This window comes from Mizuhopecten yessoensis, unplaced genomic scaffold (assembly GCF_002113885.1).
Source record: "Mizuhopecten yessoensis strain PY_sf001 unplaced genomic scaffold, ASM211388v2 scaffold2049, whole genome shotgun sequence".
In the NCBI taxonomy this organism is placed as follows: Eukaryota; Metazoa; Mollusca; class Bivalvia; order Pectinida; family Pectinidae; genus Mizuhopecten; species Mizuhopecten yessoensis.
Window position 1 is genome coordinate 786,238 of NW_018404352.1, and position 72,089 is coordinate 858,326.

The following is a 72,089-nucleotide window of genomic DNA, read 5'->3' on the forward strand; positions in this document are numbered from 1 at the left end:
ATAAAAGCCATGAACGTAAACCTTAAGTTATTCTGCCGCTATTCAAAAACTATGTGATTTAATTATTTGCATCGGATGTCATTTTACTCTCACACAAGCAAAATTTCCCTTTATACACAATGTACTATAAGACGTGTCGTAACGTTTGTATACAAAGTAAAACTTTGATATTACATATTTTCAGTTCAAAACTGATGAATCTTATTGAAGATATATGATAATGTATATTGTAGATATTTCGCTACTCTTGAGCGTGTTCCAAATATCCAAACTGTCGAGATAGATGTTCTACTACACGTTTAATGTTAAATAGAGCGGGCATAGTGTAGCTGTGAGTAATACCTAAAATACTAATATATAGGAAGCGTATATATATATTTTGATTTGTTTTATAAGGCGATGCAGGAAGCCAACAAAGTGATCATTAGCTTCATCATATGGATATTTCGTAAGTAACGAACTCATCCGGGGTACTAAAGGATGAAAGATAAAACAAGTTAATGTCTAAACTGTTCCAAAATATGTATCAAACAGCAAAAGCGTAAACTTGCCAATAAACCATTTACAAAATTACAAACTCCACTTTTTGTTATGAATCAATGGCATTTACAGCGCTATAAAATTCACAATTGTTAAGGCAGATATTGCTAAAACGTAATGTAGATGTGTGTTCTTCTATTTACTGCATACAGTAAATCTTTTTGTGTTATCTACTTTACACACTTATATTTTACCATAAATAGCTGTTTCATTTTAAGACACATATTGGAATTTGCGCAGTGTCCATTTCGCTTTTCGAGGCCCTATTAAATATCGCGTTTTTGGATTCTGTAAGAATGTATTGCAACTTTACAAGAAATGTGATACTGACATTTCTTTCTTCCTCATGAAAAAAAGTCACAAAAATAAAAGTATTATAACCTGTCTTTCATACAGTATTGATAAGTTCAATATGATATTAAATGTAACAGTTATGAACGATATGTCGCAGATACGGAAAAACTGAATAGAGTTGAAGAGGAAAACAAAATGCCTGCGACAAATCTATTTTATACTGCATTTTCAAAACAAAAAAATCAGTAATATATACAACATTATACATGCATCACAAATAACTCTTTCTTATTTATCACGCGAACAGATTTTTTTTAATTATTATTTTACCGATGTCAATTTTATTTCGTCCACCAAACGCCCCCTTTTAACAGTATTTTTTTTTCATGAATGATATTCTGCTTAAACTGACCATAATCTTCAAAATTCTGATAGATCGATTGTTATCAAATGACTGTACAGCGTTTTAACTCTTAATTTTTGTTCATTAGTTTAAGTAGACTTTGTGGATGATATCTTAAGAACTTAAATTTGAATACGTGACCTGAGTTACAGTTTTATCTTTTCTCTCATTAACACAGTCATACATTAATGCAGTCATACACTAACACAGTCATACACTAGCACAGTCATACATTAACACAGTCATACATTAATACAGTCATACATTAATACAGTCATACACTAGCACAGTTATACATTAACACAGTCATACATTAATACAGTCCATACATTTATGCAGTCATACATTAATACAGTCATACATTAACACAGTCATACATTAACACAGTCATACATTTATGCAGTCATACATCAATACAGTCATACACTAGCACCGTTATACATTAACACAGTCATACATTTATGCAGTCATACATTAATACAGTCGTACATTAATACAGTCATACACCAGCACAGTTATACATTAACACCGTCATACATTAATACAGTCATCCATTAACACAGTCATACATTAATACAGTCCTACATTAATACAGTCCATACATTAACACAGTCATACACTAGCACAGTCATCCATTAACACAGTCATACATTAATCCAGTCCATACATTTATGCAGTCATACATTAAGACAGTCATACATTAACACAGTTATACATTAATACAGTCATACATTAACGCGGTCATACATTAACACAGTCATACACTAGGACAGTCATACATTAACACAGTCATACAATAGCACAGTCATACATTAACACCGTCATACATTAATACAGTCCATACATTAACACAGTCATACATTAATGCAGTCATACATTAACACAGTCATACATTAATGCAGTCATACATTAATACAGTCATACATTAACGCAGTCATACATTAACACAGTCATACACTAGCACAGTCATACATTAATACAGTCCTACATTAATACAGTCCATACATTAATACAGTCATACACTAGCACAGTGACTGTGCTAGTGTATGACTGTATTAATGTATGACTGCATTAACACAGTCATACATTAATACAGTCATACATTAATACAGTCATACACCAGCACAGTTATACATTAACACAGTCATACATTAACACAGTCATACATTAATACAGTCATGCACTAGCACAGTCATACATTAACACAGTCATACATTAATGCAGTCATACATTAATAAGTCATACACTAGCACAGTCATACATTAACGCAGTCATACATTAACACAGTCATACACTAACACAGTCATACATTAACACAGTCATGCACTAATACAGTCATACACTAGCACAGTCATACACTAACACAGTCATACACTAACACAGTCATACACTAACACAGTCATACATTAATGCAGGTTAAAAAAGTTGTCGGCAATATCAACATTTTGAAATCGTTATTTGTTCAAAAACGATAACTTCAATTATAATTGATGTAATTTCATCAGCTACAATCATATTCCGTCTTTTCGTATTGCAGAGTTATCTGCTCTTGATAACAGGTATTGGTTGTTACGTCATTTGTTTATGAGAGTAACGTCATCATTGTTTTGAGAAAACGACGTAATTTCCTCACACTAACTAATGACGTAACAATCAATCCCTACTCACAAGAGCAGATAACTCTGCAATACGAAAAGACGGAATAAATAAACAAAGGAGTAAACGGTAAAATTATCCAAATTCGTTAACTCAAAAAACATCTGTTTAAATGTGAACATCTGTGAGAGAACTATGTTTTCACACGAGGCATCCTAAAGAGGAGGTGTTTTTTCATTAGAAAATAACGAAGACAAATACTTATGTGTTGTATAATCAGTTATCGATTAAGAGATTTTCTTGTATCTAATCTGTTGCGATATCAAACACATCTCAATATTTTAAAGGGACGATATAAACGATCAAACAACGATATTCATTAAGGTCATATATAATGTAACACCAATGCCTGATACAGTCGAGTATATCCCAAATATCAATAGACAGTAACATATCGTGAGAGTAGCAAATCTCTGTACTGTTCCTAATAACGTAGTGGGTTTCATCTCGTCATATAAAAGCATGATTTTGACACTTGCGGGAACGATTATTGTCCCGATGTACGTCCAGAGACAGCCTGTGAATGACATCAACAACTCAAATTCCGGAACCAACAGGGTGAAGGTGCCTGCAAACAACGGCAAAAGATTTATTTGTTACTAAAATATTGCTAATGTCTTTATGATATATTTTAAATTAATTATCCCAATGCACATAGCATTGGTAAAATGCTAGATCATGAATTACACATCAATACAGACACGTTGATTTCCGTTATATAACAACTTATATCACAAAGTAACATAACACTCACAGACAGCAACCAGCAAGATGAAACGGAAAAGATATTCTCCGTAGTTTCGTATCCTCGCCGAGGTGATTTTACTTTGTATCCTCCGCCAACTGATATCAACAGGAACGAATACCACAACACCTGTAGTACAGTACAGGGTCAGGAAGAATAGAATCCTCAGCGATTTGTACAACCTGGGAAGTGGATGATAGGTAGATGATTATTCCGTCTTTGCGTATTGCAGAGTTATCTTCTCTTGGGAGCAGGTATTGATTGTTACGTCATTGGGTTGTGTGAGAAAATTACGTCGTTTTCTCAAAAAATGATGACGTTACTCTCACAAACAAGTGACGTAACAATCAATACCTGCTCCCAAGAGAAGATAACTCTGCAATACGCAAAGACGGAATAATAACTTTTACATACTTGATCAAAAGATGAACAGTTTTTTGTTATGTTTCTGACACATTCTTATTATTGTCACACGTCTGGTCATATTTGGAATGCATTCTTGAAAAGAATTATTCTTTTGGCTTATACACTGACGTGTGACTGTTTTCCGTCTATTTTTTCTGACCTCGTTCTACTGTAACCGTTTCTATTTATCATTAGGTTCTTTGATCGTTACACATACATTCATACGTGTGAATCGGTTTCATGTCATAGCTCGTCCTAGAACCATTGGATGGTCGCAAGATATTTCCAATAAAAATCCCTGAAATTGTCACATTACTTTGAAAGTCCAGCTAAATAGCAAAATAAATAATTTATGTATCAACTAATACCACTGTTTTGGTACTTGTTTGTCCAAAATAATGAATAATGTTCAATTATGGTCTTTTCTTGGAGTGAACATATGGTTTTTGACCCTACTAAAAACGTGACCGAGACTAGTTAGAGACCTGAATTATTACACAAGATGTGTAATTAAGCTGCTTGTTCATTATTGAACAATACGGAACGCAGGGAAGTAATCAAGAGAAAATTGTTGTATTTGGCAAAGAATATTGTAAAGTCTACTTCCATGTGACGTCATAAAGAGAGTTTTCACTTGCTGACTTTCAAAAAGGTAACATCAAATCCATGAAACAAACAAAAGATAAATTAGATCACATATTATGACGTCCTTAGCAATCAGAGTTTTTCAAAAGTTTCTAATAAACAAACCAGTTATTGGCTGGAAGGTCGAGTAGATACATCACGCGTGTCATTTCTCCAAATTTCAGATATCCGTAAAAACCACACGCGGCATGGAAACATGTGACAAACATCAAAGCTACACCCAGCACTCCGTTCCAGCCGTCAAAGTGTTTGGTTGTCCTCATCCTGTTACGTACTGGTAACACCTGGTATTAGAAAGGTTACATCGTATTCCTCCGTTTCTTGTTGACAAAAGGAAAAGTTTTAAGTAATGGAAATTTGACCTTTTGTTCTGTTATACTATTGACATTTTACATTTATGATCATTTGGAATTGATAAGACTCTTGGGGATTTATATATAGCCAAATGTTCGTACAAAGTTGTACATTATCCCTCTTTAATGAGATATACATATGTTTATAGTCATTCTCATCAAGTGATAACAATCGATACGGGTCCTGTACCTTTCAAAACTATCCCATAATGCACAATATGTCCTTACTTAACGTAAACGAACATCAGCAAGCGATTACAGAGAATTTAATTATAACATGGACATAGCAAAACGTACTTAGCAGCTAGCTATCTCAATATTCGGCGAAAAAAGATTATAATAGGATTAAGAGGTTAAAAGCTAACACTGTCATCCAGAGACTGGACTCTAGCAAATCAGTCGACTGTCTTTTTTATCACATAACTGACCCTTCGTACTATGTCAAACTGTTCTTGTCATACATATGGTAATACATAGGTGTAATACAATTTAAACATGCTACTATTGATCAAAACTGGGGGGATGTATTCCTACGCCACTGCAGTTACTACTTTTATTTACTATACCACATGATACATTTACTGGCATTCTAAATGAATTTGAAATGTTAATTTGTTATTTTCATCGCATTAAAACAAAAATATTTAAAGAGAAAAAACATCTGGAACTCCTTGACACTGCACGGGACGACACTATTATGACCAGAGTACTTGGGTTTTAACTATATAGCGTCAGCTGAGAACACATCATTGTGTTTGAAGTTTGTTTTTTTCAAATTGTGACTGTTATGTGATAATTATAATATTACATTCGTGTCCACGTCATATTGAATTCATTAAACTTGTTTTAATAATATGATATGCACTCGCCTCAAGCCTGGTAAATTCAATATGACATGTCTGTACTAGCTCTGTATATAATAATATGAAGAGGTGCTGACATGCACAACTCTCAGATTCTACAGCTGGATGCAGGGAAGTCTGAACTTATCTGATGAGTAAAATATCAATACAGATCAATCAATATGTGCGCTTTCAGTTATGCGGAAACGCAAATAAATGTACGTATTTCACTAAGATATTAAATGTCAAGTCATTAATCTCTAAAAACGGTAGCTTTTGCGGCAGAAATATTTCCTAAACCTCTCTACTAAAACTGATATTTTTAACAAAATCATGAGAAACCAAAATTATCAACTAAATATAACACGGTGTATTTTGCAGCTGCACAGTAAATTCATTTTAATAAAATTTCCTTTTGTTTTAGACAACTTACCACCCCAATTCCATCCAGTGTGAACATGACGTCGTTCGCGAATGTTGTGAATGTTAAATAATTCGGAGATTTAGCAGCTATTCTTGTGTTAACATCTGGTAGATCATGGCATATGTATTGGAATGATATCGCCACTATTCCAAGCAGGACGAAGTTCGCTAGAGTAGCCAGGGTGGTTAGTAGCCTCATTCTCCTCACCAGATACACCGGTATTAATAGCACCGATATTATAATCATAATCACGTGTACATCAATCTCCAATGCCTCCACCAACAACTGCAAAAGAATATGCAACATAAATATGTATATCTTAAATGATAAGACATAATGAATTAACAGTATAAGAACATTGCAAAATTATTGTTATCATTGATGAGATCAATAAATAAAACATAACCATTTCATTAATTTATATCACAGCGGAACGAAAACATTCGTCTTTGAAATAATCTTAATGTATACGTACGTCCCGCGCAAACAAGGTCATCAAGGAAAGCATACCCGCCAAAAACAGGAAATGGTTTAGTAATAAGGCAAACTCGACCATGAATCTGTAATAAAGAATATATAGATAGTATTTTAGATTTTCAATACATATTCTACGTGATTAACACTATGTACATTATTTTATTTAAAAAGTTATTAATTTTAGATTTTAAACAGTCCAAGAATATCATATTTCCCTTATCAGGAAATTAATGTTATACTGATTGCTTAACGATATATGCGGGTGTTGGTAAAGAGATCATACCCGGTATGAATTGATAAAAGACAATAGTTTACTTGTATTTCCCAGCATGAGGGCGTAACCAGGGAGGTCCCAACTTCATACTCATCTCCGCTACACTCACAATATCTCCAAACCTCTCGCCAGTTCTGTAATAATTAGTGCTTAAAGCTACAAATATCCTTACTATTCCTAAAAGGACAGCATTAACAATCGAACGCAATGACGCGATGTGCAAATAAGATTCGCTCGAATTAACGAAGGACACAATGCAATCGATAGTTTGTAAATATTCGCAATGTAAGGCGCATTTCTTTCGATGTATTGTTAGTACAAGATCCAGTGATGACTAAGTCAGGACAACAGATGTTCATTAATTGGCATTGATAATATAATTAATAATAAAATGAACGTAGAAACATGCAGTCATAAAATCAGATGTTTAATAATTCTATTTGTAAAAGTATAAAGCAATAACCTGTCCACGAGACATTGTGTGCTGTTCACCAGTATAAATATACATGCTTCGTTGAGAAATCCATAAAACAGGAGTCCAACCAATCCAGTCTGTAAGTACAAGTATATATCATTTTATAATACTGTTTTTATCACATAATGTATTGTGTTGTCCAGTGAATATACCCATGTCATATTTTTTTTGCGTAAAACTCATGTAATATGACCTATCAGCCCTGTGATTGGTTGTAAGTTTCAATAGTTTCAATTGTGACGTCACGCGTAAGACAAGTACATGACGCAACAGACTTATGCACTGGAGTCAAAATGGCGGCTATTTACAGTTCAAAGGTTGCATGAAAATTGTCGTTTTACACGATTAAATGCCACAGAACTTGATTGATGTTACTTTCGTTACATTTGATATGAAATTCGTCAAGAATTTTTCATTTTAGCTCGCCAGAGGTTTACTTAATTGAAAAAAAATCTTAGCCTCGTTTCATAAATCTCATATGAAATGAAAACTCATGTAAGATCCTATATATATATATTTGTCTGTAAATACAATGTTAAACATGCATTTAATTGTGTACGATTTAATCCTGGACGCAGATAATCGATATGTGTATGTACACACGTTTACCTTAAATCATGTACTGGTAAATAGGCTTTAGTCAACATTCCACGTGAGTCTACATTATAATTAAACTAATCATTTTTTTCAAATCCCAAACACAAATATTGCAACATATATATGCACATTAATAACAGAAATATCCAGAAAGTGAAACGTAGCTGATGAAGTTGGGAACTTGATTGTCTATATTTCACAAAGAATTTCCTCATAGCAAGTTGTGATCGGCAATATAATCAATAGAAACAAACATTTAAAAGACATAAGGTGTACATTTCATACTTGATACGTGTTTTTCCAATGCAAATACCGGAAACGTATTAGCCACAACCAGCGTCAACGTTTTCTCCACAATACAATTCTATTTAACACAGGATATTAAAGAAAACTTATATATATTCACAACATTTAACACAGAATAATAAGCCTATTAAATTATACCTGCACGAATTTAACCCTAACGAAACTAACCCCCCAGCTTCCAATCCTAACAATACTTTAAGTTATTCCCAAGTCCCTCAAAATATACCTACTGCAGAGATGAACCCCAGGAAGTTAATCCAGCGCTCTGCCTCCACATAAGACGAACACCCCAACTTATACACTCAAAGATAGCAATACGAAACGATGGACCAATCACAGCAGAGGATTTACAAGTAAACAGATTAGACACAGACGAGAAAGCAAGAAGCTCCCGACAGGATTACACTGCACGAGCAATAACATTGACCACAGACAGGACACGTGTACAGAACAGCACAACAAAGGTCCGGTAACACATTTAAATTGAGTACAGACACAACATTCACCTAATCCACAGACCAAATCAAGCACACCAATGTTTATTTTGCATTGTCAGCCTGAGCTAGCTGTCATAAAACATACATCTATAAATGTCCACCGCTACATTTACGAAAAACTGAGTCAGTAACTGTACATGCATATATTGACTATCTCGCGATAAAGTATATATTCCAAAGAATTAGCGTGATTTATTGAATACATGTGTATCGTAATTTCTCTAATATATATATTTGTACAAAGGACAGAACGACATTTGAATGTCATTAAACTATTAATTGCATAGCATTACGTAATATATGCACGTCCTCTCCCAAAGAGGCAAGTCTTATAAATGTATAATGTCATGAATTCATTTAATGATATCCCCGGTATACTTCAGGGTGAATGATATTCTTCTGTGTCTCACTTTCATACATGGGACAACTTATATATGAAACCCTCTACTGTAATATTTGCCTTTAACCTTATTGATATCGATTTCTTGAGGGGCCAATTGTTTTACAAAAAAAAAAAAAAAAAAAAAAAAAAAAAACCCNCACACTCTCTCCAGACCATTCCTTATTCTAGTCACAATAAACAATTCATTCTCATCCTAACAGACACATACTTTTAACAATTACATCCTCAATGTTAATATGCTGATAGAAATAATGCGTTAATGTATCAATGATAACAGGAGAAAAATAACCCTTTATTCAATATTAATCATAAATTATCATGGTTAAACATTTATATATTAACAGAACAATATATTCTTGGCCAAGACTTTATGGATTGTTATCTTGCAAATAATCGCCTAAAGTATAATTTGTTTATGAGAGTATATCATGGATATCTCTCCTGATGTTATAAAATGTTTTAGATGTAATTCTTCATCCCTTTTTAATCGAAACAGTTCAGTAAAGTTACGTAACATGTATTGATATTCACACACAATTAACATCGTTTACCTGAAGTCCTTACAAAACTCCCTTCAAATCCAAATGGATTGGACTCGGAGTGTGCCCTATGTAACCTTTAATTCAAAACATTTGTATATAATCGTGGTATTCTTAACTTTGGACTTAATGACACCAAAAAATATCTAAAACAATTGACAAATGGAAGATTTAATGGATGGAAGGACTGATAACAGAATATCAGAATATTTATTCCATGTGACATCAAACGTAAAAAGGAATAGAAACAAAGATAGCTTTCATTCTATTGCTACTGCTATTTGTACATCAATATCAATAACATTTTATTGCTACCACTAAACGATATGTGATAACGACAACCGTTTAAATAATGACCAAACAATCAAATAAAAATGCCATAAAATGTTAAAGTATGATTCGTGTGTAATTTATTCTTTAAGGTAATTCGTGGAATTAAATCCATTGCATAAAAAAATCTATACGATCTATTATTTACCCATAATCCCATCAGCTTGACCATATAAGGTAGTCCTAGAAAGCCCAGACCGATGTAGTAAGGAAGCAGGAGCATCAATCCTTGAATGTCACTACGAAGAAGAAAAAAACAACATTATTTCGCTTTGTTTTTGATTTCCTAGCATGCATTTGCATCCATATAAAACACGCTTTGGCATACGTAAAAACATGCGATTAAAATAATGTGTACACAACTCAATTATGAGCAAAGCAACGATACAATTATGCGCTTAGGATATACATACACACTATTCCTAAATGGAGGATTGCCAATAAAAACACTAACTTACACAGAAAATATCGTTATGTATTAAATGGAAACCACTCATCAGGACGTAACTTACTTCAAAGTTTCTCCATTCCTTGTCTCCTCTGTTTCCGGCAAATCATTTCCAGGTATAAACAGGTTGGTGGATCTATTTGGACAGTTGACATTTCAAATATAACGATTATTTGATTTTTTTTAACAAAAGCAGAAAAGTTGTGCAATGACTTTAGTGTTAATTAGTGTTTTTGAATATCAATTATCTGTACTTATACACCTAAATAAATAAAGATACATACATACAGGTCTCAAAATAATATTGGCGGTAAGTTCAAATATGGGCACTGGATCCGAACAAACACAGGTTTGTTAGATGCGTTCTACTAAAAAGGATATTTGAACAAAGTAGTAAAAGAAGCAATACAACGAAATAGTTTAACTAATTCTTTAAGTGATATGTTGTTTTATTAGTTACATTATCTTTGAACAAAACTTATATTTAAAAACTGTTTTTCACTTCGGAGTCGAAGGCGTTAGTTATACTGACGGCCACGACATCGTTGACATATCGTCTTTGAGATACAAAATCAATGCAATCATGTTTCAGTTGAACAGTGTGCGATCGGCGACATTGGAATGTTATCAAACGCCGAACGATGGTAGCGTTAAGAAAGATGCTGTACCTGGAAGGTAGGCCTATAATGAAAATAATAACGATGCGCTCCAAATTTTAACAAATATGTGGTCGATTATATCGTTTTTACTTTCCTTATATATAAATATTATATATCCATACATGTCACATATACAATTTACTGGAAATATTAAGAAGGAGGCATTTATTAAAATAAAATTGTCGCTGAAGAAAGATAGATAAAATAAAGATTTGTTTTCAAAACTATGTATCTGTCTAATTCATTGTGGACTAATTAGATCAGTGGAAGTTGGCTCAGAAGAATAAAAATCCACATTTGTAGTATTCTGAAACAATCGCAGAATTCAGTGAAAGGGGAAAGGTTCCTACAAAACGTAGTAAATGTATATCGTTATATGTTAACAATTTGACATACACGGATGGTTTATTCTTCTACTAGTATATCTTGTCAGCCGTACATGAATACATTCCTGCTATGACGACGAAATATTGTGATGATGGTATATGCAATGCATTATCATAACACTAACATGCGTCTAAGTCTCCTAAAAAGATCACGTGGTTTGGACCACATGAACAAGTTAGTAAGCCTTTAAGACTAATACAATCTTTTACCTGTAACTGATCGAGATCGGGTTACCTCAGTCGAGGGTTAAAATTCTGTTACAAAATCCCAACCGAGGCGTAAGCCGAGGTTGGGATGTTAAAGAATCTTAGCCCGAGACTGAGATAACCCGTACTCGCTCAGTTACAGGTGATTGTTTTTTTTCTCTCGCACCTTTAAGTCCGAAAATAACTATTCAATTTTGCTAAAAACTACAAGTATCCCGCCTTGGGCCTCAAATGATAATGACCTCATCACTACTAAAGCTACAATTGAATGCTTCCGTGTAAAAATGTAGTCTGTCCTTTCATAGATAACAACGTATTTCAGAGTGTAGATTATATTCTATCTACAACATGAAATATCTAACAACATCAAAACTGTACATATGATCTAGCATGGGGTACGACGTGTGATATCTCTGTCTGAGGTGATAGAATAATACAGTCTGTTACCTGTAACTGAGCGACATCGGGTTATCTCAGTCGAGGGCTAATATTCTGTTACATAATCCCAATCAAGGCGTAAGCCGAGGTCAGGATGTTACAGAATATTGAGATAACCCGATCTCGCTCAGTTACAGGTAATTGATTTTTTTTCTCTCGCACCTTTTACTTAAAAATATTCAATTTCGCCATTGTCTACACGTATCCCGTCGGGGCCTCAAACAAATACGGCCTCTTCACTTCTAAAGCCACGTCTGTATGCTTCCGCGTAAACAATGTAGTTCGTTCTTACAAAGAAGAAAACGTAATTCACAGTGAAGATCAAATTTTATCTACAATTTTAGGAATCTAACAACATCAAAACAGTACATAAAAAGAAGAATATAATGCAGATAGTCAATTTCGAGCCGATACTTATGAGTATATATATACCCTAGGTGACGTCACACTTCGAATCAAAGAAACTTGTTGCCACGAAGTTTTTGAAGGAGCTTACATCTCATCGTCAGATTCTGTTATGATTGGATGTCTGAATCCCCGACTAGGTGGATTTACCACTGGATTAGTGTGATTGTTAACTGTGATATTGAACACACAGCCATGGATAACACTTCCTGTAAACAAAGATCTTTCGGATGTCTGTTGAGCACACATGTTGGATTGTCGTTACACACATGGGACACGACTGTTTTGACCTCGATCTGTCAGATTGTTGTCAGTAGTGTTACAAAGCAGAGACGAAATGCTACTTTTTTGTGCACTTGTCATTGCCAGGTAATTGTTTAAAGAATTCGGATTTTTGTGACCGGTGATTTGTACTGCCTGTGTGTCAGGGATGTCATTCTCCACGAGTTTCTGACCGAGATGTTTTCTAACAGAAGTATTAGTAAGTTTTTTCTCACATTTTAAGTTCGCATTTGCTGTCATTTTTCTCATTATACTTTTTAGCTTGTTCTGGCCCACAGGGCATCTTACGAACCAGTGATCGTAGTTTTTTTTTTTTTTTATCGTACTCGCGGCCAGATAGACGTCTGGTTATATTCAGAGAAATTCGCTGGTCTCCTCTTTTTATATGATTTGTATATACGGACTGGACACCTCGGGATTTTCAAAATTTTCGTGTGCCCTTGTTTTTTTCTAAATAGCGAAATGTCTGCCCCTGTCCTAGTTCTAGTTTGCCGCTCATTATACTCCAAGAATTCTCTATTTAGTTCTTGGTCGAATCCATGATGAACGTCGCCCCAGCAAAGAGCCCTGTGCTCGACTGCCCAACCCCTCATTCCGAACAACAAAGTGTTGTTGAACCATAGCGTGTTTAGAATGGAATTTAGTGAATTGGAACCAAGTTCCCCGGCATCGTAAAGTACATTGATATCCGCATCGGAAATCGCATCTGCTGTTTTTGGTTGATTGCCAAGACTTTGCTTTTTTGATATTTTTTTGCTTGCTTTTTAAAGTGCTTCTTGATTTTGTGAAACATACAGATGTTATTAAACTTTCACCGTACTTTTTTTGTTTAAGTTCCCTTACAAAACTTCCCACCATTCCTCTTAGAGTTGTTGGCTCGTATTCAGACCCATCTTTTTGTCTAACACTCATGAAAAAATTAGCAAGATGTAGATCAAGCTCTTCATGTGGTATATCCGATATTTCTCGATTTTCCTGCTTGGTTGTAAAAAAACTTTGTAGCAACTTGAAATGTCCAGATGTTTTTCTTTTAGTGATTTCATTTTCGTTTTCTGTTATAAAATCGTCTACGTCGTCTATTGTGAAAGCGATACATCTATCGTTTGCTTTTTTTTTCATAAGATTTATGTGGACGGGGCTGGGGTCTTCTTAATTTAGGCAGATCTATATGTAGCTCGTCATCTAGTGTCAAATTCGGTCCGGAAGGGGTGCGGGTGGCGTTGCACTGGGTGGTGGAGCTGTTTCACTGGGGCTCGGGGGTAGGGCGGTAGCACTGCAACCCGTGGGCAGGACAGCATCTTTCGTGGACAAGTTTTTAGGTGGTGAATTTTGTGGATCAAAAAGACGTAGCAGTTCATCATCAAATACAACATAGTCATCAAGACCTTTGATTAAATCGTGCCTTGCACATCTTTTAATTTCACCTTCAAACGAATGAATAACGTAAAAAGTATATGTGTCTAAGGGATTTTCAATTGACACAACTTTACCATGCCTTCCATTTTGCCCAACACGTACTGTATCACCAATTCTGAAGTCAATTATAATTCTGTCACAGTCGATCGAGCAGACGAGAAAACATAATATATTCAATAATTGACGTAATAACACGATTGCCAACAAATGATGAAAGGTATTTTGTTGTGCACAGTTAGCGCAAGTGTGTAGGATCGCATTTTCCATTAGAATATGATTAATCATGGAACATCATTGAAATATTTACAGCAATTTTGATAACGATTTCAAAATATTTAACAATAAATGTGCCATTTATATGTTTGGTAATCGTTCACTGACTACGACATTTTTCTGCATCCAATCATTGTGCAACGAAGCTATTTGCGCCTTTTGTAGTAGTTGATAACTGTAAGAACCTTGACAAGCGCAACACGAACATTCAGCTGGTGCATATGTGTCAATGTGTCATGAGTGTCATGTTTACAATTGTTAACAACTTTGTGGGCGGATGAATACATCGCTTTGTGCAAATTCCGCGAAAATTCACGTAACGGTGCGAGACAGATCGGGCGAGATAGAAAAATCTAGTATTGGGTATCACGTGGGCTATCCCTGTCTGAGGTGCGAGACAAGTATATATATGATAGAAATGTTTTATCGACATTAGATGAAGATTTGTGTGGTATGTCTTATCATAGCAATATAAATTATAGTAATATATATTATGTACAGTTGATTATATTCATTTATCTTAAAATTATATGTAAAGGTATGGATGGAAATCGACAAACAATTTTAATGTATATCTGTTTGTTCATTAGACGATACAATCGACTGATATCAAATTGTTTTTCGTTTTAGTTGCCGTTTTATATTATGTTCTATTTGATTGCTACAATGTATCTTTAAAATGCGATTATTATATCTATACTTACGACAGCTGATCAATTTGAAACCTTCCAGAAAGCTCTGAATATGAATTCCTCTCTTCATTTCCTGAGGGAAGTAGCATAGTTTATCATCACTCTTTTTATAAGACCAACAGGTTTTGTTACAGTTCTTTGATGATCCAGCCTCTGACTTGGTGTCCTGCACACTCGCAACTGACTCTAAAATATGTAGTTCCATGATGTCTTTGAAAGGTATTCGTTAGCCCAGATATCTTAGCTTTTCGAATTCACGTTACTGTAACAAAAAATATTTTAATATTCAATTATCTGAATGTATGTGTCTTTCCTTGTGTAAATTTACAACGTTTTGAGGTTATTATAAAAAGTATTGGTTTTGCTTTCTAATTTGGTAATACCTGATGGATATATAGTTACACTTAGATAATATATCCATCAGGTATAATTCGTCCAAGTTCTGTATCCATAGTTATCAATTAAATCAATAACGAACCTCCTTCAAGTCCAGGATGTTACTGTAGGAAATCGTTATCTGTAATATTCATCTATGCTTCCATTTTTCTGCATCCAATCATTACGCAATGAAGCTATTTGAGCCTTTTGCAGTAGTTGATAACTGTAAGAACCTTGACAAGCGCAACACGAACATTCAGCCGGTGCATATGTGTCACTGTGTCATGAGTTCCAGTCAATGTTTGTTCTGTTTTGAACACTTACACGCTCCGCTTTTCTGGTTTACATTTCAATGTATAAATTGTGCCCTTACCTTCGTCCACCTCCGTCCCCTATTCTGAAATCTTACATCTGACAGGAGAAAAAAAGATAATCTGCATTCGTCAAATAACAACAGCGTTTAATTCTATGTAGTCAACTAGAGCGTCACGATGAGGATTGTATTACTTTGTACGCAGCGCAAGGAGTTTAAATGAAACACTAATCCTAGCTTGCCCCCAAAAAACACTTTATACACAAAATAGATCTATGATTTTGTACACGTCCAGATTATACACACTACATGTTTACGCGTCGGGGTTAACACTGTTATTGTATCTAAAATACATTACACAAATTGTTTCATTTATCCTCACTATTATTGGTGTCATTTATGATTGTTCAACCGTCAAAGTACTTTCATATGACGTGCAAATGAGGCCTGCTCATGTTTAAGTTTTAAGGCAATTTTACCGCTTTCAAGCGTTATTTCTTAAACAGTTTTGCTGTCTGGTATTGCCGAAAATAATATCACTGTAACACATTGCACTTAACAAATCGAAACGAATGTAGAAACACAAAACACCGTCGACATGTCAGCCATCGTATGTTGCCCTCTAGCGCTCCAAGCAGTGTAACGTCATTGGATTGTCAAAACATTGGACAGAGAATAAAGACCAATAAAATATATCCTCAGTGGCCTAATAAAGATTAAAGCAAAACCTTTTTAATATTTGCTGGAGCTTTACAGTAAATAAATGTGCCTATAATCAGATTGTGTACGAATCGTCGTTTTTTATTTCCTATTTTTTCCCCTAATTCAAACGTTTTATACATGACGTTGTATTTTGAAACATTTTAGACTGGTTGTTATCTCCTACAAAGTCATCCGATAATCAGCCAAATATTTGAATAACAAGACTTACTATAATTTTGCACCAGAAATGGGGCGCATTATGTGCTTTGCTAAATAGAAAGATGCGATATTACACAGAAAAGCAGATACTTAATGTCAAATTCACTGTGTGCAGATGTGGTGATATAACTGTTTTACTTTGCTGGCAGTTGGGTGGAATTCTATTCGTCTACATTTGTCAAAGACAAATTGCTGCTTATCATCTTACCAATATAATATCAATCATTCATGGTGTATCAAGAAATTCTTGCGTAAGCATAAGGCTTGAGAAATTTGCCACAATCAATGTGCTTGATTAAAAAAAAAACAGTATTAAAAATTGATGATTAAAGAGAAATCGCATTTAATAATTACTGATATACAGTATATATATAATAGATTGATATACAACTAGTTAATCTGTTCAACAATATACATTTTTTTAAATATAAGTTTAGGAAAAGATACAAATTATTTGTCATGCAACGTGCTATGGATAACCACATGCATATTTCGGGGTAATACAAGGGACATAACTCGTATTTTTATGCTAGATTGCACTCTTCATTATATGTTTGTCGAAGTGTTATTCATAACATCTTCATATCAAAATGAAAGTTATTTGAATGACCGAAAAGACGTGAGAGCAAACTCAAGTGAAATTTCTCTGCCACTATTCTAGATACATGTTACTTAATCAATCGTATTGAAGGCAGATACACTATCCTCCTTTAAAACATGCATTATAGATTAGTCAGTTCACTTGAACCTGTTCCAAACATAAAAAATTGTCTGTATAGTTACGTCATGACCCAAAACGTGACTGAGCTGAAGTTGTCTACATCAAAAGTGTGAGTAATCAATAAATATAAGAAGAAAGGGAGCAACTTTTTTTTTTCAAAATTAGCATTTCTACTGCACCATATGGTTATTCTTAACCAATAAGTCGTACCTAATGTCAAAAGAACGAAAATGCATGTTCAAAGTGTTTTAAACTATATGTCGAAAATTGAAAAAAGTAAAATTTATAATTTTAAATTATCAAAGATTAACAATTATTGTTTCAAACAAATTATTACTTCTGAAAGAATTAACTTCCTTCTTCAAGGTTTCGGCCATCAACAAGCATATCCATGTGACTATAAATAAATTGTAGAAAATATTAAGTTTTTCCGAACAGGGTACTATAGTTCCCGCCCTCCATTTAAATGCACTTTTCTCGGTTTTGGGTGTCTTTGACCGACAGGTACCTAGAATTCACAAGTTACATCATGATTGGTTGGTTGATTGTATCGGGTTTAACGTCCTATTAACAGCTAAGGTCATTTTAGTAAGTGCCTCGATGTGATTTTAAGCATGCATGTGTGTATTAGTGCCGGATACAGGGTATGTTGGTGTATTTGCCTCCTTGTGATAGCGCGGATCTGAAGCCGACTTAAATGTTCGATCTGACTGTAATACCATGCCGAAGGCACCCAACACAGCATTCCGCCCGGTCACATTATACTGACAACGGGAGAACCGGTTGATGCCATTACCCTAATGCTGAACGTAAAGCAGGAATAAAAACTAACTTTTGTTTAGTATTTTGTTATGTCACTGCTTGGGAATAGAACAACTTGCTTTCATCAACTTGGCAAACGTTAAACATTGAAGTCTAAAACGTTCTTTTTTTTCGGCTGGCCTGGCTTAAGCGTTTGAATCAATATCGATCGGATTCAGCGGTCGAATAGTATCGATCGTTTTTCATATCTGTTTTTGACGGCCGTTTTATGGCTGCCGACTACTCATGCTTGTCCTGACCTATCGACCGCTGATCCCAAAATTTAAGCCAAATTACAGGTAGAGCTATAACCGTTTAACAACTATTTTCTACATGCAAATGGATCTGTAGTTCAGAATACAGCATCATTTGAATTTTTTTTCTAGTTTCATGTATGTGCACTCCGGTATATCAAAATGCGTTATATTAGATCAAATAACATATATGGTTCGTTACATAAAATATGCATAAATGTAAGAAATCAATTTCATTTCTCTCTCCGTCTCCTACTCTATCATCACCGTGCCCTTGATTTAAAATCTATCGTTTGACACCCAAGCTGCGTTTGATGTGCGCTCTGTAACCTTATTTGTACATCAAAATTTCATCCTTATCCTTATTCAAATTCTAACAAACTTATCTGAATTGAATATTTTTATGTTTGGACTGGTGATTCTAGTTGTGCATAAGTACTATAACATTGCCAAGTATAATAAACATTATAATGCTTTCATTTTGTGAAAAAGTCAAATCAATAAATGATCAATACACATTAAAAACATACATGTAAATATGGATGCAATGATAAAAGTACATGTTCATCATTCATGCTGACTTTATAATTTCTTTCGCCACGATTTCATAAAACTAACATTTGAGATGATGATATTTTGCCAACTGACAGATTGCCTTCTAAACGTTTTATATATTTTAGTTACTTTCAGTTTTTTTCCGACAATATTGTTCTTGCATGATAGATTAGCAAGGTTTCTAGATATAATTTCGTCATATATGTATATCCTTCCTAAGCTATGTCAAGTGTATATCCGTTCTATAGTCAGATACAATTAAAAACAGGAAGTTTAATTTCAATACGATATAAATTCGGCGAATATCATATGATGTGATGCGTGTGAGTTTTAAGTAACCAGCGGTGTCAGATACAGGAACCCCTTGTACTCCCATGCGGGACTTCCCTACTAGAACCCCATAACACACAAACAGAAACACAAGCCTTGATCCGCACCGTGAATACGTATATATTTCAGTGTAGAGAATCGAGATAATAAGACACACATTTTTTAGTATGGCAAAGATGAAGTTGTGAATTGTTACATGTTGGTTTTTTTGTAAAGAAAACGTGTGAATTGAAATGTACATGTATATAGGTTATATCCTGAAATGACAGACAACTCAATACAACACACACCGATATACTAGTTTATCATTATAATCATCATAATGTGCCATAAAACCATAAAACACGATGGAAAATAAGCATGCGATTATACAGCGTTCGAACTGCATTGTCGAAGCGAATGTTTTGAAACTGTGTTGACGAAACTTACGTCACTTTAACATTACTACAGAACTGATTAAGACATTTCTATTTTACAATTTTATAAATAAGCGTTTGTGTCTTACAATTATTCACACCACCAATAACCGGACGCGTCACTAACTACAGGTTAGATAGGTGAACTACAGGTATACTCAATTGAAATGAAATAAACTCTTTTCAAATTTTCAAGCTTGCAATTTTGTGTGTTTCCTCAGACACATATTTATGTTTAACGTGAGGCATGATAGTGCAAAAGTTCAGTTTAGTGACAAAATGAAAAGCAATAACACAAAACCATGGACTTGGTTAGTTAATCTAGTTCCGTGACAAACCATTCTTCCTCCCGTTAAATTGGGTAACATGCATACCCGTGTTTGTTGAAGGGTTGGTCATAAAAGATAAAATATGCAGCGGTTTTAGGGTATTTCAAGTGAAAACAGAAATTTCTGAATATCCCACAAATGCATACACTGTATGTTTATTGACGACTTCAATTATCACTGTAAATATATCGACAAGTTCGAGTCATTTCGTGGTTTCCGCAGCAAGGACTTTTACACAGACATTTGCATTTCCGCTGAAATGTAATGTTATATTTGTTCAATCATCTCTATATCGTCTTTTTCATATTTGCATGACATGCACTGTACCATTTCTACACCCGATCCAAACATGACCACAGCTGTCTACACATATAGTCCATGGGTTTGTTACTCCATGTTTCTTGTCTAAAAGGCATTTGGCTTTACCCTCATACCGAGACAGCACGTATACCTGGTCATTGAAGCAGTCTGGTACAAATAGTCTGTCAAATCTATCACATGTTATACTACATTGCGTCGCCTCTTCTATTTTCTTACCAATGTCAAGTTCTCCACTCCACCTGTGTATGATCTGATCAGATTTATTGATGACAATCATTTCTTTACAACATACCACACTATGTCCAGTGGTTACAGCTACGAGTCCTGTTATCAAACATACGATACTAAGCCCATCACGACCACACGAGATTTCTCTGATCCTTTCCCCAGACATGGTAAGTACCAGAATTGTCGGAGTTAGAGTAGTAACGAACACATCGTCCCTGACACTGATACACAAGGCTTTTAACGGACTGATGTCAGCAAATGTCGTTAATCGTCGGTCTTTCGATAGTTTGGTTATCAGAGAATGTTCATAGCGCGTGATCAAAAGTTCTTTCGTGTTGGCCACTGTAAGACACCACGGTTTAAAGTCAGTCTCGACGGCCTCTGTGACCTTACCATTCTTGTTGATTTTGATCAATTCATTAGATTCATGAACTGTCATCCAAGCGTGAGTGTCGTCTATAGGACATATTGAGTTGATTTGTGTCCGCTGAGGCATTTGGAATGTAGAAACCGCTTGAACCTGTTGACTGTCAACTTCCTTCTTTTCATACTGCACGTCTTCATTCTTCAATACTTGTAGACACCCAAACATTGTCTTCAATTGATCTTGGTTAAGTTCACCAGGCACGAAGTGAGATTGGGAAGGTACCACGCTTTTTCTATTTACATCATACAACGGTAGAGTGGTTCTCATGTTCTCAGTCATCTCAAGCAAGGATGCACTAGATTTCGTTTCTGTGGATTGTTCTATTTCTCTCAACAGTTGTTTAATCTTTTTGATTTTCTCCTCATGATGTTGACAATCCCAGTCGTGGAATTGTTTATCTTTTTTATCCAGGGATGATAACTCGGCAAAAACGAACTTGGCTATGGAATCAACCTCTGCTTGCAGTATAACTCTCTGGCTTTCTACAGTTTGTCGGATAACATCCACGTTCTCTTCGAATGATTTGTTAACCTCATTACGTTTTGTTATATTATCATTAAAATAGTCTAAGTTGGAGTCCAACGTTATCAATTGATTTTTAAGGGACCGCTTTTGTATGTCGATCGATTTCCTCCTCAATGTTTTTGAAAACGTGTTGGCTATATTTCTCGGTAAAACAAATTGCGCACAACACTATTTCACAATCACAACAATACAGGTCACATGATTTACCGTGGTGTATCTTACATACCTCCGGGAGAAATGTCTGATTTTGTTTGATCGCCCTTGTAATTGGTACAACGGCATCATTTCGTGTCTTTCTCGCGCGTTGGTGACTCTCTTTACAGCCGTCACATAAAGCCTCTTGACAGTCATTACAGTACCAGTTAACGTCCTGTATGTTTTCACACCAAGCACACGGATCAGGCACGTGCACCAGAGCACTCCGGGTGGCTAGTTCACTTGACATCTTTGTTAGATTATACTATATATTTATCGAACAAACAACTTTCTAACCCGTCAAAGTTTCCTTTGATTTTAAACTGAACGTCGATTACTTGTCCTTTGCTTTCACTGAACTCATGTGATAAATAAAAATAGCAGTCATGCCTATTGGCGTGTATAAGGCCTTTTCGTTGTAATATAAAGTCAAAGGTTCAACGAGGTGCCCGGATCTGGGCATATATAATACACAACAAATCGTGAATTGCGAACTGTAAGGTATGCTTTATATTTAGATATTGAACGATTTCGACAAGTTTGAAAAGTGGATATATTTTGTCATTGCGATCAAAACAGTGACTTTTTTAACAACTTTTCGATTTAAGGGATAGTTTTGGGGAATTCTGTAATGCCTCAGTTACAGTTATAAATTGCTTGATCGACTGATGTTTATTTTTAATAGCCGCATAGACTATCGATATCAACCACCAACACCCTCTCCCCAAGTTCCCCCCTTTTTGTTTCATTCTATTTTTTTTATATTTAGAACTTGTGCAGAACTTGTATAAATGTTTTCATATAGAATCTTACCCACTGAGTTTGTTCTTATCTAATGTCCCAGCGTAGGCTAAATTGATGTAACGGTTATATATGGTCATGCATGCGAGTTAAAATGGCGATTCCAAGTTAGAAATACCTTACAGTTATCGTGTTGGACGTGGTAAACGCATATGGTTCTGTACCAAACCAGGTATGGAAAACTATGGAGCATCACTATGTCCAAGATCATATTATCAACTTTATTGTCAGCCTTTTATTGGGGATACATTTGAGATTCAGCTTTGATCAAGTTATAATAAATCTGGATAAACATAAAGATTGGAATCATTACAGGGTACATACGATCGATGTGGTCGATACAATTCTTGTTATTTAAAGATAGCACAACATTGTTATATAGAATGTGAAATTAAATTACTCGTCAAGGATTTTTTTACTTTGTCCTAATAGACTTTTCAACTGATTCAGCTTCATATGAAAAGCAAAAATAAATTGGCCAGAAGAGGGTATGAGTTTGTTCCTATAGAAATGCCTACAGCATAACCGGACACACAATGATATTGTCAGTGAAGAACTCAGTCATTCTCACAATTTCATACGCTCTTCTCAAAAACCGGTGGTGTATTGAGGACAAGCTCAGCCTATTTATTTGGTAGATTCCGTTTATTTCCGGCGTTTTAATGATTCATGTTATCTTCATCAGTATGTCACAGGCGGCTGTTGTTGAGTTTCTATACGGAAGTAGATCGCGATGAAATTCTTGCTCTCTGTAATGTGTTTCCTGTTATCTCGGTATGCCGGATTATTGCAACAACTATGTATTTTGTATGAAATTTTGTTGTCAAAATATTAGAGATATATCGTTTTTTCATACATTTCGCTGCATCCCATCTTAAGAGACATCCAATATAGGACCTCATGCAGAATCGGCGGTTTTTCCTAGGTTAAATATTGATCTGATCGCGGTAAGCTTCCCTTTCAAAGGTCGTCAGGTTTGAATGTGTCGGCAATATGGATAGACTTTCAATGACGGATAGAAATCGTGCGATTGCGATGCTACAATCTGGGGCAGCAGAACATCATGTGTCGCATGTGATAATTTTAACAAGGTTTACGATTAAATGTCTTTTGAAGTGTTATTGACGAGTATGACATGTCAACCAACTCCCTGGAGCCGGACGTCGACGTGAAATGGCGCCATGTCAGGACCGCTTCATCCTTATTCCATGCATAGCGTCGAAACAGAGCGACGTTTACCGTTTTCCATGAGCAAACGCTGTGTTTAAGAAGTTAACAGAAATTGCGGACACCCACGATATTGACGTTACAAGTGTATCTTTCCTGTGTACAGTTGTGACGTCTAAATCACGTGAAAAAATTTTTTGAATTATCTATTCGTCGTACTGTTTGACATATTCCCTCTTTGTTAGTTGACGGTATTCTTGATTCTGTGTAAAATGTGTCTCCAATAATTCATTTACGATTTAAAATCAACTTTATTTACCTTGATCTGAATGGCCGGGAAATGAGCTTAAACCTCGTATTGGCCCAATTGAAATCTTGTACATCAATTCTTTAATGTTTTCGCTGCGCTAGCGGTAGATGGTTATGTTTTTAAAAAAGTCTCACTGTAGAGTCACATCTTACATGAAGTAGTCATGTGATGTTTTGGTGTACTAAAGTCACGTGACCTGTGCATAATGTTTTTCCATGCTGACATTTTGAAAATCTCCTTAAAAATCAGTTACCCTCCTCCTCCCCTAATTTATATCCACCTTTATGTACTATTGTGTAAAAATGCAATTGGTGCACATCTTTTTTTTTTGTAATTGTTTTATTTTTCACTACATAAAGGTCTTCACACACATTCTCTTTCACACACAAAAAAATGTATATGGATGTGTACATGCATCATCATCATCATAACTACAATACACCTCACCCATAAACAATCTTCATCCTCATCATCATTATGAAAATATAGTTACCAATGCATCAGTACCTATCTCGCATAATAAACATCATCATCCTCATTATCATCATCATCATTATAATCTTCATTGCATTAATACCTCTCACACATAAACAATCATCTACCCTCATAATCATCTTCATGAAAATATAATTACAAATGCATCAATGCATGTCTTACACTATAAACATCATCATCATCATCATTGCCTCAATATGCTTCACATAATACACAATTATCAGTATCATCATTATCATCATTGCATTACTATCTCTCACACAATAACAATCATCAACCCTCATCATCATCATCGTCATCATTATGAAATTATAACTACCAATGTCTCAATATTGTTGCACATCTTCATTTTATATTTTGTTTCATTTGTTGTACATCTTTTAATTACAATAACTTCAGATGGGTGACGTTTACTTTGAAGCAAGCCCCATCATTTTTGGTTCTTTGAACACCTTATTATAAAAATAACACGAAGATGTATACATATGTTCGATTTCTGGGATTTAGAAATAAATGTTCTTTTTCGACAACTTAAGTTTTTGATAATTTATCGACAAAAAACATAGCAGAGTATACCCTGTGTGTGCTGTTGGGTTTAGTGCAGACTTAACACGATAATATAAGTAATGGTGCGGCCATTCTATTATCCACCAGACACGCATCAGGTGCATCATTAGGGTACTTAATCAATGTTCGGGGTGAGCAAAAATATTTATTCTGAAAAAATATGCAGACAAAAAGAATGTACGTATAACGATATCGGATTTCCGATATCAAGCTCTTAGATCCATATAACCTCTTATTAAATCACCAACAGGTAACAATCAATAAAAAAGAAGATATTCCTTTCAAATATTCGTAGCACACACACATAACACCTGTACATTGCCATCTTTATTACTCGCAGGCAAACTCAATATTCACTTAAACTACGTTATGGAAGCACCACCTCACTGTTTACGTCACCACATTAAAGCTTATAACTAATTATACAATTCGTGATTCAAAATAAAATAATGGTACTACAAGATGTAATAATTTGCTGTCTTCGTTTTCATATTTACTCTATTTTCAAGACATTGTTATTGTGTTACATGTATGCACAAAACAAAAAACACAGAAAATACCACTATTAAAGCCAATGATGCATTTTCATAGCGAAAACAAACCGGAAAAGATTATAAATGATGAAGACAAGATAACAAATAATATAATAGAAACAAGTTTAACTATTTTATGATCGTAATTTACCAACATTGCCAGCAACAAAAACCCATTTAAATATACAAGCATAGATTTACAAAGAGAGGCCGGCCACACCATAAAAACAAGCCTCAACAAATCTTAAAAATATGCAAGTATGAAAAGTTGTGAAATACCCACTTGACGAGGAAGAGCGGGACGTACAATATAATTTCACCCTTGAGTACACACTTGACTGATTTCAGTGAAACATTAAAAAGGGTGCGATCATCAATGAATAGGTTTGTTTATCAAGTAAGGTCATGAACAATGTAACTGCATATGAGTTTGAGTAGAAATAGCTTATATTGCATCCGCTTTATTCTGAATGGAGTGGCCCATTAAACTGACTGTATTTCCCGTATGTTTTTGCTGAAAGCTTGAAATACTTGAGTAAACTATCGTGCTTATACATATAATCAATTGTAAATAAGTTTTGAATAGAAAATCATACCATTTATTTGGTGTTGTTTATTGTATTATTGCAAAACTGACCGATTAATCGGTAACTCGGTCGGGAGATTTTGACTAAACTTCGTTCGGTTTGACAATCTTTGTATTTACCTGTCATCTTTTAGTATGAATGGTGGTCGTTAATATATCCACGTTGTCAACTGCAGCTGTACAGTGATCTATTTTGACAAACGTATATAGTGTTTTCTTGATACTACAAAGAAACACAACACATGGCCTGTTAAAACTCGTTATAGGATTTCCCACTGACGATATATGTAAGGTGAAAACAGAGACAGATTGTCTCAGTAAACCATACAAAGTCGGTGTTCATTCATTCAAATATTGTCGCATTTGTTCATATTTGCATTACATGTACAGTACCACCACTACAGCCGATCCAAACATGTCCGCACATGTCGACACACACAGCCAACGGATCTGTTACTGCATGTTTCTTGTCAAGGAGACACTTGGCCTTTCTTTCATTCCCCGATATGACGTATACCTGGTTAGTGTTATAGTCTGGTACAAATATTCTGTCATATTCATCACATGCTATATCGCTCTGCAACGTCTCTGTTATCTTCTGACCATTGTCCAGTTCCCCACTCCACTTGTGCATGATCTGGTCATATTTGTTGATGACAATCATTTCGTTACAATTCAAATAATCAGAGCCAGTGGTGACAGCTATATATCCTGTTGTCAAATTAACTATACTAAGCCCATCTCCTCCACAGGATATTTGTCTGATCCTATCCCCAGACATGTTCAGTACCAGCATTGTTGGGGTGAGAGTAGTGACGAACACCTCGTCAGTGTCACTGATACTGATACCTGAGGCGTTTAACGGACTGATGTCAGCAAAATCAGTCACTCGTCTGTCCTCAGATATAATGTGTATCAGCGAAGAATTCTTATACTCTGTGACCAGAAGTACTTTCTCATTGGACACGGTTAGACGCCACGGGTTAAAGTCAAGCTTGACAGACTCTGTGACGTTGCCTTCTTTGTTGACTTTGACCAATTCATTAGATTCATATACCGACATCCATACTTGATTATCGTCAGTAGGACATATTGAGTTGATTTGTGTCCGCTGAGGCATTTGGAATGTAGAAATCATTTGAACCTGTTGACAGTCAACTTCCTTCTTTTCATACTGCACGTCTTCATTCTTCAATACTTGTAAACGCCCAAACACTGTCTTCAATTGATCTTTGTTACGTTCACCAGGGACGAAGTGATGTTGGCGAGGTACCACGCTCTTTTTATTTACATCATACAGCGGTTTGGTGGTTTTCATTCTTCTAGTCATTTCAAATAAGGATGCACTAGATTTCGTTTCTGTGGCTTGTTCCACATCTTCCATCAGTTGTTTGATCTCTTTGACGTTTTTTTCGTGAGATTGACAATCTCGAGTGTGGGATATTTCTTCTTCTTCAACCAAGGACGATAACTCGACCAAAACCGAGTCCGCTATGAAATTAATTTCTTCTTTCAGTTTAAATCTTTGCGTTTGTACTGATTGTCGGATGACTTCCACGTTCTCTTCGAACGATTTGCTCACCTCATGACGCTTTGATATATTGTCATTAAAATGGTCTAAATTGGAGTCCAACGTTATCAATAGCTCTCGAAGGAACTGTTTTTGTACGTCAATTTCCAGTTCAATGTTTTTGAAAACGTGTTGGCTATGTTTCTCGGTAAAACAAGTTGCGCACATCATTATTTCACAATCACAACAATACAGGTCACATGATTTACCGTGGTGTGTCTTACATACCTCCGGGAGAAATGTCTGATTTTGTTTGATCGCCCTTGTAATTGGTACAACGGCATCATTTCGTGTCTTTCTCGCGCGTTGGTGACTCTCTTTACAGCCGTCACATAAAGCCTCTTGACAGTCATTACAGTACCAGTTAACGTCCTGTATGTTTTCACACCAAGCACACGGATCAGGCACGTGCACCAGAGCACTCCGGGTGGCTAGTTCACTTGACATCTTTGTTAGATTATACTATATATTTATCGAACAAACAACTTTCTAACCCGTCAAAGTTTCCTTTGATTTTAAACTGAACGTCGATTACTTGTCCTTTGCTTTCACTGAACTCATGTGATAAATAAAAATAGCAGTCATGCCTATTGGCGTGTATAAGGCCTTTTCGTTGTAATATAAAGTCAAAGGTTCAACGAGGTGCCCGGATCTGGGCATATATAATACACAACAAATCGTGAATTGCGAACTGTAAGGTATGCTTTATATTTAGATATTGAACGATTTCGACAAGTTTGAAAAGTGGATATATTTTGTCATTGCGATCAAAACAGTGACTTTTTTAACAACTTTTCGATTTAAGGGATAGTTTTGGGGAATTCTGTAATGCCTCAGTTACAGTTATAAATTGCTTGATCGACTGATGTTTATTTTTAATAGCCGCATAGACTATCGATATCAACCACCAACACCCTCTCCCCAAGTTCCCCCCTTTTTGTTTCATTCTATTTTTTTTATATTTAGAACTTGTGCAGAACTTGTATAAATGTTTTCATATAGAATCTTACCCACTGAGTTTGTTCTTATCTAATGTCCCAGCGTAGGCTAAATTGATGTAACGGTTATATATGGTCATGCATGCGAGTTAAAATGGCGATTCCAAGTTAGAAATACCTTACAGTTATCGTGTTGGACGTGGTAAACGCATATGGTTCTGTACCAAACCAGGTATGGAAAACTATGGAGCATCACTATGTCCAAGATCATATTATCAACTTTATTGTCAGCCTTTTATTGGGGATACATTTGAGATTCAGCTTTGATCAAGTTATAATAAATCTGGATAAACATAAAGATTGGAATCATTACAGGGTACATACGATCGATGTGGTCGATACAATTCTTGTTATTTAAAGATAGCACAACATTGTTATATAGAATGTGAAATTAAATTACTCGTCAAGGATTTTTTTACTTTGTCCTAATAGACTTTTCAACTGATTCAGCTTCATATGAAAAGCAAAAATAAATTGGCCAGAAGAGGGTATGAGTTTGTTCCTATAGAAATGCCTACAGCATAACCGGACACACAATGATATTGTCAGTGAAGAACTCAGTCATTCTCACAATTTCATACGCTCTTCTCAAAAACCGGTGGTGTATTGAGGACAAGCTCAGCCTATTTATTTGGTAGATTCCGTTTATTTCCGGCGTTTTAATGATTCATGTTATCTTCATCAGTATGTCACAGGCGGCTGTTGTTGAGTTTCTATACGGAAGTAGATCGCGATGAAATTCTTGCTCTCTGTAATGTGTTTCCTGTTATCTCGGTATGCCGGATTATTGCAACAACTATGTATTTTGTATGAAATTTTGTTGTCAAAATATTAGAGATATATCGTTTTTTCATACATTTCGCTGCATCCCATCTTAAGAGACATCCAATATAGGACCTCATGCAGAATCGGCGGTTTTTCCTAGGTTAAATATTGATCTGATCGCGGTAAGCTTCCCTTTCAAAGGTCGTCAGGTTTGAATGTGTCGGCAATATGGATAGACTTTCAATGACGGATAGAAATCGTGCGATTGCGATGCTACAATCTGGGGCAGCAGAACATCATGTGTCGCATGTGATAATTTTAACAAGGTTTACGATTAAATGTCTTTTGAAGTGTTATTGACGAGTATGACATGTCAACCAACTCCCTGGAGCCGGACGTCGACGTGAAATGGCGCCATGTCAGGACCGCTTCATTCTTATTCCATGCATAGCGTCGAAACAGAGCGACGTTTACCGTTTTCCATGAGCAAACGCTGTGTTTAAGAAGTTAACAGAAATTGCGGACACCCACGATATTGACGTTACAAGTGTATCTTTCCTGTGTACAGTTGTGACGTCTAAATCACGTGAAAAAATTTTTTGAATTATCTATTCGTCGTACTGTTTGACATATTCCCTCTTTGTTAGTTGACGGTATTCTTGATTCTGTGTAAAATGTGTCTCCAATAATTCATTTACGATTTAAAATCAACTTTATTTACCTTGATCTGAATGGCCGGGAAATGAGCTTAAACCTCGTATTGGCCCAATTGAAATCTTGTACATCAATTCTTTAATGTTTTCGCTGCGCTAGCGGTAGATGGTTATGTTTTTAAAAAAGTCTCACTGTAGAGTCACATCTTACATGAAGTAGTCATGTGATGTTTTGGTGTACTAAAGTCACGTGACCTGTGCATAATGTTTTTCCATGCTGACATTTTGAAAATCTCCTTAAAAATCAGTTACCCTCCTCCTCCCCTAATTTATATCCACCTTTATGTACTATTGTGTAAAAATGCAATTGGTGCACATCTTTTTTTTTTGTAATTGTTTTATTTTTCACTACATAAAGGTCTTCACACACATTCTCTTTCACACACAAAAAAATGTATATGGATGTGTACATGCATCATCATCATCATAACTACAATACACCTCACCCATAAACAATCTTCATCCTCATCATCATTATGAAAATATAGTTACCAATGCATCAGTACCTATCTCGCATAATAAACATCATCATCCTCATTATCATCATCATCATTATAATCTTCATTGCATTAATACCTCTCACACATAAACAATCATCTACCCTCATAATCATCTTCATGAAAATATAATTACAAATGCATCAATGCATGTCTTACACTATAAACATCATCATCATCATCATTGCCTCAATATGCTTCACATAATACACAATTATCAGTATCATCATTATCATCATTGCATTACTATCTCTCACACAATAACAATCATCAACCCTCATCATCATCATCGTCATCATTATGAAATTATAACTACCAATGTCTCAATATTGTTGCACATCTTCATTTTATATTTTGTTTCATTTGTTGTACATCTTTTAATTACAATAACTTCAGATGGGTGACGTTTACTTTGAAGCAAGCCCCATCATTTTTGGTTCTTTGAACACCTTATTATAAAAATAACACGAAGATGTATACATATGTTCGATTTCTGGGATTTAGAAATAAATGTTCTTTTTCGACAACTTAAGTTTTTGATAATTTATCGACAAAAAACATAGCAGAGTATACCCTGTGTGTGCTGTTGGGTTTAGTGCAGACTTAACACGATAATATAAGTAATGGTGCGGCCATTCTATTATCCACCAGACACGCATCAGGTGCATCATTAGGGTACTTAATCAATGTTCGGGGTGAGCAAAAATATTTATTCTGAAAAAATATGCAGACAAAAAGAATGTACGTATAACGATATCGGATTTCCGATATCAAGCTCTTAGATCCATATAACCTCTTATTAAATCACCAACAGGTAACAATCAATAAAAAAGAAGATATTCCTTTCAAATATTCGTAGCACACACACATAACACCTGTACATTGCCATCTTTATTACTCGCAGGCAAACTCAATATTCACTTAAACTACGTTATGGAAGCACCACCTCACTGTTTACGTCACCACATTAAAGCTTATAACTAATTATACAATTCGTGATTCAAAATAAAATAATGGTACTACAAGATGTAATAATTTGCTGTCTTCGTTTTCATATTTACTCTATTTTCAAGACATTGTTATTGTGTTACATGTATGCACAAAACAAAAAACACAGAAAATACCACTATTAAAGCCAATGATGCATTTTCATAGCGAAAACAAACCGGAAAAGATTATAAATGATGAAGACAAGATAACAAATAATATAATAGAAACAAGTTTAACTATTTTATGATCGTAATTTACCAACATTGCCAGCAACAAAAACCCATTTAAATATACAAGCATAGATTTACAAAGAGAGGCCGGCCACACCATAAAAACAAGCCTCAACAAATCTTAAAAATATGCAAGTATGAAAAGTTGTGAAATACCCACTTGACGAGGAAGAGCGGGACGTACAATATAATTTCACCCTTGAGTACACACTTGACTGATTTCAGTGAAACATTAAAAAGGGTGCGATCATCAATGAATAGGTTTGTTTATCAAGTAAGGTCATGAACAATGTAACTGCATATGAGTTTGAGTAGAAATAGCTTATATTGCATCCGCTTTATTCTGAATGGAGTGGCCCATTAAACTGACTGTATTTCCCGTATGTTTTTGCTGAAAGCTTGAAATACTTGAGTAAACTATCGTGCTTATACATATAATCAATTGTAAATAAGTTTTGAATAGAAAATCATACCATTTATTTGGTGTTGTTTATTGTATTATTGCAAAACTGACCGATTAATCGGTAACTCGGTCGGGAGATTTTGACTAAACTTCGTTCGGTTTGACAATCTTTGTATTTACCTGTCATCTTTTAGTATGAATGGTGGTCGTTAATATATCCACGTTGTCAACTGCAGCTGTACAGTGATCTATTTTGACAAACGTATATAGTGTTTTCTTGATACTACAAAGAAACACAACACATGGCCTGTTAAAACTCGTTATAGGATTTCCCACTGACGATATATGTAAGGTGAAAACAGAGACAGATTGTCTCAGTAAACCATACAAAGTCGGTGTTCATTCATTCAAATATTGTCGCATTTGTTCATATTTGCATTACATGTACAGTACCACCACTACAGCCGATCCAAACATGTCCGCACATGTCGACACACACAGCCAACGGATCTGTTACTGCATGTTTCTTGTCAAGGAGACACTTGGCCTTTCTTTCATTCCCCGATATGACGTATACCTGGTTAGTGTTATAGTCTGGTACAAATATTCTGTCATATTCATCACATGCTATATCGCTCTGCAACGTCTCTGTTATCTTCTGACCATTGTCCAGTTCCCCACTCCACTTGTGCATGATCTGGTCATATTTGTTGATGACAATCATTTCGTTACAATTCAAATAATCAGAGCCAGTGGTGACAGCTATATATCCTGTTGTCAAATTAACTATACTAAGCCCATCTCCTCCACAGGATATTTGTCTGATCCTATCCCCAGACATGTTCAGTACCAGCATTGTTGGGGTGAGAGTAGTGACGAACACCTCGTCAGTGTCACTGATACTGATACCTGAGGCGTTTAACGGACTGATGTCAGCAAAATCAGTCACTCGTCTGTCCTCAGATATATTGTGTATCAGCGAAGAATTCTTATACTCTGTGACCAGAAGTACTTTCTCATTGGACACGGTTAGACGCCACGGGTTAAAGTCAAGCTTGACAGACTCTGTGACGTTGCCTTCTTTGTTGACTTTGACCAATTCATTAGATTCATATACCGACATCCATACTTGATTATCGTCAGTAGGACATATTGAGTTGATTTGTGTCCGCTGAGGCATTTGGAATGTAGAAATCATTTGAACCTGTTGACAGTCAACTTCCTTCTTTTCATACTGCACGTCTTCATTCTTCAATACTTGTAAACGCCCAAACACTGTCTTCAATTGATCTTTGTTACGTTCACCAGGGACGAAGTGATGCTGGCGAGGTACCACGCTCTTTTTATTTACATCATACAGCGGTTTGGTGGTTTTCATTCTTCTAGTCATTTCAAATAAGGATGCACTAGATTTCGTTTCTGTGGCTTGTTCCACATCTTCCATCAGTTGTTTGATCTCTTTGACGTTTTTTTCGTGAGATTGACAATCTCGAGTGTGGGATATTTCTTCTTCTTCAACCAAGGACGATAATTCGACCAAAACCGAGTCCGCTATGAAAATGAATTTCTTCTTTCAGTTTAAATCTTTGCGTTTGTACTGATTGTCGGATGACTTCCACGTTCTCTTCGAACGATTTGCTCACCTCATGACGCTTTGATATATTGTCATTAAAATGGTCTAAGTTGGAGTCCAACGTTATCAATAGCTCTCGAAGGAACTGTTTTTGTACGTCAATTTCCAGTTCAATGTTTTTGAAAACGTGTTGGCTATGTTTCTCGGTAAAACAAGTTGCGCACATCATTATTTCACAATCACAACAATACAGGTCACATGATTTACCGTGGTGTGTCTTACATACCTCCGAGAGAAATGCCTGATTTTGTTTGATCGCCCTTGTAATTGGTACAACGACATCATTTCGTGTCTTTCTCGCGCGTTGGTGACTCTCTTTACAGCCGTCACATAAAGCCTCTTGACAGTCATTACAGTACCAGTTAACGTCCTGTATGTTTTCACACCACGCACACGGATCAGGCACGTGCACCTGAGCACTCCGGATGGCTAGTTCACTTGTCATCTTTGTCTGATTATACTACATATGTATCGCACAAACAACTTACTATCCTGCCGAAGTTTTCTTTTAAATTTAACAGAACGTTCCCTTTACTTATCGTTTGCTTTCGAAAATGAACACAGCGGTCATATCGATAGCGGTATTCAAAGTTTGTCTATGTAACGCAAGGTTCAAGGTTCAACGAGGTGTACTAAGTGGCAAATATAATACACAACAAATCGTGAATCATGAATTGGACTAGTTATTCCATGTTTATATCTTTACAAATTTCGACGACATTTGGAACGTTGATGTATTTTTTCCTTTCGATCAGTATATTGCCTTTTTTTGAATATTCAGCATAAACAGTATGTATATATATATATGGTCCTTCGCTGCTGTTTATTCTAATGTGGCGGTACTGGACTGGGTCGAACACCGATGACCAAGTAGGGTATCCTGGGTTCGAACCCCAGTCTGGCTGTTACATTTTCTCTTTCTTCTATTATAAAATTGGTGAGCTGGTCAACCCTTGTTTCAAACATTGGGAGTATGCTTAGTCAGCAAGGGGATACCCAAACTTTGGTTTTAAATAGTTGTCTTCGGGGGCGAAGACTTAGAAAAAGAAGGGAGGAAATGTAGCAGAACTGGACTGTGTCGATCAATGGTGACCTATGCAGGTAGCTCAATTGCTAAAGCGTTTGGCTAGAGTTCAGAGGGTCCCAGGTTCGAACCCCAGTCTGGCCGTTACATTTTCTCTTTCTCCTGTTATACTAATATTGTGCTTGTAAAACAAGGTATTGAAATGAATCTGTAAAAATTAATTGTGATAGTCAAAAAGTTGATTAGATTTTATAATCGAGTCCCTGGTTGCATTTTCCATTTTTTCTGCCGATATAATTAATTTGGGTCAGTAGACAGCGCCATTCCCCAAATAGTTGACCTTGTGTTTTTTCAAGTCAAGTCTAAAAATCTCATAAAGTCACCGATTTCATGAAACCTAAAAAAGGAAATCTGGAAAAGTATGTTTGTTTAGCTTTTTATCATCTCTGCCGTAGTGCGGGGTCACTATTGCCCTTGAAAAACACATGATTACTGTCAGCATGTAATGCGTCTGTTACATGCTGTGTTAACCAGAGAGTATGGTCACTGCAATGTCTATCTAATCCATCTTTGCCAGTCGGAAATATTACGCAAAAATGAAAAGGAGAAAACACACTTTTTTCTAGTCTTTTCTAGACACTCTGAACAGATTTTTTTTAATTAATGACTTTTCCATGTTTCTGAATTGATGCCATTACCTTGTATGTACTAGCTATAGGTAGATGGTGGTTTTAAGACTATCATATATTTAATTATTTTTTTATAAAGGTTGTCATCCCGTTACCTGTCACTACGCCCAAGTGTAAGGCCTTGTTTGGCTTTGAGGTGAATGATTCAGAAAAAGATTGCTTAGCATTTAAAAAGATAAGCAAATATCTTCAATGAAAATCACTACATGTGCTTTAGAACTTAGTGTGGTTTTCAGAAAATTGGATTTTATGCAACCTCTTTAACAGTACAAAACTTTGCATACATGTATTTAGAATTGTATATGCTCTGTCTAAAGTGAAATTACAATTAAGTATGATTTGAATGATTTTTCCTTTGTTTTAACAGGAAGAATACTTGACTGTGATAAAAAGAGTGGATGATAACTGGGTGGAAGGGAAGAAAGGGGAGAAAATTGGCATCTTCCCCATCTCCTTTGTGGAGGTAAGTGTCTGAACAAGAGTTATATTCCTTTGATTGTTTTAAAATAAAGTCAGGCAACAAGTATCCAATTTTGTCCTATGGGACTTGTTATTTCAACTATTAATTCTAAGTCATTCTCCTATTCCTATCTTATCAGTAAGAATGTACAAACTGGAATGTGGTTTTTTTTTGAAATAATAATCATCCATGTCGTGTTATTTCAGATAGGAACAAGTTTTTTTTGTTTTATATAGTTCCTTTTTCCAAATTTGGTGTTTATTTCATATAATCAAAACAACAAAAATGAAATTTTGAATATGTATATATATTTGCTCAAGAATATCTTTCAATTCATTTTCGACTGCAGGGGTAGTTTTAGGGACTGCGGTTTGATCGAAACAAATTTATGAAATCGGTATCGATTTCCCCCTCATATTCCACTACTCTGTTGTACAATGATTTGATAATGGTTATATATAGAAATTACTCAGCGGCTTTGTTCAAATATAAGGTGTCAGAGTAGGCTAAATTTACGTAACATAACGGTCTGTAGATGCTAATATTTCTTTTGATATTTACTTATTATGGCGATGCATCCAAGTTTAAAGTGACGATTTTAATAGCTCGAAGACGACTATTGGGGGTATATATTGTATGGTAGACTTCGATTCTCGTGATCGTGTTCCAAGAATCAGAGGGATTCATGACCTATACAATACGTTTAAAGATTTAACTACATTTACAGCAAAGCCGTGAGGAGGCAATATTATATATTTTTTTAGTTTTGTAAGTCGATGCTGAAAATCAACAATGTGATCATTTAATTGACGCGATGGCCATTTCGTTAATTCAGTACTCATAAGGGGAACTTAAAATGAAAAGATTGAAAAAATTAAATGTCCCAAATGTTCCAAAATATTTTCGGAAGGGAAAAGTGCCTATATACCATTTATCATAAATTAAAAGTTTTTATTTAAATACTTTTTTATTATAATTTCTTGTAAACCGTGTAACATATATTCTTTTTAAACACTATGGCCAATTTCGGGGACAAATAGCCCACCTGCTTGGTCTACCACCTTATGACACACACTTATCAATAGAAAAACGAAGTACGTAAGCGTCAATAAATGTAAGCTGGAGACAGTGTCACTGTGGAGCCGTGGATGGTTTCGTATCTGTATTGTATAGAGATATTCACAAACGATGACATCACATTTAAAGACGACTGTGTCAATTTGTCAACTGCAATAGTAATAATAATTAACAACACACAAACAAATATGTGAATCATTAGCGTATCATTATATCACACGATGTGAAAGATATTTTAATTTTTACATGCATGCAGTTTTTATAAGCACGTGTATTGATCAGATAATCTGTTCATAGAGAATGACAACACATGAAAAAAATGAGCCGTGAACCCCTTCTACACAGTGGTAAAATCCTTTGTGAAGCAGAAAGCGTTGCAGTATCGTGGATGTTATAAGATGCAACAGTTCTTTATTTTAAAAAAAAGTGGTGCATTTCATTAAATAACAATATTCATAAAGGTCATATACAATGAGACTGTAACGCCTGACACAGTTGAGTATATTCCAAATATCAGCAGAATAAAACATACTACCAGGGTAGCATATCTTTGTACTTTTCCTGTTAACGTATCCGGCTTTATCTCGTCGTAGGAAAGCAAAAGTTTGGCACTTGTAGGCACGACTATTACTCCAAAGAACCCCCAGACACAGCCTGTTAATGACATCAACCATTCGAATTCTGGAACCAAAAGGGTGAAGATGCCTACAAAAGATAATATATACTTCGCTGATGCATTGTATCGACATGGCGTTAATTTGATATCACACTGCATATTTCATTGTTAAACTGTAGAACTGGAATGACCGATCCACAGACCTGCATTAATTGGATTTATGTTATACACGACAAAAATACAGTAAACATATAGTGATAGCGAAGTTTAACCAAGATGAATGACATAGTAACACTTCACTCACAGACAGCAACCAGGAAGATGAAACGAAAAACATATTCTCCGTAGTTTCGAATTAACTTCGAGGTGAATCTACTTTCTATCCTTCTCCAACCAACGTCAACGGGAACGAATACCACGACACTCGTTGTACAGTACAATGTGAGGAGGAACATGATCTTTAACGATTTGTACAACCTGGAAATAAAATAAAGAAAAGATGAGAAGTGGAGTCCTGTTTGTGCCGTTTGAAAATGAATATTTTTTTTTAACATCATTCTTCTGATTTGATGAGTGTTGTTAAATGTTTAGGTAACATTTATCTAACCGCTTCCGCCATGCTAAGGATTTCAAATACATATTATTTACTATTATGAAATCTGTTTCTGTATTTTAGACAATAAGTCTATTTACCGAAACTGACATTGCATTAAAAGCATCGACTTGGCTGGCATAAACCTTATTCATAAGCCCATTCCATGAAACATTGTATTGGAAACTTGAATTAATAAATACTTTATAAACTCGAGGATAGAACAAAATCACTGAACAATGCCAATTATTGAATTTTGTGGAAATGAAAGCTTTGTCAGTTATTTTCACCAGATTATAGGATATTGACTGAGACAAATTATATGTTAATATCACGTTAAAATTCCGTTGTATTCACTCCTCAATTCATCTCAACTGTATTTCTTAATTGATATATAAGAAGATTAATTATTTGCATTCATCATAAAAATACGAGATGGAACGTGATAACGTAATCAACAAGTGTTGCAATGGTCCAACAGCTGATATTTAGAATGGTAACATAAAGTCCATACACTGCAATATGCAATCACAAGTGACCAAGTCTTGGGCAAATGATAGCTTCGCTTCACTAGGCCAATACACATACCAATTATCGTTCGGGAGGTCAAGCAGATACATAACGTGCGTTAGTTCTCCAAATTTCAGATATCCGTAAAAACCACAGGCGGCATGAAAACATGTGACAACCATCATAACTACACCCAGCACTCCGTACCAGCCGTCAAAGTGTTTGGTTGTCCTCATCCTGCTACGTACTGGTAACACCTGGTATGAGAAAGTTTGCATCATATTACATATTCAGGAAGTGATGTACGTGACGACTCGTGCAATAACAATCTCTGAACATAAGGAACTAGTAAGATCTCCAGTGATTTCTATACGCTTAAAACGTTCTTCCAAACTGACGTATAGCTTCCGCTTTTTTACTGTCAATACACGTACGTTTTGTTCAATTCAACACCATTATCCTTACCTAAAATTTCTTTCTATTTGTTGTTTGTTTTCCCTATTTTTTGTTTTTTTTTATATATCAGTTCCTTTTGTTTATATACAGTTTCTGTAATCTGAGAACAGCATCTAAGAATGGGAGCGAACTGGCTTAATAATAATATAACCACTAGATCTGCAGACATTTGTGATGAGGATTAAGGCGATTCTATGTAAAGACAACCTCGGCGCAGACTTTCTCAGCCGGGCTATGAACCAGTAATTATAGGTTAAAGCCATAAACCTGCCGTTTATGTTGGACATTTTCCACATAAGTGTTGTCAGGATATCAAAAGAATATCTTTCCAGTTATAATGAGATAATGGGAAATAACAGATTCCTCTTATTCACAGGTTGTTACGGACATACTCTTAGAAAGGGGGAAGTGTCCTGGTATGAAATGTGTTTCTTTATTTTTTATACCTTTAGAATTAAGTTATATGTTTATGGACTAGCAATATATCAAGCGCAACTTGGCGGGAATTGAATTTGGTCGCTTGTTGTTTTATCCTGCTTTTCAATGTAGATATCGGCAGCTAAGGGGTTCACCTGTATTATGCCTGGTGGGATTTTTTAGCCAAACAGAAATAAGATCGATCGATCTCCCGGAAAAGGAGAAACCATTCACCTGGGCGGCGGGATGGTGTCAAGTGGTAGGGAAAGTGTCTATATATTGCAGTTCAGGGCTAGTTGTGGCCACGGAACAGTTCCGTGGTGAACGTATTATTGGGTGGAGCTGGGCATGGCTTGAGCCAGGGCAGTACCAGTTCAAGATACATTGCATTGACGAACGACCTGAACTTTATCCGGACATCTTTGTGTACGTCTATAGCTGACCACACGGACTATCCCTCTACGGCTCGATCAGTACATCAACGTGGACGGCGATATACCTGGGATTCACGCGCCGGGTCCCTCTCGTTATTGTGAAGTGGTAAAAGATACAGTAGCATCCAATATGTGACATTCCGAACAGAACTAGGTATTTGAACTGTGCATTGGAACTGTGGATTAGAACTGTTTATTTGAAAGAACAGTCATTATAATTTCTTAGATCATGTAATACTTAGTCTTACAGTGAGTTAGAAAGTTTTCAGTCACTATTATGTTATTGTAGTATGGTTATTACTTTGGACAACTAATAAATGGGTTATTTTGAATCTTCATATTGAAATATAATTTGCTAGTCATATGCTAAATATTGAAATACCTCAGTAACCACAGCAGTCAGTATTGTAATTTTTTATCTGGCTTGTGGAGTGGATTTTTGATAATATAGCACTTTATTCTTTGTTGAATTTTCGTATATAAATTTGTTATTTGAAAATGTATTTTCGGGTTTGTGTATTCCTGTCACTTGGCACCATTCCTTTGGCTTAACTCTACAATAACAGCTTCTTTCGTCCTGAATAAAATAATTTGTTACTCTATAGAGGTGCTATCCCTTTTAACCTGGACTGTCATCATCTGCGACTGAGAGTATCCTATAACTCACCGTTGATCATAGCTGGGATAAACAAGCAGCCAGCTATACTTGACAGATACAGTGTATATAGCTTTTGTATAACGAAGTCATACAACATCACCAAATGTACCCTAACTGTTAATAGTTCGTCCATAGCAAGTTCATCGGGGGACATATGTTGGTTTAGAACTCTGGTAGCTTTCGTTGTCTACCACAGAGAGAACCATCGAAAATAACTCGGCCAGCTTATAGGGTGATGCCCGTACACGTTTAAACCAATCACATCCCGATATAGCCCAGAGCGAGTGGATTGTGCGCACCTCAAACGTACCAACAGTGTGGTGACGGTAAAAGGTGTCATTGAAAAATACATGAAAGGTAACGAGATATGCCATATTGTCTGAACTAACACGACAAAAAAAGGTAAATACAACTAATATGCTTATATGAGTTGTTTAGAATGCGAGACAGCGAATATATTAGTTCTCCTTTTTCAAATTCAGAATAAACTCTTTTAGTATCATTCATTTCTATAAACAACAATGGAATTCGATAAACAACAATGGAATTCGATAAACATCAATGGAATTCTATAAACAACAATGGAAACAGAGCACTTACCACTCCGATTCCATCCAGTGTGAACATGATGCCATTTCCAAATGTTGTGAATGTTAAAAAATTAAAAGATTTAGCAGCTATTCTTGTGTTGACATCTGGTAGATCACGGCATATATATTGGAATGCTATTGCCACTATTCCTAGGAGGACAATGTTTGCTAGAGTAGATAGGATTGTAACTGATTTTATTTCCCTCGCCAGATACACTGGTATTAATAACACCGATATCATAATCATGATTAGCTGTGAATTCATCTCAAAAGCATCTCCCAGTAACTGAAACCGAATGTGTATCAATGATAATTATACTATTTGCTAATAATAGTACATGACTTAAAAAGCAAAACATAAATACAGCCGAACGCCTGTCTCATATGTAATATCTTTAACATTTAAACATTGACAAGTTATGAAACAATTAAAATATAATTTAATATTATTAAAAGGCTATCGCAAGCCCATGTAATGAATTACCATCATACGACAATGTACAAATATAAGTCTTTGAAATTGTTATCATGTATGCGTACGTCCTTAGAAAACATGGTCATCAAGGAAAGAATCTCCGCCAAAAACAGGAACTGGTTAAGCATTAAGGCAAATTCGACCATAAATCTGTAATAAAAACGAAATTGAAATATGATTAATCAACGATCACCCACCATTATTTCATCAATATATGTATAGTTTACACGTGTTATGTTCGATTCAACACCTTTATCTAAATCTTAAAAAAATAAAATCTCCTGTTTTTTCCCCATATCATTTCCTTTTGTTCATATACAGTTTTTGTAATCTGAGAACAGCATCTAAGAAATGGGAGCAAATGTGTAACTGGCTTAACGATAACATTACCACTGGATTTACTTTTGCAGATTTTTGGAATAGGTTTTTAATGTGCATAATACATAATTAAATAAAAGGTTTACCTGTATTTCTCTGCGTGAGGTCGCAAACAGGGAGGTCCCAGTTTCATACTCATCTCTGCTACACTCACAATATCTCCAAACCTCTCGCCAGTTCTGTAATGAGACTTAGTTACAAATATATCTACTTTTCCTTGCGGGTCATATTTTTTGCAAGAAATGACTCAATATAATTTACGATTCATAAGAGTCAAATAAGGCAATACTTATAATAATAATGATAAACTTAATTGAACGAGGATAAACATGTTTAGTCAAAGGCTTATCTACCACATGATCCTCAAAATTAGTAAAACATAATAATGGTTGGTTAAATACATCAATATATAAGAAGTATTGTATTTTAATATCAGAAACTCATATCAATTTTGAATTATCACAGAATGCACAAGCTCTGTTTGCACAAATTTAGCTAATTAAATGACATAATTCCTAATATACATAAATGATAATATAGCAAAAAGTAAAATGTACTAGGGTTATACGCTAATTTGGCGTGATTTCAAATACTTATGCAGATTTATGTAAAAAAAAATAAAAATTAAGATCCCAAAAAAACCCTTTACGAGTCTGCTCCTGAAAGAATTAAAATGTTGAATTTCTTTTAAATCAGTTGGTAGACTATTCCAAGCTTGAGCACCAGATGTTGAAAATTGTTTTGAATAAAAAGAAGTTCTGTGCTTAGGGACATTTTAATATCTGGTATATCCTGTGTGCACATCTTTAACAAGTGTTATATTATCACACAGATATTTTGGTATCATGCCATGAATACATTTGTAAAACATACACAGCTTCTTAAATTTACAAATTGTCTCATTAGGTAACCATTTTAGATCTGAAAACATACTATAAAAAGGTGTGTCATATGGTACTTATGTTGTAAAACATGTTCTGCCTGCTTTTGAGCTTACATAAATGTAAGACAATTTACCCATCAAATTTGCAGAGCAGCCAGACCATGCAGAACTACAGTAGATAACATGTGGAAACACACATGAGTTGTAAAATTTGATTCAACCCTGTACTGGTAAATAAGGACGAATGCACCGTGATAACCCTAACCGTTGTCTGATTCTCGATAAAGTTTTCTCAATATGCCAGGACAGAGAATTGTCCAGATGTACACCTAAACGCTGTTTTTCATTTTCTACCTGCTCTGCTTCAATGTCACCAAGCTTAAGGTCAGATTTAAAATCCGGTCTGGACAGATTTTGTTGTGATGCAACAATCATACATTTAGTTTTTTGAACATTGACAATCATTTTGTTTTCATTACACCATTTCAGTATTTACATTTTCTAAATTTGACTGAAGCACATGTTGTACATTAACAGGATAAGCCTAATAAATACTTGAATCATCAGCATACATTTCAGTATTTGCATTTACAGAAAAAGACAAATCATTTATGAAAGTTAAAAATAACAAAGGGCCTTAAATGGAACCCAGTGGTACACCATGTGTGATTTTCTTCGCTTCAGAAAAAGTTCCAGATAGATACTTTTTGCATTCTATCAGTAAGGTAAGATTTAAACCACAATAAATAATTGGTATCACATGCATACAACTGCAATTTGTGTAACAAAACAGAGTGATTCACTAAGTCGAATGCCTTTTTAAAATCAATAAAAAGTGTTCCTGTAAAAAGACCATCATCAATATTTTTGACCCAGGCGTTGTCAATATTTAATAAGGCTGTATCAAATGAATTTTTAAATCTAAACCTCAATTAAGTTGATAGAAAAAGTTTCAACTGAGTAAAAGATGACTGCATATCATCAAGTTGTGAAGTCAACTTTTCAGCAATTTGATAGGGGATAAGGACGTTTGTTTTGGAGCAACCTCACGAATAAGCTTCCATAAGGTTCTGGGGATTATCCAGATTGCTTTCTATAACATTTTCATAGAAGTTTGATTTTGCCTGTCGAATCATGTCTCCAACTTTGTTTCGCTGAACTTTATACTGGTCCAAGCTACCACAGCGTTTAACAAATGTAACTGGTCCCGATGATGTATGTTCGCAATGATATCATCATCCATCCTTTCAGGTTGACTCGCCTTTGTCACGCGATGTTCCTTTTTCGGAGCATTTCGTTAAGAACACTAACGAACAATTGTTGCCACGTAGACAGCGCCTCATCAACATCTTCAAACATTTTTATTACGAACCATGGGACAGTCCTTATTCCATCAATAAACAGTTTAGAATCGAAGTTCTTAAATGATCTATACTCTTGTTTATTGTGTTTGAACTTTGATTCGAAGGAATGCTAGCGAACAAAACAAACAGGGTAATGATCACGTAGTCCACATTAATGACATTTACAAGTCTAACATACTCAGGCTCGGAGACTTAGATATAATCAATAGGTGTCTCAGAGTCACCCGAGACGCGAGTTTGATTTGTATATAGAGCACCTCAATGTCTTGTTGTTCAAGGCCATTTCGTCGGGTGCAAGGCATATCAGGCTTTATATAAGTTGCTACACCACCATGGACGGTCTGCACGTTCTGTTCGGTAACCTTGAATATCAAGTTCCTCACTGGATAAAGTAGAAGATAACCTTGTTTATGGGACACACAGTAGGTCTACTGGTTGATTTAGTAAGTGTATGGATAGTTCATCAGATTTATTGTATATACTACGTATGTTCCAAGAACAGAGTCGGAATCCAGCGGGTTAATTGAATAATGTAGTTTTCAAATCTTCAATATTCCCATTGTAGGAATGAATTAGTTTGTTCCCAGTATAAAATCTGTATTTTGTTTGTTAACAAAGTCCGATAGTATCGCTGGGTCCCCACCAAGGGTAAAAGCTCCGATCACATATCCGTCAAGGCTGATTGATCATTCTCTCATCGCCAGTATAATCCCTAGTCTGACACAGGTAATAAACAATGTGTATTTACCTGTACATTGTCCACTACCGGAATTCCCCATACTGGATATTGCTCTACACATATTGAGCCTCGAGAACTATTAAGTCCAATTCTTGATCTGTACAGCATTAAATTACACACTCTAAATTGTTAATAAAGTTAAATTGGTATAACTTATCAGGGTAACGTGAGGTCTTTATTACGCTGAACGAAATCCCATAAAAGCTAATATGAACGCATGTGCATGATGCTACTTAATAAGAAATCCTCTGTTGTTGTATTTGATCTCCTAAAAGTAATTTTACAAATTATATAGGGCGCTATATACAAATGATGTATATTGCTGTATGGCTACTAGTTCCTATCTCCAAAGCTGAAGATTTCTCAAGGAGCAAAGTAGACGAAAAGGTCCAAAGGAGGTAAGTCCTATACAAATTCTGAGACTTTCGACTAGAATAACGGTCCTCATAAGATAACCGGAATTAATTTGATATGATTAATTCCCATTATCGTATTACTCCCCTGTTATGCAGTGAATACACCCACTTCATATTTCTTGACTTAGCGTGGACCGTGTGAACTTGTTGACGTTTTGTGAAAAATGTGTCTCCAAAATTCAGCTGAAGCTCCAGATTTGTACAAACCATTGAAAAAATGGATTAAATATTAATATTTATCCATGTTGTTTGAGCGATTAAAAAAACAATTATTTGTGACTATTTGTTATAGAAGAGATATATCTGACCTACATTTTGATAGTAGTACTTTGGTCATGTCATGAAAAGTCAGCTGATGCAATGACGGACGATGACATTATTTGGTTGAACGAATGAAAGGTCAATGTTTCAGTTATATGATAAAATGGATCTTGCATTCGTTTCCATGTCATATGAGGTTAATGAAACTCGTCATGAATATTTTTATTTTAGCTCGCCAAAGGATCGCCAAAATGAAAAACTTTGACTAGTTTCATAAATCTCATATGATATGGAAACTCATGTAAGATCCCATATATGTTAATTATTAATATTGACTTAAACCAACCTATCCATCAGACATTGCGTGCTGTCGACCAGTATTAATACGCACGCTTCATTCAGGAATCCGTAAATGAGAAGTCCACCCAATCCGGCCTATACATATATAACACAATTAAAATAAAGCTTTATTTACTATTGGAGATATTCGAACAATGTTAATAATGTCATCATGGTTTTATATTAACTATATTTTCATTAAACTGTTCACCCTACATCTTAAGCTGATTTAGGTGAATCCATGTCAATATCGTAATGCGAATCTACATGAAATGTATCTACTAATCAATCTTACAACACTGTCATAAAATTCACATTTCATATTCAGTAACAGTTGCACGTGAATTACAATTGAATAGATAATTGGCAGGTTAAAGGCGGAAAATTGGAAGATATTTTTATTCAATTAATAGCCGAGTTGTTGAAATCAAAATGAGGACAACGAAACATACACAAGCAGTTTTAAAGTATTTTCAGCTAAGGATATATTTTAACCTGTTTATTACTTCTTACAAAAATGGCAACATGTTATTCACAATAATGTTTTTATTTCTCTTATTGTTATTTCGGTATTTATAATTTAAATTTCCTCCGAAAAAGCGTTTTAAAAGTACCTATTATTTACCCATAGTCCCATTAGCTTGACCATATAAGGCAGTCCCAGAAAGCCCATACTGATGTAGTACGGGATAAGAAGCATCACTCCTTGCACGTCACTACGAGTAGAAAAAGAAGATAAGTCCATAATGCTTGATGCTGAAAGAATTGTACACACAGTAAAGCACATATAAAATATCAAATCATATGACCTAGTAATGTTTTAATAATTAAATGTCGTGTATGTATATATCTTATTTATAAGTACAATTGTAAATTGCAAATAGATATTAACATTTTGTTATTACTATACATTTATCCAAAAATTAAAAACTTTTTATTTTAATACTTTTATCGACATTGAAAGTATTTGAAACAAATTAGGAGGACTGACATAATTTACCTTAAAGTTTCCTCTTTATCCGTTTTGTCTAATTCTGTAAGTGTATTTTCTAGCACCGGCTCGTTGTTGGATCTATTATGACATTTTTGGAAATAAACAGAAGGATTATACGCATATTTATTTCACTCTTAAAAATTGTCATTTGATTACTTAATGTTAATTACTCTATTTATGTAAAGCTATAACAAATCCTCATATTCGATAATAACATTCAATAATAAAGCGACCGTTTTCATAAATGCTTCAACAATTATATGTAACCATGGTAGATGGCGCTGTTAAGCTCTTTTAAGAACCAAATCCAATGAATGCACGCCTATATGTTCCAATATATTGAAGTTACTGGAGAGGTTTAATAAATTCAATGTTTCTCGCATTATTTTCTCCTTTTGAATACTTTATTAACAGACTGTCAACTTGAGCGATTATTTACGTGCGTGTATCGCCATTCACTATCTTGTTTGTTAGTCACGGTCAACCGTGTAATACTTCAACTCACCTATTGATAGATTGGTTTAGAAACAAATCTTTAATTAAAAAAAGGTTTTCCGCATATGTTCCACAAAAATATTGGACAATAATATGATATTACAACAATAATTTCTAAATATAATTGCTATGCTAATACTCGCTATATATGGACAATATCATACCTGTCAGGGCGTTCTAAACATGTAGCACTATCTCCATGTCCCAAAACATGCTGTATGTGATCATGATCGTCATAACTTTGATAAGAAGCAGAACGTGTGTTACAGTGGTTTGAAGCCACCGACTCCGACTTGGTCAAAGCTCCTTCAGCATCTTTCTCTAATATCTGCAGTTCCATGTTTATCTTAAAAGTATCCGACAGCTTACTTCATGTGTCTCATCACCTTAGTATTAACGTTCCTTTAACAAAAATAACACAAACACGAGGCATATTTAGTTCATCCGCTTTCTAAACCTTTGATTATGATATGACCAAATGGGACAGCTTATTATTAACCTGTACGATAAGCGTGGCTTTTCGGTCTTAAGATCTTGAACCGCTTTTTTTTACGATATTTTATTTCCCATAATTATGTTTCTAACGTACGGTGTTTACATGTCCCAATGTTTCAAGGACTTGCTACACATATCATGCTTTTCAAGCACAGATGTACAAACCTGCAAAAATAGCTACCGAACGATGTAAATCGATGTTTTATGGTTGTCTTTCTCATTTCCTCACTCGATAATGTATTATGATTTATTTAATTACATTTCATCGTCACGCACGTGTACTATTATTTACCCGGTTTTACTATAGTTTACAATACGGCATTTGAATGCCTGATACGGAAATGACCACACGAAAATACGACAAGTTTTGGAGAAGAAAATGCCTCCTTACTTACTCCCCTTCCCAGAAATAACTCAGTTTCTCTCATTTCCCTGTGTGTAAGATAGAGCTGTCCAGGGTAAGAAATGGGTGTAGGAAATTTCAATCTTTCACCCTATTTCATGTGACCTGACGTCACAATGGCTCGATAATGACGTGACGTTACGAATTTGGAACTCTCCGATGCCGCATTGAGAAAAGGCGACGTGATGAAATTAAAAACCTTTTACGATTTGATTAATTTGCATGCAAAAACTCTGTTTGCCAATATGGGATATGCTTAATCCGACTGGCTGATTCGTTTTCGTTAAAAAACTCAGGGGGGGGGGGGGTTGATATTTTCAAAATGGTTAACAGTCCAACCGCATTTTCATGGTTTCTGAGCCTGTTCTGGTAGTTGGAATGAGAGAAAAATACTCTTTTATTCCCAAGGGTTTAGGATAAGGAAATTCCACCCTCGGGTTTAACCAAATTTGGAAACCCCTCGGGGGGAATTTCCCTATCCTACATCCCTGAGCATGAAATAGTCTTATAATCTTTTCATTTCAACCTTTTAAAGTATTATTTTTTAAATGACACCTTTTTTCATATTTTACCCTAATTTCATTGATTATTTGGTTTTGGTATCATTGTTGTTTTCTCAAAAAATACAACATAACATCTCGAATTCGACTTATCATTTCAGGTTTCTCACTAAGCATTTTGATTAACGTACTCCAAATATCGTCGTTTTATTTCATTTCATATGTTTTCATTTCATCAAATTTTATTGACAAGATGTCGTAATCAATTGGATTGAATAACAGGCAAAGCCTATCTAAATTCTCTCCGTCAAATGGCCAAAGTGGAATAAACAAGGAGACATACTATTTTAGACATGTTGCAAATGAAAAAATTAACACAAAATAATTCATATTAACACAAGGCTAAGGGGAAGTAACTCATGAAGGAAACATCTCACACACCTCATACACACTTACACACACATTCAAGTACATGTACAAATACATTTATTTCAGCATATATATACACTATCATAGACAGATATTGGCAGGTCACTGCTACCAACAACTGTTACAATTAAAAATAATAGATTCATTTATTACATATAGAGTGTAGTTATTTACAATGTCAAGATCAGTACATGTAATAGACAGTAGTCATGCTCAACTAGAATCTCCTGGATGTAATATAGAATATATAGTATATTTTTGTTTAACATCATGGCTTTAAGTCATATAAAAATTAAAACGACGGGATTTTCCAATAAAAATATGCACATCATCAAGTATTCTTCTATTTGTAAGCCCATCACAATCAGGACAGCCCTGGAGAAGAATGTTTTTATCAATGTGGTTGTGGTTTCCATAACTATTAAGAGAAGTGAACAAAGTTGTTCTTTGATTATTAAAAATAGGACATTCCAAAAAGTAATGAGATACTGTTTCATGTTCAGCAGAGCAGTTACAAGCAGGACTATTAGTAAGATGGTCATGGTGTAAATGATAATTTAAATTACTGCAAGAGTTTCGAAGTCGACATATATTAATACTTGCTCTTCGGTTACCTTCTGTTTTGAAAATTTAAACAGATTCACTATTAGAAATAATATCTTTATTCAAATATTTTTTAAATGCTGCAGGAGAGGGAGAATTAAAAAGATCAAAATTTGCAATGTTAATTGTCGTTTAAACTGAGTATTCCGAGTTTTTAACTTTGAATACTGAGATAACTTCAGATTTTTGCAATCCTACCCTGGAATTTTGCGATGTTTGCTTAGAAAAGTTAATCTTTATGAACATGTGTCGCTATTTCGTTCATTTTTGCAAATGCATGCACTCTAATGAAATAATTATGGTCAAAACGCTACCCATTTCCATTACATTCTGGTGTAGAAAAATGAAGGACTGGAACTTACCTTGGTCCACATAAGTCGCCTGGTCGGCCTCTCACTTTTAATGGGGATAATAATATTAGGAATCCTTGTCCTTAAATACAAGTTGTTGATGTAGTCATACAGTAAATTGATTTATCGAGTAAACCAATACAAATGAACCAACTAGAAATGTATCAATATATTTTCAACTAAAGCGCAAAGATGAAGCGAGGGCTACAATAGTAAATAAAGCATCTATTTTCTAAAAGTACTACATATAATATAGTTTTATGAAAAACATATTTATTTTGTTATTGGTTTAAATACATACAAGTTTTGGATCTTAAGTACACGATATATACACTATACCATACGAAAAATACCTCGACAAAAAGGACAACATTAAAAAATCCATGATTAATGATGTGATGCTAGTATTATACATCCAATGTTTGTACTACGTGTATTGTCAACATCCACGGCAAGGCTATGAGGAAGATAATGACACAAGACTTTACAAATAGAAGTGTGCCTTTGATTATTAAATATATCAAAGGGTAGACCAATTTCTCCTCTAAATCAAATCACCTTTTTTTTGCTACCGATTGTTATCATTTGGTTTCTTCGATGAAACCTATAGAGAATAATGGTTTCTCGCTGATTAACATATATTTTAAGATGTGAAAGATGTCAGTTCTATCAAGCTGATACATTCTTTAGGATGCGAAATTTTACTGGCAAAAATATAACCAATTACAGTTGTTTATGTTAATACGGAAGCGTCAAGTCAAGTATAAAAATCTACAAAAGTTTCAGGTAAAATTAAACGAAATTTATGACGGTATTTGATATTCGATTTTAAAGGAGTACTCTACTTGCCTGAGTTAAGACAAGATATACATCTGTGTACATCTGTAATCTACGGAGGAGCATTATGGTCACGTTGAAAAAATAAATCTGTTTTACATGTACTAACTCGAAATTTCCAGATAATAACTCAAAATTTCGAGATACTTACTGAAGCTAGCAAGTCGAAATTTCCAGTTATGTAGTAACTCGAAATTTAAGATGATAACTCGAAATTTCGCTAACTTCCTGGAAAAAATGTAAGATAATAACTCGAAATTTCGACTAACTTACTTACGAATTATTATCTGCAATTTCGAACTAATAAGTCGAAATTGCCAGTAAGTAACACGAAATGATTTTTGTACGTGGCCCTTATATTTTTTTTTAGTATTCAGATTCAGTAGGAACTTATTCCGAGTTCGGGGACTCATTGCTTATGCTGCATTTTCCCTCTCTCTTTCTCTCATTCTTTCCTCTACTTATGTCATATAACTTTTGGATAAATGTGTTAGCTATCTCTATAAATATCTCCTTGAGATGTAACTGGTGTATCTGTTGTACCGTATATACCGTACTTGTTGCAGATTGCTATTTGTTTATCGTATGATTAACATTTGATAGTAGGTTGCTATTTCATTGACTATATGAATTAGCATTTGATAATAGATGGTTGTTCTATTCACTGTACAAATTGACACTTGATAGTAGAAATATGTTCTATTTACTGTATAAAGCAGTTATTGATAGTCAATGGCTGTTCAATTTAGTGTATAAATTAGCTATTGATACTAGATGGCTGTTCTATATCCTGTTTAACTTAACTCTTGATAAATCATGGCTGCTTGAACATTTCTCGAAATATCTCATTGCCAGATCCTATACACGTGACCAGTCCTCAAAAACTCATGTAGACTGGTAATGCGGTGAATTTCGATTTCATAATATAGCCTTGCAACCTGTCCTAGCGCATGCGCAGTTAGACCGGAACGCTATCTGTTAGACAGCAACAGAAGATGACTGTTGACGAACGCTTCGCTTCCGTTGCATTAACACAAAAACATTGATTTGTTTAATCTATTTGGGTAAAGCCTAAAATAAACCAGCTATGGGCTTTTTTGCGGGTTGTAATGATGAGAAATGAACCTTAAACAGTTATTTTAACCGAGGACAAGCTGAGGTTAATACTACTTTTTCAGGTTCATGTCACATCATTTTAACCACCACAAAAATAATTATTATTGTATTATAGTAGATGGTTGTTCTTTAAAATGTATAAAATAAATCTTGATAGTTGAAGGTTGTTCTATTTACTGTATACATTAATATTTGATAGTAGAACGCTGTTTTATTTGCTGTTTAGATTAACATTTGATAGTAGATGGCTGTTCTATATATTGTATAAATTAACTGTTGTTAGTAGATGACTGTTCTATATACTGTATAAATTAACTATTGTTAGTAGATGACTGTTATATATACTGTATAACTCAACGCTTGATAGAACTTTCCTGTTGTTTTTACTGTAATGTTTTAAATTTGGTAGTAGATGGTTTTTTAAATTATTATGTAAATTAACACTCGATAGTAGATGGCTGTTCTATTTACAGTATAAATTAAGATATGATACTACACACGGATCTGCTTTTTACTGTAGGCAGACATCCATGTAAACAGGATTTCGGTTGTCTTCCTTGTTTATGACGACATTCGAAGATACAATAAAGTCGCGTATTCTACAACTAAACATGGCTGTCGAGATGTTACACATTTCATGTGAGACGATAACAGATGGGGTAATACACGTTTCGTGTTGTTCAGAACGTTATAAATGACGCAATTAGATTTGTTTTCAACTTAATCTATACAATTCCAATCTTGTTATAATATATCAGATATAGTGTCAAGACTATGGACACAACAAACTCAAGCAAACAACATAAATAACCAGCGCAATTAAGATGGATAGAATATTTAGATTGTGACCCTTATTAAAGTTCAAGGATAATTATAATCTTTCACTAAAGATAAAATCATGCTATTCAGAGAAAGCTGTTGAATAATGAAGAAAACTTTAACATATAAACACCGTATTTTGGGGAAGCAGGGATGTTACTATCAAGAAAGGAGCGGTAGGAAAATCGAAAACATCACGCTTAATGTACAATTTAATTGTAGAGCTTCCCGTAGGAAATGTTGTCAGGAAAAACCGAAGAAAACGGCTGAAACAAAAGAATCTACAGTTTTTTATTTCAAGTTTTAGAGGGTATATGCTATCTAGGTGGTCAATACTTTTTTTTAAAGATAGCATATCCTCTATATATCTGAATGTACACTTAAAGGACATGCCTTAATATCACATTATGAAACGTGGCTGATGGGAGGTCCTACATGGAGTGTTCGACGATAACAGCTGCAGTAACCGACGTTAGGCGTCGATCATTACGTTATATACACGGCAGTCAGAAGGCGAAGTGCTTAACCCACGTGGTGTATTCATATACAAACCTGTCATGATATGATTTCTGCATTGATTTATATTGATATTGATATAACAAAACTACAACAATAAAATATATTTATATTTTTATAAGAATCCGCTAGTAGTGGTGTTCAAGGCTGTCACAGGTTCAGAGGTAAAGGGCTGTTGACATGATCCTTGCGGGAATGTCGTAAATTTTTAATTGCGGATGAATCGTCTGAACTAAATTTGCTCGAAGTTCGACCGTCCTTAAAGCGGAAGAGCCCGTGTTAGGATTGCTCAGGAAACCGCTGGATATGGTTGTTGCATCTGCTCTTTCGAATTGTTCCTTAAAATGAAGACTCGAGGACATTGCTTGGTTGTCGTGTATATTAAAACCAAGGCGCCATTACATAGGACCCATTTCAATACATTGTCCAAATAACAACAGCTTTGTTTCGACTTGTACACACCATCGTTAGGTGTAGCACCAATTGTACAAGGCTTCTTTTTGACGAATGAATCCAGATTCTGCTTGTCACTTGTGATTGGAGGCCTAGTCTCTTATCGAGGTGAACACTTTGCGCAGTGCTGCTTCGTTGGATGGGGCAGCTTTAGCGGTGGTACATGTACATGTAGTGTGATGGTCTGGGAAGGTACTTATATTGGTAGCTATACCTGACAAGTTGTAGTGGCTGGGAATTTTAATTATAATTTTAAGAGTTATGGGTATTCTTGGAACCCTGCTGTTTTCTGGATAAACAGTTGGCATATTGAATACCTACGCGTGACCTAGGAAATTCGGCTTACCTTGATTTCCTCTAAAAACTAAATTAAAGAAGATGTGTTTTTTCTATATTTAGGTCACGTCAATACATTTACACTGCAATATTAACATGGTATTAAGAACAAAACTGCAACAAAAATAGTAAATTCATAACTCGAAATTTCAACTAACTTAAATTGAAATTTCGAGTTATTATCTTGAACTTTCGAGTAAGTAAGTCAAAATTCCGAGTTATCATGACATTGTGAGTTAATTAGTCGAAGTTTTGAGAAACTATCATGAAATTTCGAGTTATTAAGTCGAAATGTCGAGTTATTAACACCAAAAATGAAATCTTTTTCTTTTCGTGGCCCTATTTGTCCTTCGTACCTATGCAAGAATGTATCTTGTGTACATTAAAGAGTAGAGATTGGAGTAAGAGCATTACTATTGAATTTGAAAACTAGAACGTGAAAATACTTTGTCCTTTATATCTGTTCTTTATATCTTCTTGTTCTGATATGAACAAATATCTTGAGTTTGTTTTTTTGACTGGTGACTGAAAAATGGCTGAAAGATAACGATAATAAACTTTCCTTAAAAAATAGTATGCGTAGCCTAATCTCCATGATCATTGATTCATCCAGTATTTAAAGGATTACAAATAATACAAACTAAAACAAATTATGGAAGAAAAGACGGATTGACGTGATGTTTAACACATTCTTTGGCTTGCACTGTCGTATGCACTGTCTGTACTTCTTCTGTAGTTATATATCTTATCAAATTGAAAACAATCGATACTTCTCGGGTACAAATGTTATAAAATGATTTAATAATCATGCACGAAACCTGTTGCGTTAAATCAATAATACAATGTTGTATCTATTTATAACGTGTATATTCTATTTAGAGTAAACTTTGCACTTCATAGGATACATATTGTATCCTACCTGATCAGCAGGATACAGTAGATAAGACTAGGCTCCAAATTCGGTGACTGGTTGGAAGTGCTGAATGGCCTCTTCTTTTTAACATTTTTAAAAATGACATGTTTTTATATGTAAAGTCATCAAAATTGTACAATTACGCCGATGACAAGACTATAAGCGATACAAAAAGAGACCCTCGAGTTTTAAAGTCAAATCTAGAAAAAGATTGTGTACATTTAATGGAATGGTTTGAATCAAATCATATGAGGGCAAATCCTTAAAAAATTCAAGCTATATGCTTAGGAAGGAGATTTGTTGATGTATATATATATTTTAATATTGGAAATGTAAACATTGAGCCAGAAGCTGTAGTTAAACTCCTCGGATGACATTTTGACTCCGTGTTAAATTTTGAATTTCACGTGTCCGAACTATGTAAAAAAGCCACACGACAAGGTAGGAGTGTGATATACAACCGTTTTATTGCCTCAAATTTTAATTACTGCCATTTAGTTTGGCATTTCACCAGTATGAAGAGTGTTCAGAAATTTGAAAAGCTACAAGAGCGTGCCCTTCGTTTTATCCACAATGATTATGTCTCCTCTTTTACTGAACTTTTGATATTATCAAACGCAGGTTTTTCACATGTAAGAAGACTTACGGATATGGGATGTGAAGGTTTTAAAATTTTGAACAAACTTTCTCCTGATTACATCCATTCAGTCTTCGAATTATAATATAAGACAGGAACATGCAGCAAAGATGCCTAGGGTTAGAACAGTTAAGTATGGACAGAAATCTTTCACATTTGAGGCTGCTAGGGTGTGGAACACTCTCCCAAATAGGTAGACAACCTTTCGGGATTCAGGAGAATGATCCACATCTGGAGTGGACCCATCTGTAGCTGTTCAATCTGTCGCACCTCTGCTGACTGACGTTTAGCTATTTTAGTGCTAAAATTAGGTTTAACATTTTTAGGTAAATTGACTGTGATATGAATTGCTGGGATTCATATTATATTTCATGTATTGCATCAAATTCACTATTTATGGTACTATTATTTTTCTCTCTTAATCGTATTCTTCTTTACCATATGAAATTCCGTTTTTTTTAATCCACACTATATCAGTGTATATCATGTCAATGTTTACCCTTTGCTATATTAGCATGTATGTATAATACACTTGTATAGAGTACAGGTAATGTTTTAACATTCATTGTAGAAACACATCGTTCATAAACATGTGTCAAATCTTTAAATGCTATATAAAAAAACATAATATAAATAAGTGTCAAGCCTTGTGATATTATTAAAAAATTGTGCAATTAATTATCTAACTTACATGTGACATTACCGTGTATTTTTCTGTAATGTAAAAATTGTCCTCCATGCTATTTATAATAACTCATTGCTACTTATACTATTACATTATGTTTTTGTTATTAGATATGCTTGTGTTTGTCGCAAATATAGTTCTCAAGAGTTAATGTTCCTTGTTGATATGTATGCGAATCTAAATAAAGCTGATTGTATCTTGTATCTTGTACTCATTAGTCCTACATATGTATCAATATTACGTAATCATTTAACAAATGTGTAGAACTGGCCCTTGCCTTCGCCCCCATTAACCTCCTAGTCTGTCTCACAACTGTTAGTAACGTTCGTGTGCGGTCGAACAAATGAAAGAACAACGAATGACAGTCCACCTGTTGCGTCAATTGAAGAGCTACGAAACAATGATGAAATAACTGAACGTACACAATGAGACATGGAGTCATTATATACAACGTTATACACTTATAAAATTATACTCAGTGTCATTCGATACACAAGTAGCAGGTTGGCTAGTTTATAGTGTAAACAGTTGTTTTAAATTCATTTGTGAAATGCTTTCTATATTATTAACACATTACATCTCCAGCACACACGCAGGCATACACACATAGGGAGATATTAGTCAGGTGGTATAGAACTAATAGTTAGCGACTGATAAGGCAGCTCCTACGAATTCCTCAAAATTATATTGATTAACGAAAATACGAATTGTATTAACTGTATATATATGTACTGTGGAGCGCTTGAAAGTGCCTTATATTAGCTAGATTAAAATAATAATAATGATAATAATTCGAGGTTCCTTTTTACCAATTCATCACAACCTAGATTGTAGGACGTCTCAAAGCGGGTCACTAATTATTATCCGTGGTTATAAGGCCTTTGCAACCAGCCAATTTTTTTCACAACTCACTGTGGAGCATACATCCGGTGCTGGCATTTCGGCGCTCATAGCTGCTTGTAGCATTCAACATTTCCAGCACTGCCCAACCACGTAATCATTTACAGCTAAGTAGACTAGAACAAGGGTAGTCATGTATCATATTCAAAGATACAACACAGTTTCGTGACGTGACTCGCAACCGCGACCATTGAGTCACGAGTCCGGCGTCCTTCCACTAGACTACCGTGCCTCCTTAAATAATATTCAAGTGTATTCTGAACGAAAATAGTAATGAACGTATATCATAATTATATTTGATCTAAAGAAAAAATGTCGAAAACTGTATAAATCGGTAATGCCATGCCAATATATATTGACCTGTAACGTGTACCTTGTTGTACCTGGTAACTTTCGGTGAATGCAACACGTTTTGGCTGTAACGTCAAAGGTTCAACAATTGTAACAGCCACAATGTCAGGCGAGACCGCGAACAGTCATACAACATCAGATAGCGAATTAACAAGAGTTTGAGAAAACAGGGCATGCTGTAGACGGCATCCAGCCATATCATATTTGCCAAAACAGTGCATTGAATGGAAACCCAAATGGCGACTCTCAAGAGGCTGACACAGACTGGTAGCATTGCAAGTTTCTGGACTCTTACTGATAGGTTTGCATTATAATCCAATTAGCGGGAAATTTAATAGCATTGTGCTCCGTGTTGTTGAATAATCATGTTTATTCTTTATGTTGATAAAGATAAAAAGTTGATTATTTTATTATATATGAAAAACTCCATGTTAAATTTTGAATTTCACGTCTCCGAACTATGTAAAAAAGCCTCACGACAAATTAGGAGTGCGATATGCAACTGTTTTATTGCCTCAAATTTTAATTTCTGCCATTTAGTTTGGCATTTCACCAGTATGAAGAGTGTTCAGAAATTTGAAAAGCTACAAGAGCGTGCCCTTCGTTTTATTCACAATGATTATGTCTCCTCTTTTACTGAACTTTTGATATGATCAAACGCAGGTTTTTTACATGTAAGAAGACTTACGGATATGGGATGTGAAGTTTTTAAAATTATGAACAAACTTTCTCCTGATTACATCCATGATCTTATAAAACTTAAGTCTTCGAATTATAATATAAGACAGGAAAATTCAGCAAAGATGCCTAGGGTTTAAGTGTTAAGTATGGACAGGAATCTTTCACATTTGAGGCTGCTAGGGTGTGGAACACTCTCCCAAATGAGTTCCGGAAGGTAGACAACTTTCCGGGATTCAGAAGAATGATCCACATGGAGTGGACCCATCTGTAGCTGTTCAATCTGTCGCACCTCTGCTGACTGACGTTTAGCCATTTTAGTGCTAAAATTAGGTCTAACATTTTTAGATAAATTGACTGTGATATGAATTGCTGGGATTCATATAATATTTCATGTATTGCATCAAATTTACTATTTATGGTACTATTAGTTTTCTCTCTTAATCGTATTCTTCTTTACCATATGAAATTCTGTTTTTTTTAATCCACACTATATCAGTGTATATCATGTCAATGTTTACCCTTTGTTATATTAGCATGTATGTATAATAAATACACTTGTATAGATGACAGGTACTGTTTTATCATTCATTGTAGAAACACATCGTTCATAATATAAGTGTCAAGCCTTGTGATATTATTAAAAAAATGTGCAATTAATTATCTAACTTACATGTGACATTACCGTGTATTTTTTCTGTAATGTAAGAATTGTCCTCCATGCTATTTATAATAACTCATTGCTACTAATACTATTACATTATGCTATTGTTATTATGTATACTTGTGTTTGTCGCAAATACAGCTCTCAAGAGCTAATGTTCCTTGTTAATATGTATGCGAATCTAAAAAAAGCTGCTTGTATATTCTAACTTGTACTCATTAGTCCTACATATGCATCAATATTACGTAATCATCTAACAAATGTGTAGAACCGGTCATTACCTTCGCCCCCATTAACCTCCTAGTCTGTCTCACAACTGTTAGTAACGTTCGTGTGCGGTCGAACAAATGAAAGAACAACGAATGACAGTCCACCTGTTGGGTCAATTGAAGAGCTACGAAACAATGATGAAATAACTGAACGTACACAGTGAGAAATGAAGTCATTATATACAACGTTATACACTTATATATCTATACTCAGTGTCATTCGATACACAAGTAGCAGGTTGGCTAGTTAATAGTGGAAACAGTTGTTTTAAATTCATTTGTGAAATGCTTTCTATATTATTAACACATTACATCTCCAGCACACTCACAGGAATGCACACATAGGGAGATATTAGTCAGGTGGTATAGGACTAATAGTTAGCGACTGATAAGGTAGCTCCTACGAATTCCCCAAAATTATATTAACGTAAATACGAATTGTATTAACTGTTTATATATGTACTGTAGAGCGCTTAAAAGTGGCTTATATTAGCTAGATAGGGCGCTATATGAAATATTGTATGTTATTATCATCACTGATGAAAATAATAATAATAATAATAATTCAAGGTTCCTCTAAACCAATTCATCACAACCTAGATCGTAGGACGTCTCAAAGCGGGTCACAAACTATTATCCGTGGTTATAAGGCCTTTGCAACCAGCCAATCTATTTCACAACTCACTGTGGAGCATACATCCGGTGCTGGCATTTCGGCGCTCATAGCTACTTGTAGCATTCAACATTTCCAGCACTGCCAAACCACGTACTCATTTACAGCTAAGTAGACTAGAACAAGCGTAGTCATGTATCATATTCAAAGATACAACACAGTTTCGTGACGTGACTCGAAACTGCGACCATTCGGTCACGAGTCCGGCGTCCTACCACTAGACTACCGTGCCCACTAAAATAATATTCAAGTGTATTCTGAACGAAAATAGTAATGATCATATATCATAATTCTATTTGATCTAAAAAGAAAAATGTCGAAAACTGTATAAATCGGTTATGCCATGCCGAGATATTGACCTGTAACGTGTACCTTGTTGTACCTGGTAGCTTTCGGTGAAGGCAACACGTTTTGGCTGTAACGTCAAAGGTTCAACAATTGTAACAGCCACAATGTCAGGCAAGACCGCGAACAGTCATACAACATCAGATAGCGAATTAACAAGAGTTTGAGAAACCAGGGTATGCTGTAGACGGCATCCAGCCATATCATATTTGCCAAAACAGTGAATTGAATGGAAACCCAAATGGCGACTCTCAAGAGGCTGACACAGACTGGTAGCATTGCAAGTTTCTAGTCTCTTACTGAGAGGTTTGCATAATAATCCAATTAGCGGGAAATTAAATAGCATTGTGCTCCGTGTTGTTGAACAATCATGTTTATTCTAATTGTTGATTAAAATATAAAGTTGATTATTTTATTATATATTATATATAATGAACATAAATCCAGGAAACGCCTAAATCCGTGTGAAATTTGAATTTAAATGTATGAAAATGTAGAATTATATATATTTATGTATTCTGTGAATACCTTTTATTAATAGTACCAAAACATGTTGATTGAAACCTCAGTACAAGATTCAGATAAAAGAAAAATAAACAATTTAAATAAGGCATTGTCATGGTCAACTGTCAACATTTTCCCATCAAAACCCAACTTTTAGTCGAAGTTTTGAGATATTATCTTGAAATTTCGAGGTATCAAGTCGAAATGTCGAGTTACTTACTCGAAAAAAGATAATATGTTTTTTCTTCGTTGTCCTAATGCTCTTCCGTACCTATGCATGGTACCAATCAAACCTTTAATCTTAGGTGAGGGAGGGCAGTTGCATTTCTTTAAGTAAAAAGTCATATCGATGAAGAATGTATCTTGTTTACATTAAAGAGTTGGGGGTAGAGTAGGAGCATTGTTATTGAATTTAAAAACTAGAACGTGAAAATACTTTGTCCTTTACAACTTTTATTTATATCTTCTTGTTCTGATATAAAATATATATTGAGTTTGTTTTATTGACTGGTGACTGAATAATGGCTGAAATATAACATGAAGTAGTCCAGTTTCAGATTATTGATTCAGCCAGTATTTGAATACAAAAGATTACAAATAATACAAACTAAAACAAAACAAACTATGGAGGAAAAGACGGATTGATGCGATGATTTGACAAATTTCTATGTGTGCACTGTCGTATGCAATGTCGGTACTACTTCTTTACCTATATACCTTATCAAATTGAACAATTCCGACACTTTTCGGGTACAAAGATTTGATAAATCATCTATGAAACATGCTGCGTGAAATTAATAATACAATATGGTATTTGTCACATTTTATCTCCAGCACACACGCAGGCATACAGTGATAGGAGATATTAGCCAGGTGGCATAGGACTAATAGTTAGCGCCTGATAAGGCAGCTCCTACGAAATCCTCAAAAACTGTATTAACTAATGTATATGCTAATTGTATTAATTGTATATCTATGTACTGTAAAGCGCTTTAGAGTGGCTTATGTTAGCTAGATAGAGAGCTATATATCAAATGTTGTATATTTATTTATTTATTTATTTCATGTATGAACTATTTAGAGTTAATTATATATTTTGCTAGTCCTACCTATGTATTAAAAGTATATTATGATGTAACAATTGGGTAGAACTGGCACTTACCTTCGCCCCCGTTAGCCTCCTAGTCTGTCTCACAACTGTTAGTAACGTTCGTGTGCGGTCGAACAAATGAAAGAACAACGAATGACAGTCCACCTGTTGGGTCAATTGAAGAGCTACGAAACAATGATGAAATAACTGAACGTACACAGTGAGACATGAAGCCACTATATACAACGTTATACACTTATATATCTATACTCAGTGTCATTCGATACACAAGTAGCAGGTTGGCTAGTTAATAGTGGAAACAGTTGTTTTAAATTCATTTGTGAAATGCTTTCTATATTATTAACACATTACATCTCCAGCACACTCACAGGAATGCACACATAGGGAGATATTAGTCAGGTGGTATAGGACTAATAGTTAGCGACTGATAAGGCAGCTCCTACGAATTCCCCAAAATTATATTAACGTAAATACGAATTATATTAACTGTTTATATATGTACTGCAGAGCGCTTAAAAGTGGCTTATATTAGCTAGATAGGGCGCTATATGAAATATTGTATGTTATTATCATCACTAATGAAAATAATAATAATAATAATAATTCAAGGTTCCTCTAAACCAATTCATCACAACCTAGATCGTAGGACGTCTCAAAGCGGGTCACAAACTATTATCCGTGGTAATAAGGCCTTTGCAACCAGCCAATCTATTTCACAACTCACTGTGGAGCATACATCCGGTGCTGGCATTTCGGCGCTCATAGCTACTTGTAGCATTCAACATTTCCAGCACTGCCAAACCACGTACTCATTTACAGCTAAGTAGACTAGAACAAGCGTAGTCATGTATCATATTCAAAGATACAACACAGTTTCGTGACGTGACTCGAAACTGCGACCATTCGGTCACGAGTCCGGCGTCCTACCACTAGACTACCGTGCCCACTAAAATAATATTCAGGTGTATTCTGAACGAAAAAAGTAATGATCATATATTATTATTCTATTTGATCTAAAAAGAAAAATGTCGAAAACTGTATAAATCGGTAATGCCATGCCGAGATATTGACCTGTAACGTGTACCTTGTTGTACCTGGTAGCTTTCGGTGAATGAAACACGTTTTGGCTGTAACGTCAAAGGTTCAACAATTGTAACAGCCACAATGTCAGGCGAGACCGCGAACAGTCATACAACATCAGATAGCGAATTAACAAGAGTTTGAGAAACCAGGGTATGCTGTAGACGGCATCCAGCCATATCATATTTGCCAAAACAGTGAATAGAATGGAAACCTAAATGGCGACTCTCAAGAGGCTGACACAGACTGGTAGCATTGCAAGTTTCTGGACTCTTACTGAGAGGTTTGCATAATAATCCAATTAGCGGGAAATTAAATAGCATTGTGCTCCGTGTTGTTGAACAATCATGTTTATTCTAATTGTTGATTAAAATATAAAGTTGATTATTTTATATATAATGAACATAAATCCAGGAAACGCCTAAATCCGTGTGAAATTTGAATTTAAATGTATGAAAATGTAGAATTATATATATTTATGTATACTGTGAATACCTTTTATTAATAGTACCAAAACATGTTGATTGAAACCTCAGTACAAGATTCAGATAAAAGAAAAATAAACAATTTAAATAAGGCATTATCATGGTCACCTGTTCACATTTTCCCATCAAAACCCAACTTTTAGTCGAAGTTTTGAGATATTATCTTGAAATTTCGAGTTATCAAGTCGAAATGTCGAGTTACTTACTCAAAATAAGATAATATGTTTTTTCTTCGTTGTCCTAATGCTCTTCCGTACCTATGCATGGCACCAATCAAACCTTTAATCTAAGGTGAGGGAGGGCAGTTGCATTTCTTTAAGTAAAAAGTCATATCGATGAAGAATGTATCTTGTTTTCATTGAAGAGTTGTGGGTAGAGTAGGAGCATTGTTATTGAATTTAAAAACTAGAACGTGAAAATACTTTGTCCTTTACATCTGTTCTTTATATCTTCTTGTTCTGATATAAAATATATATTGAGTTTGTTTTATTGACTGGTGACTGAATAATGGCTGAAATATAACATGAAGTAGTCCAGTTTCAGATTATTGATTCAGCCAGTATTTGAATACAAAAGATTACAAATAATACAAACTAAAACATAACAAACTATGGAGGAAAAGACGGATTGATGCGATGATTTGACAAATTTCTATGTGTGCACTGTCGTATGCAATGTCGGTACTACTTCGTTACCTATATACCTTATCAAATTGAACAATTCCGACACTTTTCGGGTACAAATATTTGATAAATCATCTATGAAACATGCTGCGTGAAATTAATAATACAATATGGTATTTGTCGCATTTTATCTCCAGCACACACGCAGGCATACAGTGATAGGAGATATTAGCCAGGTGGCATAGGACTAATAGTTAGCGCCTGATAAGGCAGCTCCTACGAAATCCTCAAAAACTGTATTAACTAATTTATATGCTAATTGTATTAATTGTATATCTATGTACTGTAAAGCGCTTTAGAGTGGCTTATGTTAGCTAGATAGAGAGCTATATATCAAATGTTGTATATTTATTTATTTATTTATTTCATGTATGAACTATTTAGAGTTAATTATATATTTTGCTAGTCCTACATATGTATTAAAAGTATATTATGATGTAACAATTGGGTAGAACTGGCACTTACCTTCGCCCCCGTTAGCCTCCTAGTCTGTCTCACAACTGTTAGTAACGTTCATGTGCGGTCGAACAAATGAAAGAACAATTAATGACAGTCCACCTATCGCGTCCATTGGAGCGCTACGATAAAACAATGATGACATTACTGAACGTACACAGTGACCCATGAAGTCATTATATGCAATGTTCGCCACTTATAAGTATACTCAGTGTTATTCGGTACAAGTAGCAGGTTGGCTATTTTATAGTTGTTTTAAATTTATTTGTGAAATGTTTTCTATATTATTAACACATTACATCTACAGCACACACGCAGGCATACACACATAGGAGCTATACGCCAGGTGGCATACGACTAGTAGTTAGCGCCTGATAAGGCAGCTCATACGAATTCCTTAAAATTGTATTGATTAACGTATGTGCTAATTGTTTTAATTGTATATCTATGTAATGTAAAGCGCTTTAGAGTGGCTTATATTAGCCAGATAGGGCGCTATATCAAATGTTGTAAAATATTATCATTATTGATGAAAATAATAATCATAATTCGTGGTTCCTTAATACAATGTACCAGTGGGTCACACATTAGTATACATGGTTTTAGGACCTTTGCAACCAGCCAATCTATTTCTCAACGCACTGTGAAACATACATGCGGTGCTACCATTTCGGCTCTCACAGTTACTTGTAGCATACAACATTTCCAGCAATGCCCAACCACTGGACTCTTACTGAGAGGTTTGCAGAATAATCCAATTAGTGGGGAATTAAATAGCACTTTACTCCGTGTTGTTGATCTAACATGTTTATTCTTTATGTTTATAAACATATAATGTTGATTATTTAAATATTAATTATATATAATGAACATAAATCCAGGAAACGCCCAAATTCGTGTGAAAGTATAGAATTATATATATTTATGTATTCTGTGAATACCTTTCAATAATAGTACTAACACATGTCGATGGAAACTTTAGTACAAGATTCAGATAAAAGAGAAATATCCAATTAAAATAAAACATAAGCATGGTGATACGTCACCATTTTCCCATCAAAACTTCTGATACTTAGTACAGGTCAGACACATAATCTCCAGTAATTGCTATTAAAGCTTGTAAGAAATAAACAACTTAAGCAGGAACAACGAAAAAAAGATTATATAGTAAAATAAATGAACTGTCGACTGTATACCACTAACATCTGATGGTAGATGGCTGAAATGTCGACTGTATACCACTAACACCTGAGGGTAGATGGCTGAACTGTCGACTGTCTACCATTAACACCTGAGGGTAGATGGCTGAACTGTCGACTGTCTACCATTAACACCTGAGGGTAGATGGCTGAACTGTCGACTGTATCCCATTAACACCTGAGGGTAGATGGCTGAACTGTCGACTGTATCCCATTAACACCTGAGGGTAGATGGCTGAACTGTCGACTGTCTACCATTAACACCTGAGGGTAGATGGCTGAACTGTCGACTGTATACTACTAACACCTGAGGGGAGATGGCTGAACTGTCGACTGTATACCACTAACACCTGGGAGTAGATTGCTGAACTGTCGACTGTATACCACTAACACCTGAGGGTAGATGGCTGAACTGTCGACTGTATACCACTAACACCTGGTAGTAGATTGCTGAACTGTCGACTGTATACCACTGACACCTGAGGGTAGATGGCTGAACTGTCGACTGTATACCACTTACACCTGGTGGTAGATGGCTGAACTGTCGACTGTATACCACTAACACCTGGTGGTAGATTGCTGAACTGTCGACTGTATACCACTAACACCTGAGGGTAGATGGCTGAACTGTCGACTGTATACCACTAATACCTGAGGGAAGATTGATGAAGTGTCGATTGTATACCACTTACACCTGAGGGTAGAAAGCTAAACTGTCGACTGTATACAACTGATACTTGACGGCAGGGGTAGATGTTTGCTACGGTTGCTTTATAGATTACCACCTTATTGCATTTAACGGATTGACTGACTTTGTACACTAACACTGGATTGAAGGTTACTGTTATTGACAGCACTTACACTGGATCGCAAGTTACTGTTATATTGAAAGGATCAACACATGATGGCCGATGGTCGATATATTGACATCATACTACTAAGATCTTATGGCAGATGCTTTTTTTCTTTCGACAGTATACCATTTAGGCTTAAACGTAGTAGCGTGATTTACATTGAGATGGAAACTAAAATTGATTGGCAAAACACAACGTGAAGTGCAGTTCTGAATAAAAGATATATTTTTCAAAATAGGAGAAGAAAGAAATATTTATTATAAGATCAAAGCGGCGCTTCATTTTAAATGAAACGCGTTCTAAAGTTAAAGATTTGAAATGGAAGGCAGTACTTATCAAACAACGATGTTCATTAAGGTCATATATAGTGTATATATCGAGGATATCCCAAAAATTAGTAAAATATAGCATATCATAAGAGTAGCATTTCTTTGCACTGTTCCTGATAACGTAGCGGGTTTCATCTCGCCATATACAAGCATGAGTTTGACACTTGCGGAACGATTATTGTACCGATGTACGTCCAAAGTCAGCCTGTGAATGACATCAACAACTCAAATTCCGGAACCAACAGGGTGAAGGTTCCTGCAAAAAATAACATATGTTATTATTGTACCAGAATTGTTTTTAAATTTATTTATTTGCATAGAACACATACGTTATCACAATTTATATTTTATGTTAAAATAAAATAAAAGAAGTAAAATTATAAATCAATAATGTTGCGTTCAATGTAACTATATCTTACTTTTTACAATATCCGACATAATGTATTTACTTGTATCGGTATCAACAACGTAGAAGCACTGCACTCACAGACAAAACCAAGCAAGATAGAGCGGAAAATATATTCTCCGTAATTTCGTATCCTCTCCGAGGTGAATTTACTCTGTATCCTCCGACAGCTTATATCAACAGGAACGAATACCATCAGACCTGTAGTACAGTACAGGGTCAGGAAGAATAGAATCTTCAGCGATTTGTACAACCTGGAAAGCAGATAATAGGTAGATTATAATATACGACATTCAATTGAACAACGGCATTATTTTCATATTCCAGATAAGAAGAAGAATGGTTATGAAAGTATACGTATAATGTCAACGCCTGATCCTGTAACATATGCGGAGCTAAGTTCAATTACAACTATATAGGACCACGAAAATATTGTATGTACTCCAAACCGATTGGAGAGATTTGTCGATGACACACAAATTTACATGGTCATAAAACCACAGGACAGTTGGTATACAGTCTCAGAAAGTCTGGAAGCTTGTATGACATATATCAGTATCTGGATGAACGCCACCATGCTTAAACTTAAACAGGAAAAGACGGAACTAATCGTCTTTTCCCCAAAGTGTCAGCAAACAATGGCTCTCCAGCTCAAGGTTGGTGCCAGAACTATTGAGACTGTTCCAGATGTTAAAAACCTAGGGGTATACTTTAACAGTTCTCTGAACATGGAGAATGAAGTGAACGCTATTGCCAAATCCTGTTACTACCAGATCAGGAACATTGGCTGTATTCGGCAGTTACAAACTGCAGATGCATGCAAGACTTTGGTGCATTCACTTGTTACCTCTCGGTTGGATTTTGGTAACGCCCTGCTCTGTGGTATATCTGACAAACTAACTAGTCGTCTACAGAGGGTCCAGAACACTGCAGCACGGCTAGTTACTCGTTCTCGAAAGAGAGAGCACATCACACCTGCGCTTTATTCGTTGCACTGGTTACCTGTACGATACAGGTCGCAGTACAAAATTCTGGTATATACAAGGCACTGAATGGAATAGCTCCTTAGTACCTACATGAGCTTGTTACCCTGTATCAGCCGTCAAGATCAGTGCGGTCGGAGTCAGAAACTTTGTTGTGTGTCCCAAAATCTCGTACTGTGACCTACGGAAACAGATGCTTTGGGACGGTTTCGGCTACGTTGTGGAATAGCTTACCATCTGCTATTAGGAAGTCAAATACCCTGGCCAAGTTCAAGAGGGACATACAAATTCACCTCTTCACGTCTGCATTTAGAATCCTTGCAAAGACGTCATGTAAATACCACCCCTTTTTTTGTTCAATTAAGTGCAAATTGCTTGTTAAATGTATGCAACTGATTGCAAGCCTTTGTTGTTGGTTTTCACAATTATAACCATTACTATTATCCATATGTTGTAAAGCGCCTTAGAGTAATTTAACAAATTATATAAGGCGCTATATAAATGTTGTATATTATTTATTATTATTATTATTATTACAAGCTAACCGGTAATAAGATTTATATATATATATATATATTTAATGCCGCCGTGACTATTCTCCATAATTATGATTATTGAAGTTTTAAAAGAAACTGTGGTTAGGTATACATGTAGCAAACACTAGTGAAAGCAATTTTTTTTTTTTTTTTTATAAAAGCAATGGATAAAGTCTTGAGTGTTATCAGCCCAATAGAACTCAAAATATAAGTAGTGAATTTTATAAACTGATTCTCTATTCATATAGTAACAGTGATAGAGACCTAACACCTGGGCCTGGAAAGTTATCCCAAGCAGGCACTTTCTTTGAGGAAGCACTGTATAAAGTCAAGAGTGTAATCAGCCCAAGAGAAATCAAGATATTGTGCATTAGTACATTAAACATATTTTCTATTTATAGTGATCCATTGACCTTTGACCACTGGACCTGAAAAGTTATCCCAAGCAGGCATGTTCTTCCAGGAAGGACTAGATAAAATCAAAGTGTAATCAGTCCAACGGAATTCGAAATACAGTGCACAAACTGATGTTCTATTTATAGTAAGTGACCTTGACCTCTGATATCAAAGGCTGAAAAGCTATCCAAAAGGTTAGGCAAACGTTTTATTACACTGCATAAAGTCCATGTATGTACACACACAAGGTTTTACATTTAAAGGTGATAAGTTGACTTTAATATTCATGTTTTTTCTGTATGTTATTACCATCTCCATAACATATTTGATGAAGTTGCTAAGTGTTTAAATTGAATCAGTTGATGATTTTCTATGTATAAAGTTTGACCAAAATCCGTGAAAGAATGAAGTTGCTAAGTGTTTACATTGAATCGAGACGGGACGGGATAATTTTCTATATATAGCAAATGTGACCTTGGCCTTGAAATCCCTGATGTCCGAAGTATACCCAAACTTGACCTTTGTGTAAAGTTTGACCAAAATCTGTTAATGAATGAAGTTGCTAAGTGTTAACATTGAATCGAGATGCGACACGACGCAACGGGACAGGACGGGATGCCGGGCGCCGCACCAGGGCCAAAGCTCACTTGTCCTTGGCAGGTGAGCTAAAAACAGATAGATGGACAGACCGAAAATCTAATTACTAAAGATGTGCAGGGGTCCTAACAACAAATTGTGTAATTGAATTGGAGATTCCCCCTTGTGGACCCCACTACTCCCCCTAGGGAGCCAGAGTATTATAAGAGAGACTCCCTGCTAAACGGCATTCAGTCTTCTTAACCAAGTAATGCTCCAGACCATTGGTTTGAAAACATCATCAAGCCATACAGAAGGACGTCAAAGGATGTACTGTATCAGGTGATTTATGTCCTCGCAACAGCCAGGGTCATATGAGGACAGGTGTCACCTATAGAAGAAAGCTGCAATTCGAAGGAAGTGCATGTATTGACGGAACAAATACAGTTACTTATAAGAATTTCCTATGTGCAAAGGGCTATAACTCCAGGAAAACTAGAACATGGACACTGGATTCTAACTCAAACTGTAATCCATTATTCATGTATACTAATTTGCAAATAATATGGAAAACAGTTAATAATGAGAATTTCCTATGTGCAAAAGTGACATAACTCCAGTCAAAAATGGAATTTTAATACATGGTTCAAACTCTGTAATCTATTATGATAAAGCCACAAACAAAGTTTCAAATTGATATGGCAAGCGGTAGCGAAATAAGTCCAAACAAAAGTTAATTTTGATAATTTCTTATGTGCGAAGGGCCATAACACCAGCAAAAAAAGGAATATTTATACGAGGTTTGAACTCAAACTGTAATCCATTATGATAAAGCCGCATACTAAGTGGCAAGTGGTAACGAACAAAGTATGGCAAACAGTTAATTATGAGAACTTCCAATGTGTGAAGGGCCATACATGTAACTCCAGCAAAAAAAATAAAAATATTAGCACGTGAGTCAAACTTAATCTGTAATCTATTATGATTAAGCCACATACAAATTTACAAATTGATATGGTAAATGGTGGCGAAACAAAGTCTGTAAAACTTAAATGTGACTGCCGCCGCAAACGACAATGTGTGATGACGGACAGACTGATCCTGTGCGCCATGCTTCTCAGGCGGCACGACCAAGGAAGGGCAGAACAGTAAAGAAGGAAAGGAAAGATTTAAGATCCCAAGTGTGTTGCAATTGGGGCAGAAGATCTATTTTTGTCTGTTCAATGTCCCCCAAGTAGTAGACATGAAAGAAAATCCCCGATTCTTCAG

The 72,089-nt window shown here is 35.2% G+C and overlaps 4 protein-coding genes across 4 annotated transcripts; all 4 read right to left on the reverse strand.

Moving 5' to 3' along the window:
* Window positions 1–2,906: 2,906 nt before the first annotated feature.
* On the reverse strand, window positions 2,907–8,716 carry LOC110444460 (proton-coupled amino acid transporter 3-like). The gene is made up of 8 exons (XM_021488839.1): window positions 8,667–8,716; window positions 7,522–7,610; window positions 7,100–7,192; window positions 6,783–6,867; window positions 6,317–6,592; window positions 4,794–4,972; window positions 3,648–3,820; window positions 2,907–3,461 (listed from the first exon to the last, which is right to left on the reverse strand). Exons 3-8 carry the CDS (start codon window positions 7,150–7,152, stop codon window positions 3,196–3,198), a joined length of 1,032 nt encoding a protein of 343 aa, XP_021344514.1. The 5' UTR covers window positions 7,153–7,192; window positions 7,522–7,610; window positions 8,667–8,716; the 3' UTR covers window positions 2,907–3,195.
* An 11,853-nt stretch (window positions 8,717–20,569) lies between these two features.
* On the reverse strand, window positions 20,570–22,502 carry LOC110444471. The gene has a single exon (XM_021488848.1). It carries the CDS (start codon window positions 21,682–21,684, stop codon window positions 20,731–20,733), a length of 954 nt encoding a protein of 317 aa, XP_021344523.1. The 5' UTR covers window positions 21,685–22,502; the 3' UTR covers window positions 20,570–20,730.
* Window positions 22,503–24,735: 2,233 nt separating this feature from the next.
* On the reverse strand, window positions 24,736–28,728 carry LOC110444720. Its single transcript, XM_021489087.1, has one exon. It carries the CDS (start codon window positions 28,599–28,601, stop codon window positions 26,952–26,954), a length of 1,650 nt encoding a protein of 549 aa, XP_021344762.1. The 5' UTR covers window positions 28,602–28,728; the 3' UTR covers window positions 24,736–26,951.
* Window positions 28,729–30,961: 2,233 nt separating this feature from the next.
* Window positions 30,962–34,933, reverse strand: LOC110444515. The gene is made up of 2 exons (XM_021488889.1): window positions 34,270–34,933; window positions 30,962–34,187 (listed from the first exon to the last, which is right to left on the reverse strand). Exons 1-2 carry the CDS (start codon window positions 34,826–34,828, stop codon window positions 33,178–33,180), a joined length of 1,569 nt encoding a protein of 522 aa, XP_021344564.1. The 5' UTR covers window positions 34,829–34,933; the 3' UTR covers window positions 30,962–33,177.
* Between the last annotated feature and the right edge of the window lie 37,156 nt (window positions 34,934–72,089).

What these genes read in the sequence shown, in the direction of transcription:
- LOC110444515 (XM_021488889.1), bottom strand. Translation starts at nt 34,828, where the DNA reads ATGACAAGTGAACTAGCCATCCGGAGTGCTCAGGTGCACGTGCCTGAT. An exon ending in TGGTCGAATTATCGTCCTTG is followed by an intron (nt 34,188 to 34,269) that starts GTTGAAGAAGAA and finishes AACTGATGGAAG; the next exon opens with ATGTGGAACAAGCCACAGAA.
- LOC110444460 (XM_021488839.1), bottom strand. Translation starts at nt 7,152, where the DNA reads ATGAGTATGAAGTTGGGACCTCCCTGGTTACGCCCTCATGCTGGGAAA. An exon ending in GACCTTCCAGCCAATAACTG is followed by an intron (nt 3,821 to 4,793) that starts GTTTGTTTATTA and finishes TCCACTTCCCAG; the next exon opens with GTTGTACAAATCGCTGAGGA. An exon ending in CATCTTGCTGGTTGCTGTCT is followed by an intron (nt 3,462 to 3,647) that starts GTGAGTGTTATG and finishes CGTTGTTTGCAG; the next exon opens with GCACCTTCACCCTGTTGGTT.
- LOC110444720 (XM_021489087.1), bottom strand. Translation starts at nt 28,601, where the DNA reads ATGTCAAGTGAACTAGCCACCCGGAGTGCTCTGGTGCACGTGCCTGAT.
- LOC110444471 (XM_021488848.1), bottom strand. Translation starts at nt 21,684, where the DNA reads ATGACTGAGAACATGAGAACCACTCTACCGTTGTATGATGTAAATAGA.